The sequence below is a fragment of the Papaver somniferum genome, chromosome 5, assembly GCF_003573695.1.
Source record: "Papaver somniferum cultivar HN1 chromosome 5, ASM357369v1, whole genome shotgun sequence".
Lineage (NCBI taxonomy): Eukaryota > Viridiplantae > Streptophyta > Magnoliopsida > Ranunculales > Papaveraceae > Papaver > Papaver somniferum.
Window position 1 is genome coordinate 21,707,101 of NC_039362.1, and position 72,089 is coordinate 21,779,189.

At 35.8% G+C, this 72,089-nt stretch overlaps 1 protein-coding gene across 1 annotated transcript; it reads left to right on the forward strand.

The window, feature by feature from the left end:
• Positions 1-32,140: 32,140 nt before the first annotated feature.
• LOC113278836 (uncharacterized mitochondrial protein AtMg00310-like) lies at positions 32,141-32,872 on the forward strand. Its single transcript, XM_026527570.1, has one exon. It carries the CDS (start codon positions 32,141-32,143, stop codon positions 32,870-32,872), a length of 732 nt encoding a protein of 243 aa, XP_026383355.1.
• Positions 32,873-72,089: the final 39,217 nt, after the last annotated feature.

Below are 72,089 nucleotides of genomic sequence, written 5' to 3' on the forward strand. Positions count from 1 at the left end.
CCGTAGAAAAGTCCATTCTGATAGATAAATCCGTCTCCCCCAAAAATAACTACGAAGTTTTTGTTCTGTCTTTTTAAAAATCAAGGTGAACATGAACCAATTTATAATCCGGTCTTATATTCCCGAAGAACATCTTAGAAATATCAATCACCTCACAATAACTTAACTATATGGAAGTAGAAAAAGTTATTGTGGAATCACTAAGAATGAGACAAAGAGCTTTATGATTATTTTTATATCTTATCTATCGGAGATAAATCTCGTGCCAATCTTAGAGAAGATAGTACTCAATATGTAAAAAAAGTAATATCAACATTTCATTTGTGTGTAGCAAGCTAAGCTCGATCTAACGGTTGAAAAATATTAGCTTGGTTGAATCAGGTTTTTCATCTAACGGTGAATATTGAATGTTTTGTTACCAAGGTAACTTGGATTACAAACCATTATTTGAAAACTATATAAAGGAGAACTCTAGCAACTGGGAAATCTAATCCCCACACCTCCTATGTGTTACTAGTTGCATAACTACAGTCGATTATCCTTTAACCTTAGGTTTCTAATCGAGACCCTGCAAGTTAACAACTTCAAGACTTCATTGGGATTGTGAATCCAGACCCAACTATTATCTTTGTAGTGGCGTGATCTAATCTTGTTGTTTCTATCGTGATTGAGTGCAATTGTAAGATTGGCTCGAGATTTATATCTCTGATAGGCAAGATAGAAAAGTAATCACAAACACCTTCGTGTCATCGTTTGTGATTCCACAATATCCTGTTTCGCTAGTCTATTAAGATTATTGTGAGGTGATTGATAATACTAGGTTGTTCTTCTGGAATATAAATACCTTGATTTCTCAAAAGACGGAACAAAAGCTCTTGGGTATTTCTCTGGGAGACAGATTTATTCAATCCTATAGAATTTTCTGTGTGAGACAGATTTGTCTATCAAGTCTTCGAATTTGGGTCGTGGCAACTCTTAGTTGTGTGTGAGATCAGCTAAGGGAATCAAGTGCGTAGTATCCTACTGGGATCAGAGACGTAAGGAGCGCAACTATACCTTGAATCAGTGTGAGATTGATTAGGGTTCAACTATAGTCCAGTCCGAAGTTAATTGGTAGTAGGTTAGATTCTGTAGCGTCTTAATACAGTGTGGTGTTCACACTGGACTAGGTCCCGGGTTTTTTGTGCATTTGCAGTTTCCTCGTTAACAAAATTCTGGTGTCTGTGTTATTTCTTTTCCGCATTATATTTTGTTATATAATTGAAATATCACAGGCTATGCGTTAAGATCACTCAATTAGAATATCCAACCTTTGTTTGTTAATTTACATTGATTGACACTTGAACATTGGTCTTTGGTACCCTTCAAGTTACTCCTCTTATATTCAATCGGGCTCGCAGATTTCTATTTGCTGATTGCGGATTGAATTAAGAGTGTTAGCGCATAGCTCGGTCGACCTCGCATGCGTTGCTATATCAAGCATGCTTGTAAATGTTAGTGATCAAAACTATGAGTCTTGATTTCTAGTTTACATAGCTAAGTCTCGGACTAGGATAGAAAAGTGTAGTTGAGCTCAAGGACTTCATGGTGATTCATCATACAACGACGAAGATCTACTCAAGGAACCGTGGAACTTCATCAACAAAAAGGTATGTGGAGACTTGAACTTATCTATCACTCAAAAGTCTATCTCTTCTATCTCCTACTTCTTATGAGACAAAAGTCATATGCTATATAGACTGGATCATACACATTTGATATTTCGAGCTGAGTATATCTCGCCTATCTATATCTCAAAATCATGTGTTGGTAAAGCGTTTCACTTTGATCGGGTTTATCTTCACCTAATGACGAAAGTCATAATGTTTCAATCACTTTGAAAATCGCTTTGACGAGAAATAGTGTAACAACTATATAACGTCCTCTAAGAATGTGTCAATGGTTGGAATGAGAGTTTAGGTCTATATAACCAATGATGGATATAAGCATTGTGTGGTAACACATATGTGCATAAGTCTTATTCCTTAATCCGAAGTTTGCGAACTTTGTTGATTGAGAGAAACCGGAGGAATTGGCTTTGCCAAGTCCGCGAAGTCAGTTTGCGAACTCAGTCCGCGAACTGACAGAAGTTCTCTTGCCAAGAATTTCTGCTGGTATTTTCCAAAAACTCGTTTGCGAACTCAGTCCGCGAACTGGCGAAAGTCTCCTTGCCGAGATTTTCTGCTGAGTTTGGAAAACTCTGTCGGTTGCCTTAAGTCCGCAAAATTTTTTGCGAGCTTGAGTGGGTTATGATCTAAAGATGTGCTCTGATCATGAAACTTAAATTACTAAGGAATGCAGTATGCAAACCGTGGCTATCAAGTTCATGAGCCGATTCAAATCGAATCGAATCATCTTTGTTTCAATTGTGTCTTGTGTAGTTACATAAGATCTCATAGCAATTGAACAACTCTCTAACTAGTTCATTTGATTCAATTTAACTAGTTATGATGAGGAAGAACAAGGTTAATATGAAATGCTCATATGGTTAACCTTTTGGGTTACTATGTTGAACTAACATACACGTACACGTTTGGGCACGGTTTTCACAAACCCAATAAATGTATATCTCAAGTGTGTGTGACAAGCTAAGTTTTCGATCTAACGGTTGAGAAATATTATCTTGAATCTAAATCAGGTTTTCATCTAACGGTGAATATTGATTGCTTTGTACCTAAAGAAAGACCCTGATTTGAAGCCTATATAAAGGAGACATCTAGCATTGGGCAAAACTAATACCCACACGTCTGTGTGATACTAGTGCGCTCGCTAGAGTCGATTCTCCTCTAACCTTTGGTTTTCTTCTCTAAAACCAGGTTAACGACTTAAAGACTTCATTGGGATTGTGAAGCCAGACCGATACTACTTTTATCGTAGTTGTGTGATCTGATCTTGCATCTCCTATCGTACGAGTACAATCGATTGATTGGCTTGAGATCGTGAGAGTTCTCCGATAGGCAAGATAAATAAGTCACAAACATCTTCGTCTCACTATTTGTGATTCCTCGACGTCCTCTTGTTTATACAAGTAAGACTGTTGAGAGGTGATTGATTAATCTAGGCTGTTCTTCGGGAATATAAGACCGGATTATCAATTGGTTCTTGTTCACCTTGATTTCATATCATAAGACGGAACAAAAACCTAGGGTTCTTCTGTGGGAGACAAATTTATCCTTTGATAGACTTTTCTGTGTGAGACAGATTTGTTTATTATCAAGTCTGCAATTTTGGGTTGCAGTAACTCTTGGTTGTGGGTGAGATCAGCTAACGGAATCAAGTGCGCAGTATCCTACTGGGATCAGAGGCGTAGGGAGTACAACTGTACCTTGGATCGACGCGAGACTGATTTGGGTTCAACTATAGTCCATTATGAAGTTAGCTTGGAGTAGGATAGTGTATGTAGCGGCTTAATACAATGTGTATTCAATCTGGACTAGGTCCCTCGGTTTTTCTGCATTTGGGGTTTCCTCGTTAACAAAATTCTGGTGTCTGTGTTATTTGTATTTCCGCATTATATTTGTTATATAATTGAAATAATACAGGTTGTGCGTTTGTGATCATCAATTGGAAATCCAATATTTGGTTGTTGATTGATATTGATTTATCCTTGGACATTGGTCTTTGGTACCATCCAAGTATTCCTTGTGTTTGATTAGGACTCGATGATTTCTATTAGCTTCAGTAATATCAAAAACAAGAGAGAGATATTAACTCCTTGAGATACTTTTTATCTAGATTGAGTCTGAGTGTCTAGTTGATTCTCTAGTAAAGTATTTCGGAGTTAGTCCATACAGATTGCTAAGCGAAATATTGGGTGGTGTTGTTAGACCCCCGCTTTTTCAATTGATATCAGAGCAGGCAAACACATTAAAGACCTTACAAGTCTGTGTTTGTAGAGATCTGACTCTATGGACAAGAGTATTATCTCTAATAAACGCGTCACCATTAATAAAGATTCTCTCTCGTCTAAATCTATTAAATAGAAAAGTTATTCAATCTCGAATATAGAGAAACCTTGTGGTTCGACAAGACAGACAAGCAATGGCATGAGTGTTCATGATTACCCTTCGAAAGTGACTTTCTCTTCTAATGAATGGGATACAGCTGAAGAGAGTAAATTGATTCTGAATCTTGTTAGAATTCAAGCTGTTAGAATGAATCAGTTAAAACACCATGTCAATGTTCTTCTTGGTATTGTAAGATATTGCAAAGTCCATGGTAACGCTGAAGATCAGTCTTCATGCTTGACTCTTGAGGCCAGCCTCGAAAAGAATGCCTTGGATATTGAACGCCGTTTGAATAAACTCTTCATTCAAGGATGTTCAAAGCAATCCAATGTACCAAGAACTTCTGATGCTTTACATTCATAAGTAAATACATATGTTCCTAATTTTTCCTCCAATCACGAACTTGGGACATTCTGTAAAAGAGACAACTCTTCTGACGATGATATTAAGACTACATCCTCCAATCATTCCAATGATCAAACGGTATGTATTGTTTGTGAGACCAAGAGTCCTGTTAGACAAAATAGAAACTCTAAGTTGAATAAAGACTCCTTAGTTCAACTTCAGCACACCCTAGATTTGATTCTCAAAGGTGTGACTGACATCCGTATGATTGAGCCAATTGGTTTTCGTACCTATCCTGTGTATGCAACCAGGAAAGTCGGTAAAGTGAGTTCCTCCAATGTTTAAGGGCATAATAGACGTCTTAATAAACACCGTCCAAAGGAAGTTCAATGCCTTGTCTCTAAAAAAAACACTGTACCTGTTGAGAAAGTCATCCCAGAAGAAATGAAAATTGATAAGATGAGAAAAGATATTAAAGAGATAATTGTAAGATACAAAGAGCTTGTCAACAGATTATCTTCTTCCTCATGTCAAGGCACTTCTGGTAAGAACTCTAACTATGTCTCTTATTTTTATGACAGTAAATTTTATGATAATTTCTCATGTAAAACAGGATCTCTCTCGAAGACTAAGAGGAAAAACAAACTTAACCAAAGACATAAACCTCTTAATGAGCATGTGGCTCGCACTTGTGCTAATTATCACAAGGTTCGAGAGCTTACTCATAAAAAATCATGTTGAGTAAGTTGTGTTAAAAACAGGTATACTTGTTGCTTGCATCTGTTAAGTTAATCTATTTTATTATCGTCCATAACTAAACTTGTGTTGACAGATCCGCAAAGATCAAGTATTGGTTAAGTCAAAATAAAATGTTGCATATAGTCTTAAAATTTGTTTTTAGGTCCTGATTGAAGGACTTTATGTCTTGGGTATTTGTTGTACTCGAACGGATTCCGTTCTGGCCCGAGTCAACAGTTTATTTGAAACCCTAAATTGTTGTCCCCAAGGATAAAATATCCAGCCTCTTAGGGTTACAAGTCACATACGTGTACTACTGGTGGTTTTTTTTCGGATTTTCAAGAATATCTTCCTCCTCTTCTTGCTACGGTGGTTTCGCAAAAGGATTTCTTGACAAAAGTGTTGAGATTGATTCCAAGAGGAAGAGGACACTTGTATATGAAGATCATTCCAATGCTTCATGCTTCTTTGCTTATACTCATGAAGATGTTATGAAGGATGATATGATCTCTGCTGAAGTTGTTCATGACTTTTTTAAGTGCTTTGGGGAGCAAAACAACAGCTTGTGGATACTCTTAAAGGTCTTGATAAGGTGAAAACTGAGTTGGAAAAGGTTGTGTCTGACCTTGGTCTCACAAAATCTCAAATCAAGGATCTTCGAAAAGAGAATCATCTCTCTGTTGAAGCAGAGAAGGTTGTCGTTCACAAGCCCGAAGACTCCATGTCTTGTGAGGATCCTGTACTGCCCATATCCCTATTCGTTGTCAGGGAAACGATGGAGTCTGATTCTCTTTAGCTTGTCTGTTTAGTTGCCTAGTATATCTTTTTTTTTGGTTTAGTTGGAAGAATAACTAGCGTTTTTCATAGCGAAGATTGTGAGTACACATAGATATTTTTATTTTCATCTTCTTATGTTTATTTTTTAGGTTTATTGGTATTAAATTCTAAAAATATTTGGAGGATGATGTTATTGCAGTATTAATCTGTTTGATTTTGAAGTATTGCAATATTTTTATGGGATATGTATTGTTTGTGTCCGTGAACTTGAAGGTCCCATATATTGCCAAAATTAAAGTCGTTCATAAATTGGTATTCGTATTGATGAAAGGACGAATGGACTTTTGACAAACACAAAATTTATGCCTATGCAGTCATTTATTTGATGGAAAATAGGATAAAATCTTTTGTGTGACAAGGATAAAGCCTATTATGTCATTATGCAAATAGTGATGGAAAGATAGAATAGATCCTTGTATGTATTCCACGGTATTGATCTTCATTGATCCATTCTTTTTGTATTACCATGAGGCTCCGTAATGTGTCTTATGTCGAGCACGATACAATTAAGTTGATTACTTTGTGATTAGATTTGTTGGTTGTTCCGTAAGATACTTTATGTCTAGCATCTTTGAACTAAATTAATCATCTTGGTTGGTTATTTAGTTATTTGCTCCGAAAGTCTTCTTTTGTCGAGCAAAATAATTAACAATTAAGTTGATTACTTCTGTGATTAGTTTGGTTGTGTTTTCCAATTAGATTAATTATAGGTTCTCTTGTAATTAGTCTAGTTGAGTATTCATATATTCCACAAGTTCTTGTATTGAGTATATGAACGGCTATACTAATCATGTTCTATTGGTTAGATGTAGTCGTATATTCCGTAAGGTTTTCCTTATGTTGAGTATGTGAACGATTAAGTTAGACATCTCCGTATGATTACCTTAGTCGTAGCTCCGTAAATTTACTTATGTTGAGCACAATCAATTAAATTGATCACTTTTGTGGTTTGATTTATTTGCGTATTCCAATTAAATTAATCACGGGTTTACTTGTGATTAATTTGATTGAGTTTTGGATATAGAAAATCATTCCTATGGTTTTTGGTGTCCAAATTAAAAATCCTTCTTTTGTTTCGAAATTAAGGTCGCTCATGTTGTTCTCTCGGGAATGAAATCAAATGGGGGAGAGTTCTTTTGAACTTGTGCTTAATGGTAATATCTTGCGGGGTGTGCGGCTGTGGAATTTTATAGGGGTTATCTTGTATCTTAAAACTCTTTGATGAATGCATTTAGCTTTGGCTTTATGATTACATCTAAATTAAGTTGGTATGTAATTTTTCTTTTAGTCTATGAAACGTCTCTTCTCAGAAATTTCATTAGGATACCGTTCTCGTACCTTTGCCAATTTTATTGACAAAAGGGGGAGAATTAATGTGTGGTTCTACTACATATACATATGGTTTTCGGATCATTGTGTAAGGGGGAGTGGTTTCCATGTGAGATGGAGTATTGACTAAGGGGGAGTGATACATATCACCGTAGTATTATTGTTAAAGTCGTGATGCAATTAGAATTTGATGTTACATAATAATACTATGTCACTGTATAATGATGATCGAGAATCTCGATTTCTATCATTGTTATAGCTATGGATCTTCAACAACGGTGATGCTAAACTTACAACCTTTGAGATCATTGGAGTACTTGGAAGTTCGAAGATTTCAGGGAACGTTGAAGATTATACTATGGAATAGGAGCCACTAAAGTTTATCTTTTTTTGTATTCCATATGTATTAATAGTTTTGTCACTAAAATTGACAAAGGGGGAGATTGTTAGAGCATAGCTCGGTCGACCTCGCATGCATTGCTATATCAAGCATGTTTGTCAATGTTAGTGATCAAAACTATGAGTCTTGATTTCTAGTCCACATAGCTAAGTCTCGGACTAGGATAGAAAATTTTAGTTGAGCTTAAGGACTTCATGGCGATTCATCATACAACGACGAAGATCTACTCAAGGAACCGTGGAACTTCATAAACAAAAAGGTATGTGGAGACTTGAACTTATCTATCACTCAAAAGTCTATCTCTTCTATCTCCTACTTCTTATGAGACAAAAGTCGTATGCTATATAGACTGGATCAAACACATTTGATATTTCGAGCTGAGTATATCTCGCCTATCTATATCTCGAAATCATGTGTTGTTAAAGCATTTCGCTTTGATCGGGTTTATCTTCACCTAATGACGAAAGTCATAATGTTTCAATAACTTTTAAAATCGCTTTGACGAGAAATAGTGTAACAACTATATAACGTCCTCTAAGAATGTTTCAATGGTTGGAATGAGAGTTTAGGTCTATATAACCAATGATGGATATAAGCATTGTGTGGTAACACATATGTGCATAAGTCTTATTCCTTAATCCGAAGTTTGCGAACTTTGTTGATTGAGAGAAACCGGAGGAATTGGCTTTGCCAAGTCCGCGAACTCAGTCCGCGAACTGACGGAAGTTCTCTTGCCGATAATTTCTGCTGGGATTTTCCAAAAACTTGTTTGCGTGTTTAGTCCGCGAACTGGCGGAAGTCTCCTTGCCGAGATTTTCTGCTGAGTTTGGAAAACTCTGCCGGTTTCCTTAAGTACGCGAACTTGTTTGCGAGCTAAAGTGGGTTATGATCTAAAGATGTGCTCTGAACATGAAACTTAAATTACTAAGGAATGCAGTATGCAAACCGTGGCTATAAAGTTGATGAGCCGATTCAAATCGAATTGAATCATCTTTGTTTCGATTGTGTCTTGCGTAGTTACATAAAATCTCATAGAAATTGAACAACTCTCTAACTAGTTCATTTGAGTCAATTGAACTAGTTACAGTGAGGAAGAAAAAGGTTAATATGAAATGCTCATATGGTTAATCTTTTGGGTTACTATGTTGAACCAACATACACGTACACGTTTGGGCACGATTTTCACAAACCCAGTAAACGTATATCTCAAGTGTGTGTGACAAGATAAGTTTTTGATCTAACGGTTGAGAAATATTATCTTGAATCTAAATCAGGTTTTCATCTAACGGTGAATCTTGATTGCTTTGTACCTAAGGCAAAACCCTGATTTGAAGACTATATAAAGGAGACATCTAGCATTAGGCAAAACTAATCCCCACATGTCTGTGTGATACTAGTGCGCTCTCTAGAGTCGATTCTCCTTTAAACTTTGGTTTTCTTCTCTAAAACCAAGTTAACGACTTAAAGACTTCATTGGGATTGTGAAGCCAGACCGATACTACTTTTATCGCAGTTGTGTGATCTGATCTTGCATCTTCTACCGTACGAGTCTAATCTATTGATTGGCTTGAGATCGTGAGAGTTCTCCGATAGGCAAGATAAAGAAGTCACAAACATCTTCGTCTCAATGTTTGTGATTCCTCGACGTCCTCTTGTTTATACAAGTAAGACTGTTGAGAGGTGATTGATTAATCTAGGTTGTTATTCGGGAATAAAAGACTGGATTATCAATTGGTTCCTGCTCACCTTGATTATATATCATAAGACGGAACAAAAACCTAGGGTTCTTCTGTGGGAGACAAATTTATCCTTTGATAGACTTTTTTTTGTGAGACAGATTTGTTTATTATCAAGTCTGCGATTTTGGATTGCAGCAACTCTTGGTTGTGGGTGAGATCATCTAAGGGAATCAAGTGCGTAGTATCCTACTGGGATCAGAGGCGTAGGGAGTACAACTGTACCTTGGATCGGTGGGAGACTGATTGGGGTTCAACTATAGTCCAGTCTGAAGTTAGCTTGGAGTAGGCTAGTGTTTGTATCGGCTTAATACAATGTGTATTCAATCTAGACTAGGTCCCGGGGTTTTTCTGCATTTGCGGTTTCCTCTTTAACAAAATTCTGGTGTCTGTGTTATTTCTATTTCCGCATTATATTTGTTATATAATTGAAATAATACAGGTTGTGCGTTTGTGATCATCAATTGGAAATCCAACCTTTGGTTGTTGATTAATATTGATTTATCCTTGGACATTGGTCTTTGGTACCATCCAAGTATTCCTTGTGTTTGATTAGGACTCGTTGATTTTTATTAGCTTGAGTAATATCAAAAACAAGATAAAGATATTAACTCCTTGAGATACTTTTATCTAAATTGAGTCTGACTGTCTAGTTGATTCTCTAGTAAAGTATTTCAGAGTTAGTCCATATAGATTGCTAAGCGAAATATTGGGTAGTGTTGTTAGTACCCCGCTTTTTCAAAGAATTAGATATATTAATACTCTTTGATACACTTTATTCTAGATTGAGTCTGACTGTCTAGTTGATTCTCTAGAAAGTGTATTGCAGTAAGTCCTCTCAGATTTCCAAACGAATTGTTGGGTGTGGTTGTTAGACCCCCGCATTTTCAATTGGCATCAGAGCATAAAAACACGTTAAAGACCTTACAAGTCTGTGTTTGTAGCGATCTGATATGGAAATATTGTTATCTCAATAAATGCACTGCCAGATCCATGGATTTCAGAAGTCGCTTCCATGTATTATTTAATTCAGTCTATAGATGAAATTCTGTCTAAACCTCCACCCGATTTAAAATCCCTTGAAGTTTTTTCAGGGCTTGAAAAGAAACTTGAAAGCCTATTTTCTGATGTTGATTTATTTCTACAGAATGAACAACAGTCTCTTGACAGGCTAAATCAAGTTATGATGAATAATAATTATGTTGAGGTTGATATTGATTTGTTAATCAGTGAGTGGAATACTCCTCCTCTGTGTAATCCAATTAGCTGTAACAAACTAAACGAATTACAAGAGAAGTTTAAATCTCAGTTATCTGAGTACATCACCTCAAAGGATGAATTGATTTATTGCTCAATCCCTGATACTTTGTTTCAAGATAGTAGTATTGTCTTCTTTCATGAAGAAGCTAGGACGTCTCTTTTTATCAAAAGAGTTTCCCTTTGCATTAATAAAAGTTATTTGAAGAAACTGTTGTTTATAAGTTGGAAAACGAGAAATCAGAAAAACAATTTTTGTTGGGATCTCCTGAAGTTCTTTGATAGACTTATAAAAAAAAAAAATTTGGGTGTATTTCAACACGATAAGATGTAAGAGTTGTTGGAAAGAAACTCTCTCCAGGTGTCATGGTGTGAGTGACCATTTGTTCTTATCAGTTCTTAAAAGAATTGCTCATGAGAGTATTTTTGAGCTTTTCTTCAAACTCTCATTCATTTTTTGTTCATTCAAAATATGTGTAAAAATAGGAAAAAAAAACGTTCCCTTATTTGCACACGTATGGTTTGTGTACTATGTGCCTAAACTATGTTCCAGTACTGACTAATCCCAATACCTGAATTAGCTTTGGCGGTTTAGGAACTGTTCGGTCGGTTACACATAAAAAGAGACAAATAATTCTTGTTCTTTTCACCTTCATCTTCTCTTCGGCAGTTCATGAACAAAAGAAAAATACCCTGGTCCACATCATCCCTATCTTGGTTCTTAACCAATTTTTGTTTAGTTTTCATCTCTAAACTTAAAAGAGGTTTTTGTACGTTGGGTCAAGAATCTTCTTTGTTCAACCTTGTGTTTTGGAACTCCTCCATCAACAACAGTTCACGGACCAAGTAAGTTTTTCATCCTCTCTGTTGTGTTTTTACAAAAAATGGCTTCTAGGAAAAGGTTAAGCCGAGGTGAAAGTTCGAGTACTCAACCTAATTCTTCTAATCGAAGGATTGATAATGATAATGAGTTTGAAGATGATGAAATAGGGATAGACGTTCTACAACCCTTTTATGATCCTGCTCTTCAAATTAGTTTTACTAGTCTTCTTGCTAGGAACAAATATGTCAAATTTCTTAAAGGTAATTTTGTCATAGAAAGGGTTTATGATCGTACTGTTAGAGAACCTGAGTTTTACCAATTTATGAACCAACATGAGTGGGGATATATTCATGATGGTTTTGGGTCTTCTTATCCTGAGATAACATGCCAGTTTTGTGCTAACTGCATGTCGCCAACAACATTAGTTGTTTCTTCAAGACAATGGTTGGTGGGATATCATTTGAGGTAAATCGTGAAGTGATTGCATATTTGTTGAATTTATCGCTTGATCACTCATTTGTAATTCCTCAACCTGAGTGTCTCAGACCAACTCAGTATCAACTATCTGAAATGCTTTTAAATAAAAGTGAATCATGGTATGGGGGCAAGTTATCTGTTGACAACATTAGCTTTCATTTGAAAGTCTTCAGTAAATTAGATGTCGCAAATTTAATTCCAGTACGCTTGATAAGAATCTATGGAGAAGGACCCTTGCGGAGATGGTTTGCTATCATATCTCTGGTGAAGAGATTGATTTATGTGGCCTGATTATTCGTCAAATGATTCATCTGGTTTCACAGAAAAAGAATCTTGGGTTTCCATGTTTCATCAGCCGAATTTGCATTCAATTTAAGGTTCCTCCTATTGGTACCTGCACTGGTCATGCTACTCCTCTATCCCAGACAGATATCAACAAGATGAATAAACCAGTCACTTCTGAAGGCAGTCTTCTTAATGAAAGAATTGACTGCTTACAGGAACAACTGAGCTATGTGTTGGGAATTCATCCTGAACTAACTGAATCTGTTTGCAAGATTGCTGAGAAATATAATCGCAATCAAGCTTAGTTTCTTTATTTTATTCTTGTTAAACTTCTATTGTTGGATGATTTTCTAAGGGTTGTAGTAACTTTATGTTTATCTTTGAACGGTTTTCCTTCATTTAAAATTGCTAAAAGTATTGCATCCATGAGAAGTTTAACATATGTTCAAAAGTTATGTCTATTATGTCGGTATGAAAGTATTGATAAAAGATAGAATGAACTTTTGACTTTACAGAAGTTAAAGCCTTTTATGGCATTATTGATAAAAAGAAAGGATAAAAATTTTGCTTACAAGGATTAAGTCTATTATTTGTCATTATGCAAATAGTGATGGAAAATAGAATGAATCCTTGCGTATTCCGCAGTATCGGTCTTCTCCGATCCACATTTTTGTGCATACATTGTGTTGCTCCGTAAGTTTTCTTATGTTTGAGCATAACCATCTGAATTGATCATTCTCTTGTGGTTAATTTAGTTTTTGCTCCATAAGTTCTTTTATGACGAGCATGACCAATTGAACTGATCACTTTCTTGTGGTTAATTTAGTTGTGTATTTCGATTGAATTAATCATGAGTTTTCTTGTGGATAATTTAATTGAATATTTTGGATACAAATTCATGTTTTCATGTGATTTGATTTTATCCAAAAGAAATTCTTTTTTTTCTTGTAAAAGCAAGGTCGCCTTTGTTGTTCTTCCGAAAATGACATTTTATGGGGGGAGTTCTTTTTTAACTTGTGCTTAATTTCCAAATCTTTGTGGGGAGTGCGGTAATGGAATATTAAAGGGGTTATCTTGTATCTTTATAAACTCCTTGATGAGTGCATTTAGCTTCATATTTATGATGGCATCTAAATAATTTGATATGGTATTCTCTTTTGGTCATCAAGTATCTCTGTGAAAATTTCAGGAGGATCCCACTAGTTTTCGTACCTTTGCCAATTTATATTGACAAAAACGGGGAGAATTAATGTGTAGTGTGATACTAAAAATACATATGGTTTACGGATAATTATGTAAGGGGGAGTGGTTTTCATGTTGAGATGAAGTATTGACTAAGGGGGAGTGACACATATCACCATAATATTGTTGTCAAAGTTGTAATAATACTATGACACTATATACCAATGATTGAGAGCATTCTGTTTTATCATTGTTATCGCTACGGATCTTCAACAACTATGATGCTAAACTTACAACCTTTAGGATCATGGAGTACTTGGAAGTGACGAAGATTTCAAGTCGTGTTGAAGATGCCAAGGAGATCAAACATTTGGATGAGAAACTACAATTTTTATTTATTTTGTAATTCATATGTATTGATAGTTTTGTCACTAAAGTTGACAAAGAGGGAGATTGTTAGAGCACTGCTCGGTCGAACTCAAGCATGTTTGTCAATGTTAGTGAGTCTTGATTTCTAGCCTATTTATGGATGTCTCGGACTAGGACATAGATTGTGTACTTGAGCTTAGTTTTCACGGATCTCATCATTTTAAGACGAAGAACTATTACGGGGAGCTTGTGCAACTTCTTCGATGAAAGGTATGTGGAGACTTGAACTCATATATCACTCAGAAAGTTTATTTATACTCTATCTCCTATATTGAGACATAAGTCGTATTACGATATAGTTTTCTCTATACACATTTGAGATTTCGAGATGAGTATATCTCGCTTACATATTTCTCGAAATATGTGTTGGTAAGATTTCGCTTCGACCAAGTTCATCTTATATCATGAGAAAATTGCAGAGTAACATCTTACATGGTTTGAGTGATACAATCATCTGATGTAGGCTTGGAATGTTTCGATAATGATTATTTCAATATCTTGAAAATTGCTTTGATGTTAATAGTGTGTGAAAAAACGGCTATTATCATCCTCTAAGAATGTTTCAATAATTAAAATAAAGAGTTTAGAATCTTGTAATCATCTTTGGATATAAGCATAGTGTGCTCGCACATTAGTGTATAAGTCCAAAACCGGGAACCAAAAGTATGCATACTTGTGTATATACAAAATGGTTGAAGGAGATTGGATAAGTATGCGTAACCGTACGCATACTGGCGGAAGTTCACAACCGTGAATTTCTGCTGAGTTTGCAAACAAAAACCAAACTCATTCGGTTACCTAAAGTACGCGTATCCGTACACATACTGGCGGAAATTTCACATCTGTGAATTTCTGCTGACTTTGAAAACCAAACCAAATTCAAATCCGGTTATTTAAGTACGCATACCCGTACGCATACTTAAGTGGTTATTTTTTAAAATCGGTTGTGTACATGAACTTAAATATTTATTAATAAGGAATGTAATCTTTGCAAACCGTGGCTATAATGTTCATGTATTGATTCGAGTGAATCAAACCGATATTGCTTCAATTGTGTTCTTGTATAATTGTATGAGAATATAGCAATTGAACAACTCTTTACCTAGTTTCATTTGAGTCATTTGAACTAGCTATGGTTAAGAAAATTAAGTTTGATATGAGAGTAATCATATGGCTAACCTCGGTTAACTATTTGTGAACCAACATCGTTACACGTTTAGGTACGGCTACATAAACCTAAATGAGGGTACATTTCATTTGTGTGTAACAAGCTAAGTTCGATATAACGATTGAAAGATATTAGCTTGGTTGAATCAGGTTTTTCATCTAACGGTGGATATTGAATGCTTTGTTACCATGGTAACTTGGATCGCAAACCCTGATTTGAAAACTATATAAAGGAGAACTCTAGCAACTGGGAAACCTAATCCCCACACCTCTTGTGTGTTACTGGTTGCATAAATAGAGTCGATTCTCATTTAACCTTAGGTTTCTAATCTAGACCCTGTAGGTTAACGACTTGAAGACTTCATTGGGATTGTGAAGCCAGACCCAACTATTATCTTTGTAGTTGTGTGATCTGATCTTGTTGTTTCTATCGTGATTGAGTGTAATCGTAAGATTGGATTGAGATTATATCTCCGATATGCAAGATAGAAAAGTAATCACAAACACCTTCGTCTCATCGTTTGTGATCCCACAATATTTTGTTTCGCTAGTCGAGTAAGATTATTGTGAGGTGATTGATAATACTAGGTTGTTCTTCGGGAATATAAGTCTGGTTTATCAATTGGTTCCTGTTTACCTTGATTTTTCAAAAGACGGAACAAAAACTCTTGGGTATTTCTGTGGGAGACAGATTTATTCAATCCTATAGACTTTTCTGTGTGAGACATATTTGTCTATCAAGTCTTCGACTTTGGGTCGTAGCAACTCTTATTTGTGGGTGAGATCAGCTAAGGGAATAAAGTGTGTAGTATCCTGCTGGGATCAGAGACGTAAGGAGCGCAACTGTACCTTGAATCAGTGTGAGATTGATTAGGGTTCAACTACAGTCCAGTCCGAAGTTAATTGGTAGTAGGCTAGAGTCTGTAACGACTTAATACAATATGGTGTTCAAACTAGACTAGGTCTCAGGGTTTTTCTGCATTTGCGGTTTCCCCGTTAACAAAATTTTGGTGTCTGTGTTATTTGTTTTTCACATTATATTTTGTTATATAATTGAAATATCACAGGTTGTGCATTAAGATCAATCAATTAGAATATCCAACATTTGGTTGTTGATTTACATTGATTGACACTTGAACATTGGTATTTGGTACCGTTCAAGTTACTCCTTTTATATTCAATCGGGCTCGCAAATTTCTGTTTGCTGATTGCGGATTGAATTAAGAATTAGAGATATTAATATTCTTTGATACACTTTATTCTAGATTGAGTCTGAATGTCTAGTTGATTCTCTAGAAAGTGTATTGGAGTAAGTCCTCTCAGATTTCCAAACGAATTGCTGGGTGTGGTTGTTAGAACCCCCACATTTTCACACCCACTACTTTGCTAAATCCCTCAACTTCTTGCACGACTTACTCACATTTCTCTTCGTGGATGAACACACGTGTTGTAGGCCGTCATACCAAAACCGTAATTGATATCCCCCATGTGACGTGATTGATGTCGCATGAACGTGGAGTCTGCAAAGCAGACGTGTATTTGATTAGTCAGTCGTTGACTCGATTAGATGATGTGTCTAAGTGTTGTTCAGTCGAGCATGATTGCTAAATGCTCTTGGATTCATGAATTGAATTTGTCTGCTGGGACGTATAGTTCTCGAATGAATGATGTTGATAATTGAATCAACATAATGAATATTGATAGTCTGAGCAAATATTGCTCGTTTGAAAAAATATTGCTCGTATGATTAATTGTTGAATATTGATAGTTGAATCACTGTTCGAGCATCGGTAAATTACTGAATATTGATAGTTGGATCAATATTCGAGCATTTGAGCAAGTATTGCTCGTTCGATAAATTACTAAATATTGATAGTTGAACCAATATTCAAGCATCTGAGCAAGTATTACTCATTCGATAAATTATTACTGAATTTAATAATATGATTTCAGGTGAATTTCCTCCCTTGTGGTTAAAAGCTGAATCAAGCTCTCTTCTTAGAGCTTCTGGCCTCACCGGAAAATATTTAGACCAATAGAAAACTTTTGTTTTTCACACCACCAATATTTCGTATTTTCCACACCAATTGATATCTAAATTAATGAAACTTGCATTAATTTAAACATGCATCTTTGCTTTTCCACCATTCTGCAAACCAAACCCTGACATGCAATATCTATCTTTTCTTTTCCGCCATTTTGCACATCAAACCCTAACATGCAATATCTACTGGTCTCAGAAAACCCTAACCTGCAATATCTTTCAATTAATTGGCCGTGTTTCTTCTCTCTTTACCTTTTTTCTCTGTCGAAGTTGATAATCTCCGTTGCTATTCTCTCTAAAAGATAATAATTAGTCGTGTTTCTTTGTTGTATTCTATGTTTTATTTCGGTCTCTTTTTTTACTTTTTTGTTTCTCTACCGAAGCTGATAATATATGGATGTGCATGATGTGGATGGATTAGAAAATCGGAAGTATAGAGTTTTCAGCGTCAAGATGTGGATTTTCTATTGATTTTTTAGTTTCTAGTGGATAGGCATACTAAGTAAGATCAGTTTTCCTTTCTTCTTCTATATATACAATCAAAATTTGAGAGTATAGCCATTCACGTTCTCTTTCTCTGAGCTAAATTGGGAAAGGATTTCTACTATATAGTTTTGTTTTAATTGTTCTTTTTAGAAAACTGATAAATGCTTCCAAAAATTGGAAGTGCATCATGATGATTTACCATTACTTTGTGTTACAGGTGAAATTTGAGAGTATAGGCATATTCATGTGGTTCATGGTATGCAATCCTATATATACTCTCTTTAAGGTGTCTCTTATATTCTTCACTGAAAATTACATTAGGATATAATAGATTTGATGTATCTTTAAAATACACAATATGAATTCTTTCAGTTGGACATATAATCCAATACAATTGCAATGGATTATCAATTATCTGGTGCTGACTACTTTACTTAGTGTGTTTGAAGTTGCATGGGATAAAGCATCTTAATGAACTCCAGCTACCTATCCAACTTCTCTAAGATACATATTTTACTTTGTTTGTTGCCTTGCTGAGTTTCAATAATTAAAGTCTGGTATTTTGCAGCCGCATGCGTTTTCATGGTTCTCAGGGACAAGAAGAGAGAATGTAATCTATTTGGGGTAGGTGGTTCGAGGTTGAGTTCAACAAACGGTGATTCCAGTTAGATATTGGTTTGATTTGTTGACCCGTTAGTTTACTAAAAACTAGATGCTAAGGTTTAGGTCATTGTCCTATTGCTGATCGATTTAGGAATGTAGTTACAAGAGTATATGAGCGATAAAGGGTGAATAGTTCGTTGGGCGCAAGATGATAACACGGAAATCATATACTCATATATAAATAAACATTATCTAATTCTGTATTTGAAAAGGCACGAAAACTGTTGTAACAATTTGAGCCCGTGCAGAGCACGGGCGTACACCTAGTATTGATAGTTGAATCAATATTCGAGCAACTGAGCAAGTATTGCTCATTCGATAAATAATTGGTAACGTGACCAAATAAAATATTAATTAAAATATTGGTAGATGGACCGTATATTATATATTTAACCCAGATATTGATTGCTGGATCAACATAAAATTATTAGTGTTTGAACTTGCTCAGAATTATGATTTACAGAGCATTTATTCAAAACCCTAATTTTCGATCAATTGCTGATCAATTGATGATTTACTGAAAATGGTTCATTGAGTGAAAGAGGAACCGACTACATGGGATGATGGTCGACTATGTAGCGTCCAAGTACTCGAGTGAGCATGCACCAAAGTCCTTTGTTGACCAGTTGGTGAAAGGATATGATCAAACGTTGGTTTAATCATTTATTAAAATAGTGCTCGTGTGAGTGTTAGGTAGTAAAACCTAGTTATGGAGAGACAAGGGACCGCCCTTTGGTGGTCGTGGGACCAGATGATGGTCGATTGAGCAAATCCCAAGTTGGTTGGAGAGAGTTTGGACCCAATATGAACAATTGCTATCAAATTAGGTCAAAATTATAAAGATGTGTGGGACCGGCTCATTTCAAGCCTTAGGGCCGTCCTTGGTCGGTCAAGATAGCAGGCATGTCTCACCCCTAAGAGTTTTGGTGTTTTCTGGTGCGCGTTTGAGCAATACTTTGGGTTTACAGAAAAGTTTGATCTTGACTGAAACTCTCAATTTTGCTCGAATGAGCGAGTAGAACTTTGCTCGTGCGACCAATATTTTGAAAATATTAAAATAATAATATTTTAATACTTGACGTGAGTAGCCTAGTCGGTTATGTGACCATTTGACTTTTTGGATTTTTCATGGTTTGAGCAATATTTGAGAAAATATTGAAAGACTAGGGTTTTCGCTCAAACGGTGGAGTTCCATGAGATGATGGAAATAATAATATGATAAAATAATGTATTGTAAGGTGTGGGACCGGCCACGGCTAGGGCATAGCCGGCCGGCTAGGTGGCCCGGTCCCGTGACACCTTTCCCTATTTTTGTTCGATGATAGTATGGAAAACTAAGAGTTTCGCTCAAACGAGGGAGTTTGCTCAAATGAAGGAGTTTCCACGAGATGAGGGAAACAAATTAAAATAAAATAAAATAATGGGAGAGGGGGACCATCCACTGCGGCATGACCGGCCGGCCGGTGGGCCAGGTCCCACGCCTCTTGTATATTTTATTTAATATTATTTTTTTCATAAGTTCCTCGTTTGTCCATATTTTAGAACGTTCATTCATGTGTTCGGGTGCTTGTTCGTGCACTATTTTCAAGTACACTTGCACCATTTTCTCGGGGCTTACTCGGTTGGGGCCCAGATGCCTGTTTGTTGAATAATTATTACTAATTCATTAAATTCGACTGAGAATGATTCATGAAAGGGAGTAATAAAATGAGTTGAGTATCTATTACTAATCCATGGAATCCAGCCGGGGGATTTAGGGAACGGAGTGATGAGATAAAATGGTTAGCTACTACTAATCCATGGAATCCAGCCGGGGGATTCAAGGAACGAAGTAATGAGATAAAATGGTTATCTATTTCTAATCCATGGAATCCAGTCGGGGGATTCACGGAACGGAGTAATGATATATAATAGATTATTTTCTAGGATTTCAGTGGATGAATGTCACGCTAGAATTAATCTATTTGCAGAATCGAGATATGAGACAATTGAAGCATCATATTCGTTCTGAGGGGTGTGTAGTCAGGAAACAACGAGCAGCGTGACGTCCTGAAGGCGTTAAGATCTCTAACTAACATTATGTCTAGGGAACCGGCCAATAATTAAGAGATTCCAAACACGTTCTCTCTACGTAGTCAGGGAACAACTAGTAGCGTGACGTCCTAAAGGCGTTATGCTCTCTAACAAACATTATGCCCAGGGAACCGCCCATTCATTTTGATTCTATGTAGAGGTGATGATGAAATATGTGAAGCATCGAACGCTCTGCCGGGGAGGCACTTCGAGAAAGATATTCATCATAGCTATGAGAGAAATGTTCGCTCAGTCAGAGATCGTGAAAAGGTTCACGGATCGCAAAATATGAATCGTCACATACATTCCTGAAGCCGGGTCAGAAACATGCAGTATCATGATTTTACGATTTTAGCCTTTCTTAAAAATCCATCATCTACACTTACGCCTCCGAATCCCAGCAGGAATCTACACACTTGATTCCCCTAGCTGATCTCACCCGCAACTAAGAGTTTCTACGACCCAAAGTCAAAGACTTTATAGACAAATCTGTCTCCCACATAAAAGTCTATTCTGATAGATAAATCTGTCTCCCACAGAAATACCTACGAAGTTTTTGTTCCATCTTTTTATAAATCAAGGTGAACAAGAACCATTTGATAATCTGGTCTTATATTCACGAAGAACAACCTATAAATATCTATAACCTCACAATAACTTAACTATATGGTAGTAGAACAAGTTATTGTGGAATCACAAAGAATGAGACGAAGAGATTTGTGATTACTTTTTATATTTTACTTATCGGAGATAAATCTCGAGACAATCTTAGAGAAGATAGTATTCAATATGATGAACAAGTAAGATCAGAAACGCAACTACAGAAAAAAATTGTTGGGTCTGGCTTCAGAATCCCAATGAAATCTTCCAGTCGTTAACCTATAATGGTTTTAGGGAAAACCTATGTTAAAGGACAATCGACTCTAGTATGCAACTAGTATCACACATAAGTGTAGGGATTAGGTTTTCCAGTTGCTAGAACTCTTCCGTATATAGTCTTTCAAATCAGGGTTTGATAGCTTAAAAACAAAGCAATTAATATTCACCGTTAGATGAAAACCCGATTAAAGATTCAAGCTAAGTTTGCTTAAAACCAAATAAATATCTCTCTACTGTTAGATAATCTTAGCTTGTTGCATACAAATGAAATATACCTTCATTTAGATATGGGTAATCGTACCTAAACGTGTATATTGAGTTGTCTCAACAATAATTAACCGAAGTTAGCCATATGAACACTTTTGTATTAACCGCATTCATCTAACACTTATACGTCAAATGATAATCAAATGAATCCAATTGTGTTACTCATAGAGTTGTTCAGTTGTTTATATTCTCGTAGAAGTATACAAGAAATAATTGAAACAAAATCGGATTTGATTCAAGAGAATCAATTCATGAACATTTAGCCACGGTTTGCAAAGATTGCACTCCTTAATTTATAAATGTTTTTGTTCATGAGTATGAAATCATACTTAACCGATTTTAGAACTAAAACCAAATAAGTTTGCAAACGGGTACACAAACTTAAGTTTCGGACTTTGATCTTTTTCGACAGTTCGCAAACGGGTACGTATACTGTCGTTCCATCCCGAACTCAGGTGAAACCGTTCGCATACTGGTATGCAAACTTGGTTCTCGGAATTTAACAGTTAAAAATGTTCGCATACTGGTATGCAGACTTGGTTCCCAGACCTGAATCATACCACAACAGTTTGCATACTGGTATGCATACTGAGTTATATCCAGACAATGGTAATTGTTCTAAACTCCCATTTCAATCATTGAAACATCCTTAGAAGATGGCAATAACTGTCTCACACAAACTATTAGCTTATAAGTAATTTTCAAGTGATTGAACGATCAATACGAAACATTCTGAGTCGACATCAAATGACTGTCTCACACAAATCATGTAAGATGTTTCAATAAAATTTTCACATGATCATCTTTTGACTTATTATTTAGTTTCCAACAAATAAATTGTTTCCAACTAAACTCGTCAAGAATGTTGATGAACGTAGCTAAAGAAAAAAGTTTTCAAGCACATATTTCGAGAAATAGATGTGCGAGATAAACTCGGCTCGAAATATCAAATGTGTATAATGTAAAAGTCTATATAGCTATACGACTTAGTCTCAATAAGAGATAAAATAGAATAGACTTTTGAGTGATAGATAATTTTTAGTCTCCACATACCTTTTGTTGATGAGTCCAAGCTCTCCTCAGTAGATATTCGTCTTCAATCGATGAACACCGTGAAGTCAAGACTTATAGTTTTGATCACCTAAACAAGACAAACAAGCTTGAGATAGCAACGGTTGCGAGTTCGACCGAGCCATGCTCTAACAATCTCCTCATTTGTCAATTTTAGTGACAAAACTATCAATCATATGGATTACAAAATTAATAAACTTTGTAGTTTCTCATCCAACACGCTTGATTTCCTTGGTTCTTCAACATTCCTTGAATTTTTTTTCACTCCAAGTACTTCAGTGATTCTGAACGTGTTCAGCTCAACATCATTGTTGTTGAAGATCCGTGACATGAGAAGTTGTCATCTTTTTATTTTTCAAAGAATTTACTATATACCTCAACATACTCTAAGATTTCCTTATCAACATCTCTATCAATATCTGAATCACCTTCATTATACAGTTCATCCAACTGTTCTTCAGGCGTGTTTCCCAGATCTCAACAGTTTCTACATCAAGAGAATGTTTATGAAAAAGCGGGGGTCTAACAACACCACCCAATATTTCGATTAGCAATCTGTATGGACTAACTCCGAAATACTTTGCTAGAGAATCAACCAGACAGTCAGACTCCATCTAGATAAAAAGTATCTCAAGGAGTTCTTATCTCAATCTCTCGATTTGATCTTTACTCAAGAAAATAGAAATCTGCGAGTCTTTATCAAAGAGAGATAACTTGGACGGTACCAAAGACCAATGTCCAAGGATCAATCAACTACAATCAACAACCAAAGGTTGGATTAGACAAGTTGATGATCTTAACGCACAACCTGTATTATTTCTATTATATAAAATATAATGCGGAAAAGAAATAACACAGACACCATAAGTTTTGTTAACGAGGAAACCGAAAATGCAGAAAAACCCCGGGACCTAGTCCAGATTGAATATACATTGTATTAAGCCGTTACAGACACTAGCCTACTGCAAACTAACTTCGGACTGATCTATAGTTGAACCCCTACCAATCTCTTACTGATACAAGGTACAGTTGTACTCCTACGCCTCTGATCCCAGCATGACACTGCGTACTTGATTCCCTTAGCTGATCTCACCCACAACTAAGAGTTGCTGCAACCCAAAATCACAGACTTGATAATAAAAGAATTTGTCTCACACAGATAAGTCTATCAAAAGGATAAATCTGTCTCCTACAGATAAACCCTAGGTTTTGTTCCGTCTTTAGATATAAAATCAAGGTAGCAGGAACCAATTGATAATCCGGACTTATATTCCCGAAGAACATCCTAGATTAATCAATCACCTCTCTACAATCCTTCCTGACTACACAGGCGGATTGTCGAGGAATCACAAACAGTGAGACGAAGATGTTTGTGACTTCTTTATCTTGCCTATCGGATAACTCTCACGATCTCAAGCCAATCACAGATTGTGCTCGTACGATAGAAGATGCAAAATCAGATCACACAACTACGATAAAAGTAGTATTGGTCTGGCTTCACAATCCCAATGAAGTCTTTAAGTCATTAACCCGATTTTAGAGAAGAAAATCAAGGGTTAATGGATATCGACTCTAGCGAGCGCACTAGTATCACACAGACGTGTGGGGATTAAGTTTTTCTCTAGTTAGATGTCTCATATATATAACCTTTCAAATCATGGTTTTTCCTTAGGTACAAAGCAAACTCTATCCACCGTTAGATGAAAACCTGATTTAGATTCAAGCCAATATCTCTCAACCGTTAGATCGAAAGACATAGCTTGTCACACACACTTGGGTACACGTTTACTGGGTTTGAGAAAACCATGCCCAAACGAGTACATGTATGTTGGTTCAACATGATAAACCAAAAGGTCAACCATATAGGCATCTCATATTAATCATGTTCTTCTTCACCATAACTAGTTCAATTGACTCAAATGAACTAGTTAAGAGTTGTTCAATTGCTATGAGATCTTATGTAACTACACAAGACACAATTGAAACAAAGATGATTCGATTAGAATTGGCTCATGAACATTATAGCCACGATTTGCATAAAGCATTCCTTAATAATTAATGTTTCATGTTCAGAGCACATATTTAGATCATAACCTCTTAAGCTCACAAACAAGTTTGCGGACTTAAGTTAATCGGTTGAGTTTTCCAAACTCAGCAGAAATTCTCGGGTCGAGAACTTCCGCTAGTTCGCGGACTGAGTTCCCGGACTTAGCACACAAACGATTTTTGGAAATCCCAGCAGAAATTCTCGGTCGAGAACTTCCGTCAGTTCGCGGACTGGGTTCGCGGACTTGGCAAGACAATTCCACAATCCTACCGATTTCTCTTGATCAACAAAGTTCGAAAACTTTGGCTCAAGGAATACATGGTTATATAATCTAAACTCTCATTCCAATCATTGAAACATTCTCAGAGGGAGATATTCAGTCGTGAAGAACAACATACCTTTCTCGTCATAGCAATTTCCAAAGTGATTGAAACTTTCATGACTTTCGTCACTAGGTGAAGATAAACCTGATCAAAGCGAAACGCTTTACCAACACATGATTTCGAGTAAAAGATAAGCAATGAATACTCAGCTCTAAATATCAAGTGTATATGATATAGTCTATATAGCATACGACTTTTGTCTCATAATAAGTAGGAGAAGAATAGATAGACTTTCGAGTGATAGATAAGTTCAAGTCTTCACATACCTTTTTGCTGATGAAGTTCCATGGTTCCTTGGTGTAGATCTTCGTCGTTGTCGTTGAATCACCATGAAGTCCTTGAGCTCAACTACGCTTTTCCTATCCTAGTCTGAGACTTAGCTAATAGGCTAGAAGTCAAGACTTTATATTTTTGATCACTAACATTGACAAACATGCTTGATATAGCAACGCATGCGAGGTTGACCGAGCCATGCTCTAACAATCTCCCCCTTTGTCAATTTTAGTGACAAAACTATTAATACATATGGAATACAAAAAAGATAAACTTTAGTGGCTCCTATTCCATAGTCCAATCTTCAACGTTCCTTGAAATCTTCGTCCTTCCAAGTACTCCAATGATCCCAAAGGTTGTAAGTTTAGTATCACCGTTTTTGAAGATCCGGAGCCATAACAATGATAGAAATCGATATTCTCGATCATTATCATACAGTGTCATAGTATTATTATGAACATCAAAGTCCAATTGCAGCACGACTTTTGATAAGCACGAAAGTACGACGCATTTTCACCCATAAATACATTAGCTGGGACTCATTTTATCACTAATAAACTTGTTTTAAGTCTTTTCAAGGAAATAATCTCTTTTGGAAAAATAGATCGAAAAAAGTGTTAAAAGCAGCCAGAGGAACTGATAAAGGCACCCATTATTTCAGATACGGTCACCCAACTGATAAAGACACCCAACAAATGAACAAATGTATAGAGGCACCCTCTTCTTCTTCATTTGAAACATATTCACATAATTTATGGGAGATCTCAAAGATTTAAGGCAAAGATATCTTGTTGCTTATAATACAAGAAGTTTTCATATCTTGAAGTTAAAAAAGATAATATATTGATGAGTTTGTTTTAATTGAAAAGGAGAAAGAAAAGCTGTGGTTTTATTTATAAATAAAAAAATATAATAATATCCCCAGGATTTTATTCTACCAAATAGAGGAAGATGTGTGATAATGGAGAAAGAAATTTTTCCTGAGATATCTTTCGTCAAAGAGAAGATCTGGTGGAGTTATGGAAGAATATTTTGAAAAGATATTTGAGTAATGGGTTGTTGTGTATAAATAGGGTGCTAATAGGACCAAACAGGAGGAAAAGAGGGGGGAGTTTTGGTAGAGCAAAATTGTTGCGTTTAATTTTTCTTCATTTTCACCATTGTAAACACCATTTGAGCTATTAATTATATTTTTTGAGTGTGTTTTCATCATGAGAAGCTAAACCCCAACATTGGATCGACGGAGGAAGCCGAACTTCATACATGGGTGAATTTGTTTTATTTTCTATTTGACTTTTGCACTTAATTAAAATAGAATTAAGATTTGAAAAAATTAGTTATTATTTTATTAGATGGGTCATGCTTGCTTAGATGTTTGATGTCCCATGCTTATGATTTATAACTAATGTTTGGAGAATCTACCTTGGTGAGAATAAGAGTCGATGTTGTTTTATTTGTCGAGCGATAATTGTTTGAGAATGAATAATTGAACCTATTGATATGAGTTTGGCCGAATCCTAGACCCAGTAACTCTGTATTCTATTCCTTTAAAATTATTCTTAACAAGTCTTAGAGTTCGAATCTTAATTACTACGACAACAAATTAAAAATAATGCCAACTTTAACAATAATACTATGGTGATATGTATCACTCCCCCTTAGTCAATACTCCATCTCGATCATGGAAACCACTCCCCCTTACACAATGCTCCGAAAACCATATGTATCTGTAGTGTGACCTACAATATTTCTCCCCCTTTTTGTCAATAAAATTGGCAAAGGTACAAGAATGGGTTCATAATGAAATTTCCACAAGAGACATTTCATGACCAAAAGAAAGAAAACATATCATCTTAATTTAGATGCAATATTATAGCCGAAGCTAACAGCATTCATCAAGGAGTTTTAATACGCAAGATAACCCCTTTAAAATTCCACAGCCGCACTCCCCGCAAGATATTACCATTAAGCACAAGTTCAAAAGAACTCTCCCCCATTTGATGTCATTCCCAAAGGAACAACAAGAGCGACCTTAATTTGGAAAGAAAATAAGGATTTTTATTTGGACAGCAAAAACCATGTGAATGATTTTTTTATATCCAAAACTCAACTAAAATACTCACAAGTAAACCCATGAATATTCTAATTGGAATACACAATTAAATCAAAACCACAAAAGTGATCAATTTAATTGAAAGTGCTCAACATAATTAAACTCACAGAGCAACAGGTTACGACTAAATTAATCATATGGAGGTGACTAACTTAACCGTTCAAGTACTCAACATAAGGAAAACCTTACGGAAGACGTGACTACATTAACCAATGGAACATGATAGTGTAGCCGTTCATATACTCAACACAAGAGCTTGTGGAATATATGAAAACACAACTAGATTAATTACAAGAGAACCTATAATTAATCTAATCGAAAAGCAAACAACCAAATTAATCACCGAAGTAATCAATTTAATTATTTTGGGCTCAACATAAAAGAGATTACGGAACCCCGACTAAAATTATCATCGAACATGACCATCTTAACCGTACATGTACTCAACAAAAGAAGGAAAACTTATGGAGTACAAACTAAATAACCAAGGATGATTAATTTAGTTAATAATGCTCAACATATAGCATCTTACGGAACAACCAACAAAGCCAAGGTAAATCGACTTAGTTGTAAGGTGATCAACATAAGACACACAATGGAGCCTTCACGGTAAAATATGAAAATGGATAAATAAAGATCAATACTATGGTTAACATACACAGATCTATTCTATCTTTGCATCATTATATGCATAACAACATAATAGACTTTATCCTCGTCATACAAAAGATTTAATCCTATTTTCCATCAAATACATGATTGCATAGGCATAACTTTTGTATTTGTCAAAAGTCCATTCGTCCTTTCATCAATAAGAATACCGATTCATGAACGACTTTACTTTTGACAAAATATGGGACCTTCAAGTTCACAGACGCAAACAATACATATCCCATAAAAATATTGCAATATAACAAACCAAGAAAATACTGCAATAATCATCATCCTCCAAATATTTTTAGAATTTAATACCAATAAACCTAAAAAAATAACATAAGAAGATGAAAACAAAAATAGCTATGTGTAGTCACAATCATCGCTATTCAAAGCACTAGTTATTCTTCCAACTAATCCAAAAAGAAGACATCCCACGCATTGTAGATCTCACTCAGGGCATCTACGGAAAACTCCTTCTTGTTATTGAAGAAACTATTGATTATGGGATCATTCAATTCCTCTAAATCTTCAGAAATATCAGTTAACTCACTAAGTTTCCTTTTTAAATCACGTAAGGTATTCTTGGTTAGAGACAACCTTTGTTCATAGTGAGTTATTTCTTCCATAGAGGAAATGATTCGAGATTTTGAATCATTTCGCTTATTGATGAAGTCTTTCACTGTTTCTCTAAAATGATTACCAACACGATGAACAGAAAAGAGACAGTTAGAGGAAGAACCTTTTCTCTTGATTGGAGACTTCTTCTTTACCATCCTTGAGGAAGTGATTCCTTTGCACACGTGTACGTTGACTGCAACTACTGCATTACTTATAGAAGCACTTCTAGTTACAGGAGCTTGATGCGTATTGCAACAACTATACTCTCCCATCTGTCTCAAAGTTAATGATGCCTTCTACAATCAAGCAAGTTGTTCCATCATCTGTTGCCATCACTGACACTGTTATGCAACAATATGAAGTTATACCAGAAACACAAATTGAATCTACTACTATTGAAGTGTGCAATAAAGGAAAAGCAGAAGTTATTGATCAAAGAATGGAAAATTCTATTCAAAAGATCTTATCTAATACTTTCCATATGAGCCTATTTATCAATAGATCCACTACTCTGAATATCTTTGATGTTGGTCCGGTTCAAAAACATTTGACCCAGTTGGAAAATGGTTTGTCAATTGTGCTAAAACAAGTTACCGCTCAAAATGTTACAGTTACCGCTTCTATCTCTGGATCAGAGTCAACTCCCAGTGGTCTGATTCGTACCTCTAACTCCTCAAGAAGATTCAAAACTGCTGCTCTGCCAAATACCAGTCCAATCATCACTAGAGGAACAACTAATACTGCTGAACAAGATGCTCTAGCAAACCTCAAAAGGAAGATTAACCCCAAAGCTGATTTACCAAAAAGAACAAAATCTAATTCAAGTGCGGCTAGTATAGTGGTTATCCCTGAAGAACAAACTTCTACTGAACCTGATTATGCTCAGCTTTGTCCTCCAATCACCAAATTGGGAAAACTACCGGCCATTGACCTTTCTACTTGCTCATTCAATACCCAACCAATCTTTAACTGTTTTGGGAGCTACAATGTACCTGCTGAAAATTCCTCAAGCAACAATGGTGTCTGCAATAATTCTCCTCTCAATGCTGCTAGTTCTAGTCTCGATTCCTCCTAATTTGACTCTCAAAATGGTGACGGTACCAATGCTTCTCTTGGTGGTGGATATGACTCTACCACTCAGGTAAATAAACCCCTTCAATCTCCTCTAATTGACAATGTTCATAATACCATAAATCATTTTCCTGTCAATAATGTCAACTTGATTGCTTGGAACCTTAGGGGCTTTGGTAAAAAATCTGCTAACAAGGAGCTTAGTCTTCTTTGTAAGAATGTCAACCCAGATATTATTTTCCTCTCTGAGACCAAAATGAAAAAAGACATGGAAGCTAGGAAACTAAGAAATATGGGATTTCCCTGTACCTTTAATGTTCCAAGTGTTGGGAGAAGTGGTGGTCTTTCCCTTGCTTGGAAAAAGGAAGTACACCTCAACATTATTTCCCCCAGTCTAAGGGGCATCTATGTTACTACTACTGATTTATTCCATTCTAAGACCTGTCATATTCATTTTATGTATGGTGAACCTAACATTAGTCTAAGACAAGCCTTTTGGTAACAACAATGTCAACAGATAAATGTCCCTTTAGATGAACCTGTTTTCTTTATAGGAGACTTTAATACCCTCTTAGGTACTGAAGATAAAAATGGTGGCCTAGAAGTAGATGACCCTAATTTTGAAAATCTTAAAAATTTTTGTTCTGTTTTTAATCTCCATGATCTTGGTTTTTCTGGACCAAGATTTATTTGGTCTAATATGCAACAAGGTCCTGATTTGATTCTTGAAAGATTAGATAGATGTCTTATTAATCAAACTGCTGAAGATCTTTTTCCTAAACTTTGTGTTAATAACCTTCCTATGGACCCTTGTGACCATTGTCCCATGCATATAGGGTTTAACTATGAGGATAATAATATGCCTAGACCTTTTCATTTTATGGCTATATGGATTGAGGATCCTACTTGTAGAGATATTATAGCTAATGCTTGGTCTGTTGATGTGGTAGGTTCCTCTGCCTACAAACTTAAAGCTAAGCTCTTAAGCACCAAGAAAGGCCTAACAGATTGGAATAAGTCTTCTTTTGGTAATATACAGACTAATATATCAACCATTAGAAAAGATTAGCGGACCTTAAAACTTTTAATGCTACTGATACTAGTAATACTTCTAGACTGAAAGCCAGGTTGGAATATATGTACAACCTGGAGGAGTTATATTGGAAGGACAAATCTAGAGAAGTATGGATCTTGGAAGGTGACAAAAATTCACCATATTTTCATAGAGTAACTCTCTTTAGAAGAAAAAGAAATGTTATTAGTTGGATAAAGAACTCCTTGAATACTATTCTAACTGATAGAGATAGTATTGGAGATTCTTTCATAGATTCTTTCAAAAATCTTTATTCCACCCATCCTCAGCAATTCCAAGATGAAATTCTTGTTGATCTTCCTGTTAAGTTCTTTGAAGAAGATAATGCATCCTTAAATATGCCTCTGACTCTAGAGGAAATTAAGAATGTTGTCTTCCAAATGTGGGGGGGAAGGCTCCTGGTCCTGATGGTTTTACAGGCCTCTTTTATCAAAAGCATTGGGATATTGTGGGGGAAGTTGTTGCTGATATGACTCAAACCTGCTTTAGAACTGGTAACATTTCCAAGGTTTTTAATCATACCAACATAGCTCTCATCGCAAAAGTCCCTCTTGCTGAATTGGTAACCCAGTATAGGCTTATTGACCTATGTAATGTTATTTATAAAATTCTTTCAAAAACTATGGCTAATAGACTGAAACCTTTTATGAACAATATTATTTCCCAAAACCAAAGTGCTTTTATCCCTAAGAGGAGTATCTCTGATAACATTTTGCTTGCTAGTGAGGTCATATATGCTGCCAATCATAATGATAAAGTTGAGGGCATTGCTGCCATCAAACTTGACATGTTTAAGGCCTATGATAAGCTTGAGTGGGATTTTCTTGAGAAAGTCTTAACTAAAATGGGTTTGTATAATCATTGGGTTAAACTGATAAACCAATGTGTCTCCACTGTGTCTTATTATGTCCTTCTTCATGGTATCCCTACAGGTTTCTTTCAACCTGAAAGAGGTATAAGACATGGAGACCCTCTATCTCCCTATCTTTACATCATTTGTTCTGAAGCCCTATCTTCTTACATTGATAACCTCCAAAAAAGGGTACTTTAGAAGGCATAAGAGTCTGTAAAGAGGCTCCTGAAATGACCCATCTTCTGTTTGCTGATGATTCTCTCTTGTTTTCAAAAGCTACTGGAAAAAATTCATGTCATAAATGACTATCTTCAAAAATACTGCCTTGCTTCTGGGAAAGAAATCAATTTTGAAAAATCTGGTATTTTGTTTAGTATGAAGATTCCTGAACATAGGAAATCCATCTTGGCTAATATTTTAGATATCCAAAGCAGGGATTTAGGATAAAAATATCTTGGAACACCTACTGTTTTCCAATCTTCAAAAATCCACACACATATGGGTATTCTCCAAGCCATTGATGCCAAGATCTCTATCTGGCTTCACAAGCTCTTATCCCAAGCTGCTAGGACTACTATGATCAAGCACATTGGTCAAGCTATCCCTTTTTTTAAAATGGGAGCCTTTCTTATCCCTAAACACCTTTGTAGACAGATGGACTCTCACCTCTGTAAATTCTGGTGGGGTGAAACTTTAGACCCCAATGATAGAAAGTTGCACCTTCTAGGCTGGGACATTTTATGTTCCCCTAAAGCTGAAGGAGGTTTGGGGTTCAGGAAGGCTAAGTTAAACAACCTAGCAATGCTTTCTAGGAATGCCTGGAGAATCCTGGAAAATCCTAACTGTCTTCTGGCCACTGTTCTTAAGACCAAATATTTTCCCAAAACTGATTTTTTGAATGCTAAGTGTACTGCTAAATGTTCTTGGACTTGGAAGTGCCTGCATGCTATTAAGGAGCTTATAAAACCTTTTATTTCTTGGATTGTTGGGGATGGTCAATTTATTGACCCATGGTGTGATAAATGGATTCCCTCTCAGGGTTATGCCACACCCAACCCTCTTGTTCCTCCTGATCCTAGTATTAAAGTTGCTTATTTCATTGATTCCCAATCCAGAAGTTGGGATGTGTCTAGACTAAATACCCATTTTGATAATGCTTCTGTTCATAAGATTATCTCCATTCCCTTAAGCCAACTTTGCACTCCTGATGGAGGGCTTGGGATATTTTAAAGAATGACAAATTTTCCTCTAAATCTTCCTACTTGGGGCTCAAATGCCTTAGACCTTCCCCTTGTAAAAATCTTTGGAAGTGCATTTGGAAAGTTAAAGTGCGTTACAGAATTCAGGTCTTTTTATGGAGAGCGGCTAGAAATGCTTTGCCCTCCAGAACCATTCTCTATACTAGAATGCCTATGCATAGTGTGGATTGTCCTAGGTGTTCTGATCCTCAGGAAACTATTATGCATGCTTTGGTCACTTGCCCTTTTGCTAGTAGAGTTCGGTTTATTTCTGATTTCAACATTAATACCCAATTTTTTCAGAATAAATCTTTTTTAGATTGGCTTCTTTTCTGGTTAATTGACCATCAGTCTAAATTTTCTGAGGAGAATCAATGTCTCTTTGTGGCTATCTTATGGTCTCTCTGGACCAGTAGAAACAACCTCATTTTCCAAGGAATTAGAGAAAACTACACTGATGTCTTAGCTAGAGCTAGAGCTATGCTCCTCACTAGGAATTCTAGAAATCCTAGTTTGACTACTCCCTCTACCGTTCATGTCAGTATTACTGATAAATGGATGCCTCCTTCTTTTGGTTGGATTAAATGCAATACTGATGGTGACTTTGATGATATCTCTGGAGCTAATGGTGCAGGGTATGTGATGCGTGATTTCTCAAGAAAATCAACCTTTTGTGCCTCCTTAGTCTTTGATGTTCACTCTGTTGAAGAAGCTGAAGCAAGGGTCATCTGGGCAGTTCTGAAGAAAGTTGTGGAACAACATCTCTCTCACATCATTGTTGAAAGTGATGCAAAATCTCTCATCGATCAATTTTCAGCTGGGAATTTCGATGGAGACTCTAGGACGGATGCTATCTTTAAAGACATTTTCTTTTTTTCTTCCAAATTATCTGCTTATATCTTTATTTTTCAGCCTAGAAGTTGTAATTATGTATCTCATGAGCTTGATCAATGGGCAAAACAAAACAATTCCTCCATGTACTGGCCTAAACCCCCTGTTTGGATCCTTCCAATAGTTGAGGAGGACCATTAGCCTTTTTGAAGGCCTTTGCTTATAAAAAAATAAAAAAAATAAAAAAATAAAAATAATGACCAAAATCTCTAAGAAAATCTCCAATTAGTAAATGCAAATTACTAATTTTTATTTTCTAAATATAAAATTAAAAACCTTAATTGAAAGATTCTCAATTTATTTTCGATCCGGGATTCTTCCTTTAGTTATTATAAGCGTTACTGCACATGTTCAAAGTATGTCGACATCTTTACTTTGCAAGTCATCTTTCATACTTACATTGTTGGAATCGATTTGCCACATTTACAAACAAGTTCAGAATTGGTTCATCTGACTTCCAAGAACTATATGATTTATCAAGAACTCTCAATCACCAAACATGGGTTTCACGGTTCTACCAAAACAAGTTTCGGTTCTACCTCCATGTGGGTACTGGAATTAGTCACGCTAGTTACCAAAACTTGGTTTACTAGGTACTAGGATCGGTTCCCACATATATATGGTATCTAACTTGTATTTGTTGCACATGTCCATAGGATCGGTTCCCAATATCTAAAAACGTGTTGCACATGTTCATAGGATCGGTTCCCAATAACTAGAAACTTGTTGCACCTCTTACAAGGATCGATTCCCCTCTTGTTATCGATTGCACCTCTTACTAGGATGGGTTCCCTTTTTCCTAGAGTTGGTCATACCAATTACAGCAAATCGATCATACCATCTCAGGTGATTACTTAAGATCGGCTTCACTAATAAAAGTCATACCAATACAAAAGTCAGTCCTTGTGAATAGTTTTACCAAGAACATAAGCAAGTCATGAGCGGTTATACTAATCACACATATTCATAGTTCAATAGATATGCAATGAATAACAATACCAATAAGCCTAGCGATTTCCATTTCGATTCACAAAACAAGTTCATGAATTTACTTCCTTTAAACGAATGTAAAACATTGTTTCCTAAGATGAAATCTTCACCTCATACCCATACATAATCACAATAGCATTCAAACGATTATTTCGATGTCTTATATACGAAGTTCAAAAGATAAGTGTTATACTTCGTATTGTATTCCTTAATACTACATCTAACTAGAGTATAATCGTTCATAGCTTCTCAGTTTTGTTTTAAATATGCACGACTTAAAAGATACATTAAGGAATGAAACAGTTCACGTCAAATATTACTAACCTCAAGTGGAAGGATAATGTCGTCGTTGTAGCTCCTTACTTCTTCACATTCTTCAAATCTTCACGTAATACTTGTAATGTCTCATATCCTAGTACTTTCAAGCTAACCTATACGAAGTTGAATCTAGTATATAATCAAGCGACTCTTTAAATGAGTTCTGGTTCACTAAAATATGCTCTAACAATCTCCCCCTTTGTCAATTTTAGTGACAAAACTCTTACATCATATGGATAAACAAATTACAATAATTTATTACACATACGCTTGATTCCCAAATTCAACAACACAATAATCTATATACATTCAATCCTTTAAATGTCGTTGTTGACATTATAATAACAAAGTTAATAATCCCCCTAAAGGTAAGATAGGTAGATTTTAAATCCGCGTGTCTTTATTATTTCCATTATCATATGATATGCTACTCCCCCCTAGTCTATGCTTTACTCTTTCGTTAGATAAAATGTTTAAGCACCAATGTCCTTTTTCTTAGTGATATCAATCAATATAAATCAACCGTTAGATCGAACTTAGCTTGTTACACACAAATGAAAAGTGACTTCATTTATATATGAGTAACCGTACCTAAACGTGTATACCTTTGTTGGCTCAACAATAGTTAACCAAAGTTAGCCATATGAACACTTTCCTATCAACCATATTCATCTTAACCATAACTAGTTCAAATGACTCAAATAATACTAGTTCTAGAGTTGTTCAATTGTATATATTCTCAGAGAAGTATACAAGTCACAATTGAAGCAAAATCGATTTTGATTCACTCGATTCAGTTCATGAACATTATACCCACGGTTTGCAAAAGATTGCATTCCTTAATATATAAATGTATTAGTTCATGAACAAACCGATTTTAGAACATAACCTACTCAAGTATGCATACAAGTACGCATACCTAAGTGGCCGTACTAAGTTTGGGTTCGCCAGTATGCGAATGGGTACGCATACCTTCCAAACTCAGTTGAATTTCTGGAACTTGAAACTCACGCCAGTACGCATACCGGTATGCATACTAAGCTCACGGACTTTCATTAACCAACCAATACGCATACGGGTATGCATACTATGGATCTCGGACTTGGAATAACTTGCAACAGTTAGCATACAAGTACGCATACTGTGCTATATCTAATCATGGTTATTTGTTCTAAACTCCCATTTAAATCATTGAAACATTCTTAGAAGACGATAATAGCTGTCTCATGCAAACTATTAGCTTCAAAGCAATTTTTAAGTGATCGAATGATCAATATAAAATATTTCGAGTCTACATCAAATGACTATCTCACACAAATCGTGTAAGATGTTACAAGGCAATTTTCACATGATCATATTTTGACTTTTGTCAAGAATATAAGATGAACTTGGTTAAAGCAAAATCTTACCAACACATATTTCGAAAAATATTTAAGCGAGTTAAACTCAGCTCGAAATATCAAATGTGTATAATTGAAGTCTATATTGCTATACGACTTTTGTCTCAAATATGAGATAGAGTAGATAGACTTTTGAGTGATAGATGAGTTCAAGTCTCCACATACCTTTCGTTGATGAAGTTCCACAAGCTCCCCTTAGTAGTTCTTCGTCTTCAATCGATGAACGTCGTGAAGTCTAATGCTCAACTACACTTTTTATCCTAATACGAGACTTAGCTATAAGTAGACTAGAAATCAAGACTTATAGTTTTGGAAACTAAACTTGACAAACAAGCTTGAGATAGAAACGCTTGCGAGTTCGACCGAGCAGTGCTCTAACAATCTCCCCCTTTGTCAATTTTAGTGACAAAACTATCAATACATATGGATTACAAAATAAATAAACTTTGTAGCTTCTCATCCAAATGCTTGATTTCCTTGGTTCTTCAACATTACTCGAAATCATCGTCACTTCTAAGTACTCCAACGATTCTGAACGCGTTCAACTCAGCATCATAGTTGTTGAAGATTCGTAGTTATAACAATGAGAAAATAGTATCTATGAATCATTGTTATATAGTGTCATAGTATTATCACACAGAATCAAAGTCCAATTGTATCACAACTTTGACAACAATACTATGGTGATATACTAATATGTATCACTCCCCCTTAGTCAATACGTCATCTCACAATGAAAACCACTCCCCCTTACATAATGATCCGTAAACCATATGCATATGTTATGTGAACTACACATTAGTTCTCACCATTTTTGTCAATATAAATTAGCAAAGGTACAAAAACTAGTGGGGTCATAATGAAATTCTCATAGAGATACTTTATGACTAAAAGAGAACATATCAACTTTGTTTAGATGCAATCATATAGTCGAAACTAAATGCATTCATCAATGAGTTAATAGAAATACAAGAAAACTCCTACAATATTCCACAACCGCACTCCCCACAAAGATTTGGCTATTAAGCACAAGTTCAAATAAGAACTCTCCCCCATAAAATATCATATCTGAAAGAACAACTAGAACGACCTTACTTTTGCAAGCAAAGAAGGATTTCCTTGGACATTAACAAATTACATGAAACACTAATTTGTATCCAGAAAACTCAATTAGTATTTCTCGGTTGAACTCGCGTGCGTTGCGATATCAAGCATGTTTGTCAATATTAGTGATCAAAACTATATGTCTCGATTTCTAATATACTTATGACTAAGTCTCGGTCTAGGATAGTTAGGAATAGATGAGCTCCAGACTCCATGGCGATTATCTTGCGAAGACGAAGAAGTACTCAAGGAACCGGTGGAACTTCATACGACTAAAAGGTATGTGGAGACTTGAACTCATCTTGTCACTCAAAAGTCTATCTACTCTATCTCCTACTCTTGAGACAACAGTCGTATAAGTATGATAGTTTTGATACATACACATTTGCTATTTCGAGTCGAGTTTACTCGCCTATCTTTTTCTCGGAATACGTGTTGGTAAGATTTTGCTTTAACCATCTTCATGTTTACCCGTGACGAAAGTCATGATGACGCTTCAATCTTGAAAATAGCTTTGATGACGATAGTCGATTATTTATGTCTAACGACTGTTATAACATTATAGAAGAATGTTTCAATGATTGAAATGTAGAGTTGAGAATATGTAACCACCTATGGATATAAGCATTTAGTGTGTTCGCACATTTGTGTATAAATCCATGCGTCGGAAACCAAGTGCGTGCATATGTGTGCATGCGGTATTGGTTAAGGAGACAGGTTGGGTATGTGTACCCGATACTGCCGGAAGTTCATGTCCGTGAAATTCTGCTGGGCTTGAAGTTTACGAACTCAAAAACCAGTCACCTTAGGTACGTGTACCCGTACGCATACTGGCGGAACTTTTCACCCGAAAAAGTCTGCTGAGTTTGGAAACTAAAACCAACTCAAAATCCGGTAGCTTAGGTACGCATACCCGTACGCGTACCCAAGCTGGTTATTTCTCAAATCGGTAGTTCATGGACTTAAAACAATAAATTATAAGGAATGCAATCTTTACAAACCGTGGGTATATTGTTCATGAATTGATTCAAATGAATTAAACCGATTTTGTTTCAATTGTGTCTATGTATAAACACCTAAGCAATTGAACAACTCTTGAACTAGTTCTTATGAGTCATTTGAAGATGAATACGGTTGATATGAAAGCACTCATATGGCTAACCTTTGGTCGAACATTGGTCAACCAACCAATGTACACGTTTGGGTACGGTTACTCAAACCTAAATGAATACATTTCATTTGTGTATGACAAGCTAAGTTTCGATCTAATGGTTGAAAGATATTAGCTTGGATAAATCAGGTTTTTCATCTAACGGTGAATATTGAATGCTTTGTTACCAAGGTAACCTAGATTGCAAACCCTAATTTGAAAACTATATAAGGAAACGTCTAGCAACTGTGCAAAACTAATCCCCACACCTCTTGTGTGATACTAGTTGGTTTGCTAGAGTCGATTCTCCTTTAATCGTAGGTTTCTTCTCGAGACCCTGTCGATTAACGACTGAAAGACTTCATTGGGATTGTGAAGCCAGACAAAACTACTTCTCTTGTAGTTGAGCGATCTGATCTTGCCATTTTCTATCGTACGATTTCAATTGGAATACTTGACTTGAGATTATATCTCCGAAAGGGCAAGATAAAAGAAATCACAAACATTTTCGTCTCATCGTTTATGATTCTGTAATATCTAGTTTCGCTACCATACGATTTAAATTATTGTGAGGTGATTGATAATACTAGGTTTTTCTTCGGGAATATAAGTCTGGTTTATCAATTGGTTCTTGTTCACCTTGATTTTTTTAAAAAACACAGAACAAAACTTATAGGTTTATCTGTGGGAGACAGATTTATCTATCTTTGTAGACTTTTCTGTGTGATACAGATTTGTTTACTAAAGTCTTCGACTTTGGGTCGTAGCAACTCTTGGTTGTGGGTGAGATCAGCTAAGGGAATCAAGTGTGTAGTATCCTGCTGGGATCAGAGACGTAAGGAGCGCAACTGTACCTTGAATCAGTGTGAGATTGATTAGGGTTCAACTACAGTCCAGACCGAAGTTAGTTTGTAGTAGGCTAGTGTCTGTAGTGGCTTAATACAGTGTGGTTTTCAATCTGGACTAGGTCCCATGGTTTTTCTGCATTTTCGGTTTCCTCGTTAACAAAACTTCTGGTGTCTGTGTTATTTCTATTCCGGATTATATTTTGTTATATAATTGAAATATCACAGGTTGTGCATTTGTATCGATCAATAGTGAAATCCAACCTTTGGTTGTTGATTGGAAATTGATTGATCCTTGGACATTGGTCTTTGGTACCGTCCAAGTTTATCTCTCTTGTATTTAATCGAGACTCGCAGATTGCTTGAGTAAGATTTAAATCAAGAGATAGAGATATAAGAACTCTTTGATATAATTTTCTATTGATTGAGTCTAACTGTCTAGTTGATTGTCATAAAAGTATATTGGAGTTAGTCCATACAGATTGCTAATCGAAATATTGGGTGAGGTTGTTAGACGCCCGTTTTTTCAATTGGTATCAGAGCAGGCAAACATGTTAAAGACCTTATCAGTCTGTGTTTGTAAGCGATCTGACTAGATGGACAGTAAAGTCTCTATAAACGCTTCACCAGGAATTCATCACAATCTTAGAGAATGTTCTAAAAACCTTGTCATTCTCTAAAGGAAGTTGGGTAAACAAATCCGGATCAATCATGATCTTGCTACAAAAATTGCTAAGCATAAGGATTTGAAGTCAAGTGTTAAACAAAGTATATACTTTGGAAAATTTGATAGAAGGAAGAACTTCTTAAATAAGATTATTGATGTTAAACCTTGTATGTTTTATAAGACTCATAATCTGGCTCAACATACATGGACATGTTTTCAGAAAAGTATAAAAGTTGCGAACAATCTTCACAATAAACTGAACAACTGTTTACTTATCTGAAAAGGAGTACAATGCTAACAAGAAATTCTAAACAGAAAAGTAGTGTTAGTATGGAGGATTTTTCTTTAAAATCAACATCACATTTCAATGGTTTCTCAATAGTGGTTGTAGCCGACATATGACTAGTCACCTTTCGTGGTTTGTTTCCTTAGGCGATTTTGAAGGAGGACCGGTTACGTTCGGCGATGGAAGTTATTGTTATATTAGCAAGAAGGGTACAATCAAGCTTCCCGCGTTCCAGAAATCAATGATGTAGTCTATGTCAAAGGTATGACTGCACATCTTCTTTCTATTAGTCAAATTTGTGACAAAGACCATAGAATTGTCTTCAATGCAAATGGATGTGACATTGTAGACAAAACTGGAAAAGTAATTTTTCAAGGAACTTGTAGTAAATATAACTGGTATCTCCTCGATACTCAGTTTAGTAATTGTTGCAATTTGACTAAGGTGGAATCTACACATCTTTGGCATGAGCGTTTTGTTCATATCAATTATCGTCTCTTAACCAAGATCATTAACAAAGAACTTGTTAGAGGCGTTCCCAAAATAAATGCAAAGATAGATGGTGTATATGGTGCATGTCAAAAGGGTAAACAAAAGAAATTTCACCATAAGTCATCTCGAAATATTCTCACTAAATTCCCACTTGATTTAATTCATATGGATCTCTTTGGACCAATCCAACAATCTACTATTAGAGGAAAGAAGTATGATTTAGTTATGGTAGATGACTACACCAGATTCACCTGGGTAGCATTTCTTGCTCACAAGAATGAAACCCTTGGTGAGTTTAAGATTATTGTTAATAGAATCCAGAATGAACAAGGTCGCAAACTAAAGAAAATTAGAAGTGATTGTGGCACTGAATTCAAAGACACCAAAGTATTTGAATTTTGTGATAAACTGGGGATTATTCAACAATGCTCACCACCCATTACTCCTCAAGCTAATGGAGTTTCAGAAAGAAAGAATAGGAATATTCAGGAAATGGCCAGGGTCATGCTCCATAACAAAAACCTACCTGTAAGGTTTAGGGGAGAAGTTGTGTTCACAACATGTTACTTGATTAACCATGTCTACTTACGGTCAAAAACCCTAAACACTCCATATGAGTTGTGGTATGGTAGGAAACCCATACACTATCTTAGAGTGTTCGTAAGTAAGTGTTATATCCTAAAAGATCGGGAACAAAGAGGAAAATTTGATACTAAAAGTGATGAAGGTATCTTTTTGGGGTATGCATCTGATAGTCGTGGTTTTCGAGTGTTTAATCTAAGAACCCAAGTAATGACGGAATCTGCAAATGTCATCATTGATGATACTAGTGACTTTCATCATGATTTTTCTCTTGCTGAATTGCCTCCATCTGAGACAACTGAGAAAGTCAAAGAAGTTCCGGATTCAGTTGAAGTTACACCCACTGTTATTGATCCTGATCTTTCGAGTGACGAAGAGAAAAATACTGATCAGTCTGTACCCGTCGAACAAGAACGTGTCCCCCCACGACACCTCTGGGTTCAAAGAAACCATGATCTGAACAATATCATTGGAGGAAGAGACTCTACTGCAAATACTAGAGGAAAACTTCAAAATCTGTGCAATTTTAGTTGTTATCTCTCTCAAGTAGAACCAAGGAATTTTAATGAAGCTTTTAGCGATCCCTTATGGGTAAATGCAATGCATGAAGATCTAAATCAATTTCAAAGACAAGATGTATGGAATCTTGTACCTTGTCCTCCAAACATCAATATTGTGGGCACCAAATGGATATTTAAGAACAAGTCTGATGAATTTGGCACCATTGTCAGAAACAAAGAAAGACTTGTCGCTCAAGGATATTCACAAATCGAAGGAATAGACTTTGACGAGACCTTTTCTCCTGTGGCATGCCTTGAGTCCATCAGATTATTATTAGCTCATGTTTGTTTTCTTAAGGTAAAGCTATTTCAAATGGACATCAAATCCTCTTTTTTAAACGGTACCTTAAAAGAAGAAGTCTATGTAGCTTTACCTAAGGGTTCTGAAAATCCAGACTTCCAAGATTACTTCCTTAAACTCAACAAGGCGTTGTATGGGTTGAAACAAGCACCTCGTGCCTGGTTCGAAAAACTGACCTCATCTCTTCTTGGGAAAGGTTTTTCGAGAGGAGGAGCTGATAAAACACTGTTTACCAAGTGGAGTGGAAAAGATGTTGTTATTGCTCAAGTTTATGTAGATGATATCATCTATGGATCAACATCAGAGAAACTTGCACAAGAATTTCAAGTTTCCCTTGGTAAGGAGTTTGAGATGAGCAACGTTGGTGAATTAAAATTCTTTTTGGGTTTACAAATTCAACAACACAAGGATGGAATCTACTTATCTCAAGAGAAATATGCTAAAGATATTGTCTCGAGATTTTGCCCAGATAAATCCAGTCCTAAACTAACTCTTATGCCTACAACTGGTAAACTACATCGAGATGATAAAGGAGTAAATGTGGATCAAAAAATCTATCGTCATTGGAAGCCGTCTATATCTTACAGCTACTCGGCCTGATATTGCTTTTAGTGTTGGTTGATATGCTAGGTTTCAGGCAAATCCGAAGGAATCTCATCTTGCAGCTGCAAAAAGGATTATACGCTATATTAATCACACTGCAGGGTATGGTCTATCCTACACTTTTGATACTAACGCTGATCTTTCTGGATGTTGATTGGGCAGGCTGTGTGGAAGATGGAAAAAGTACCTCAGGAGGTTTCTACTATGTAGGAATGAATCTTGTGGCTTGGCATAGCAAGAAACAAAATTCACAATCCCTCTCAACATGTGAAGCAGAATACATTGCTGCAGGCTCATGTTGTACTCAACTTCTATGGATGAAACAGATGCTTGCTGACTATGGAGTCAACACTGGAGTGATGAGAATCTTATGCGACAATACCAGTGCAATTCACATAACAGAAAATCCAGCTGAACACTCAAGGACTAAGCACATAGACAGAAGGTATCATTTTATTCGAGATTTTTATGAGAATGGTATCATTACTATGAAATTTTTTCCCTCAGAACAACAACTGGTTGATATTCTCACCAAACCATTAGATACTGCTACGTTTCAAAACTTACGGCAACCTATTGGTGTTGTTCTGGTCCATTAGTCATTCGTAACTCTTCCCCTGTGGTTATCTCAATCTTTTGGGAAATTGAGTTTGAAACTTCTTGAGGTGTACAGTTTTTTCTTCACATTTCTTTCTAGTAGAAGTATCTTCTAAGTATCTTAGTGTCCAATAAAATCCTTCTTTTCTTGTAAAATTAAGGTCGCTCTTGTTGTTCTCTTGGGAATGACATCAAATGGGGGAGAGTTCTTTTGAACTTGCGCTTAATTTTCATATCTTTGTGGGGAGTGCGGCTGTGGAATATTTGAGGAGTTATCTTGTATCTTTATAAACTCCGTGATGAATGCATTTAGACTCGACTTTATGATTGCATATAAACAAGTTGGTATGTACTTTTCGTTTGAAGTGTCTCATGAAAATTTTCATTAGGATCCCGTTTTCGTACCTTTGCCAATTTTATTGAAAAAAAGGGGGAGAATTAATATGTAGTTCACACTACAAATACATATGGTTTTCGGATCATTATGTAAGGGGGAGTGGTTTTCATGTTGAGACGAGGTATTGACTAAGGGGGAGTGATACATATCACCATAGTATTGTTGTCGAAGTTTTGATATGAGAACTTTGATACTCTGTAATAATATTATGACACTGTATAACAATGATTAAGAGATTTTGTTTTCTCATTGTTATGGCTACGGAACTTCAACAACTATGATGATGAACTTACAACCTCTGGAATCATGGGGGTACTCGGAAAAGACGAAGTTTTCGAGTAACATTGAAGCACCAAGGAGATCAAGCATGTGGACAAGAAGCTACAAAGTTTTATTTATTTTGTAATCCATATGTATTGATAGTTTTGTCACTAAAATTGACAAAGGGGGAGATTGTTAGAGCATTGCTCGGTCGAACTTGCATGCGTTGTTATATCAAGCATGTTGGTCAATATTAGTGATCAAAACTATATATCTTGATTTCTAGTATAGTTATGACTAAGTCTCGGTCTAGGATAGTTAGGAATAGTTGAGCTCCAGACTCCATGACAATTATCTTGCAAAGACGAAGAACTACTCAAGGAACTGGTGGAACTTCATCCGACTAAAAGGTATGTTGAGACTTGAACTCATCTTGTCACTCAAATGTCTATCTACTCTATCTCCTACTTTTGAGACAACAGTCGTATAAGTATGATAGTTTTGATACATACACATTTGCTATTTCAAGCCGAGTTTACTCGCCTATCTTTTTCTCGAAATACGTGTTGGTAAGCTTTTGCTTTAACCATCTTCATGTTTACCCGTGACGAAAGTCATGATGACGTTTCAATCTTGAAAATAGCTTTGATGACGATAGTCGATTATTTATGTCTAACGACTGTTATAACATTATAGAAGAATATTTCAATGATTGAAATGTAGAGTTGAGAATATGTAACCACCTATGGATATAAGCATTTAGTGTGTTCGCACATTTGTGTATAAATCCATGTGTCGGAAACCAAGTGCATGCATATGTGTGCATGCGGTATTGGTTAAGGAGACAGGTTGGGTATGCGTACCCGTACGCACACTAGCGGAAGTTCACGTCCGTGAAATTCTGCTGGGCTTGAAGTTTACGAACTCAAAAACCAGTCACCTTAGGTACGTGTACCCGTACGCGTACTGGCGGAACTTTTTCACCCGAAAAAGTCTGTTGAGTTTGGAAACTAAAACCAACTCAAAATCTGGTAGCCTAGGTATACCCAAGCTGGTTATTTCTCAAATCGGTAGTTCATGGACTTAAAACAATAAATTATAAGGAATGCAATCTTAGCAAAACGTGGGTATATTATTCATGAATTGATCCAAATGAATCAAACCGATTTTGTTTCAATTGTGTCTATGTATAAAGACCTGAGCAATTGAACAACTATTGAACTAGTTCTTATAAGTCATTTGAACTAGTTATGAGAAAGATGAATATGGTTGATATGAAAGCACTCATATGGCTAACCATTGGTCAACCATTTGTGAACCAACCAATGTACACGTTTAGGTACGGTTACTCAAACCTAAATGAATACATTTCATTTGTGTGTGACAAGCTAAGTTGCGATCTAACGGTTGAAAGATATTAGCTTGGATAAATCAGGTTTTTCATCTAACGATGAATATTGAATTCTTTGTTACCAAGGTAACCTAGATTGCAAACCCTGATTTCAAAACTATATAAGGAGACGTCTAGCAAATGTGCAAAACTAATCCCCACACCTCCTGCGTGATACTAGTTGGTTTGCTAAAGTCGATTCTCCTTTAATTGTAGGTTTCTTCTCGAGACCTTGTTGATTAACGACTGAAAGACTTCTTTGGGATTGTGAAGCCAGACGAAACTACTTCTCCTGTAGTTGAGCGATCTGATCTTTCCATTTTCAATCGTGCTAGTTCAATTGGAATAATTGACTTGAGATTATATCTCCGATAGAAAAGATAAAAAGAAATCACAAACATCTTCGTCTCATCGTTTGTGATTCCGCAATATCTAGTTTCGCTACCATACGATTTAGATTATTGTGAGGTGATTGATAATACTAGGATGTTCTTCAGGAATATAAGTCTGGTTTATCAATTGGTTCTTGTTCACCTTGACTTTTATCAAAAGACAGAACAAAACTTATAGGTTTATCTGTGGGAGACAGATTTATCTATCTTTGTAGACTTTTCCGTGTGATATAAATTTGTTTACTAAAGTCTTCGACTTTGGATCGTAGCAACTCTTGGTTGTGGGTGAGATCAGCTAATGGAATCAAGTGCGTAGTATCCTGTTGGGATCAGAGACGTAAGGAGCGCATCTGTACCTTGAATCAGTGTGAGATTGATTAGGGTTCAACTACAGTCCAGACCGAAGTTAGTTTGTAGTAGGCTAGTGTCTGTAGTGGATTAATACAAGTATATTGGAGTTAGTCCATACAGATTGCTAATTGAAATATTAGGTGAGGTTGTTAGACCCCCGATTTTTCAAATTTAATCGGAATTGCTTAACATAAGAAGACTTACGGAGCCGCACAGTACTTTCACATAGAAGTGGATCAGGGAAAGATCAATATTGCGGAATTTTCAAAGATTCATTATATTTTTCATCACTATTTGCATAGAGACATATAGTAGACTTAATCTTTGCAATCAAAAGTTCATCATATCTTCCATCAATATTTGCATAATGATATAATAGGCTTAACTTTTGACGTATATGGGACAATCATAGTTCACGGACGTAAAGACACATATGACATAAAATTTTTTGCAATATATAAAACCAATAAATATTAATACTGCAAAATCATCTTCTAAATAAACTTTAGAATTTAAATAAATAAATCTAAAAACATTGCAAGATAAAAAAAACGTTGGCAATAGCTATTTGTATTCACAATAATTATTATTCCAAACCCTAGTTATCCTTCTTAAATCACAAGAATAAATTCCCATAAGAAGTTTCCTAGACATTAAGACCTTTGAAAAATTCTTTATCGTCCCCGAACTCCTTGTCGTCAACAGCTATTGGAACATAAGGTTCATGAAGATAAGAGTCAATTCCAACAAACCTTCTTGACTGATGCCGAACCAGGGCCTTCTGAATTTCAAGAGTCCTGAAAACAATAGCCTTTATTTTCAGTATCTCCTTTCTTGTTTCCTTCAACTCTTCAAGAACACCAGAAAACTTCTGAAGATTTGAAGGGACAACCCTTGGTTTCCTCACATTCCTCATTTTTATTTTCAAGGAATAGGGTACCGGAGATATATATTTTTCCTTCATGATTGATAGGTTAAAAATAATATCAACCTCTTTTCCATCAGAAGACATGATGATTGGAATCTCCATACAAGTATGAGATTTTGAGAGAAATTCACAAATCAAGCTCAACAAGCACCCTTGTGATAAAAAGAGTTATTTATTTATTTTTTTAAAGAAGGAAAAGGGAATGTAGTGTTATGGAACCTTTATACATCTAAAAGGATTCACGTACGCACAACTCACAACCCTAAAGAAGGAAGAATTGCCGATTTTAACCCTCTTTTTAATAATCAAACAGGGAAACCTTTTTCCATATCGATTACATATAAAAAAGTATTCCAACAGGCGAAAAAACAAAACTAGAAGGAGAAAAACAATTTTTTTCCTCTAAACCCTAAAGTGTGCAAACTCTTGTCTCTTTTGAACCAGGCACATGAGACAAGATACACCAACAACACAATTAAGTTGTGCTGGGGTGAACAATGATCTGTCCACCATAACCTTATTGAATGGGATTCTTAAAACACTATTTAACAGACTGTTTAGACTGTATTTCTTTCTCTAGAGGTATAATCTTATCTTTGGAAATTAACTTCTTTGGAGAAGATATATAGTTTACATACCTCAGAGGACTTCTGAACAAGTTTGAGCTTGTTTTCTAATCGATTTGCTCTTCTTTGAAGTTTATTTGACATATCTTATCTTATGTTTGTACTTGAAAAAATTGGAGAGTGCATGACCCTTGAGAGTACAATAAGAACATGTCAATATAGAGGATGGTTCAGACGCCATAGTTGTGCAAGCTGCTAGACAAACGGTAGAACCTGAAAAATTAGAAATAGAATTTCTAGTAAACAAAGAGAAATCCATTTTATCTTCCAAAGTGGTTGAAGTTTCTCCCGGAAGAATATCGAGGTTTATGTACGTATTGTTACAATTATCAAAATCAATATCTTCACAGAGGACTGCAACACTTGATTTTTCGTCTTCATTAGAATGATAGTGATCAGACATTTCATCAAGAGTTACATCAAGACCTTTGTTTCCAGTGTATTTTCTACGATTCAGACACTCATTTGCAAAATGACCAAACCCTTTACACTTGAAGCACTGTGGCATACCCTCGTCATCAGTATCGTCAGTATCCCTGTTGAAAAAGCGGGGGTCTAACAACGAGAACCAATATTTCGCTTAACAATCTGTATGGACAACTCCAATATACTTTCAAGAGAATCAACTAGACAGTCAGACTCAATCTTAAGAAAAGTATATCAAAGAGTTATATCTCTATTTGTCAATTCAATCTGCAATCAAACAAATAGGAATTTGCGAGCCTGATTGAATATAAGAAATAACTTGGACGGTATCAAAAACCAATATCCAAGTGTCAATCAATTTAATCAACAACCAAAGGTTGGATTTTCAATTGATTGAACTTACGCACAACCTATGATATTTCAATTATATAAACAAATATAATGTGGAAAATAAATAACACAGACACCAGAAGTTTTTCTAATGAGTTAACCACAAATGAAAAATAATTCCGAGACCTAGTCCAGATTTGAACACCACACTGTATTAAGCCGCTACAGACACTATCATACTCCAAGTTAACTTCGGACTGGAATGTCGTTGAGCCCTAACTAATCTCACACTGATCAAGGTACAGTCGCGTTCCTTACGCTTCTAGAACCACGCTGGATTCTGCGCACTTGATTCCCTTAGAAAAATCTCACCCACAACTAAGAGTTGTTATGACCCAAAGTCGAAGACTTGATAAACCAATCTGTCTCACACAGAAAAGTCTATTGAATAGATAAATCTGTCTCCCACAGATAAACCTATGAGTTTTATTGTTTCTTTTAATAAATCAAGGTGAACAGTAACCAATTGATATACCGGACATATATTCCTGAAGAACAGCCTAGAGATATCAATCACCTCATAATAATCTTAATCGCATGGTAGCGAAACAAGATATTGTGGAATCACAAACGATGAGAGGAATATGCTTGTGACTACTTTTTATCTTGCCTATCAGAGATATCTCGATCAAATCTTAGAGAAGATAGTACTCAATCACGACAGAAAAAAGCAAGATCAGAACACGCAACTAAAGAGAAAATAGTTGGGTCCGGATTCACAATCCCAATGAAGTCTTCAAGTCGTTAACCTATAGGGTTTTGTGAAAAACCTAAGGTTAAAGGAGAATTGACTCTAGTCGCAACTAGTATCACGCAAGAGGTGTGAGGATTAGGTTCCCCAGGTTCTAGAGTACTCCTTTACATAGTCTTCAAATCAGGGTTTGCAATCAATGCTACCTTGGTAACAAAGCATTCAATATTCACAGTTAGATGAAAACCTGATTAGACTCAATCTAATATCTTTCAACTGTTAGATCGAACTTAGCTTGTTACACATAAATGAAAAGTGATTCTATTTAGATATGAGTAACCGTACCTAAACGTGTACACCTTTGTTGGCTCAACATAGTTAACCGAAGTTAGCCATATGAACACTTTCATATCAACCTCATTCATCTTAACCATAACTAGTTCAAATGACTCAAATGAAACTAGTTCTAGAGTTGTTCAATTGTTTATATTCTCATATATAAGCGAGTTAAACTCAGCTTGAAATATCAAATGTGCATAATTGAAGTTTATACAGTTATACGATTTTTGTCTCAAATAGAAGATAGAGTAGATAGACTTTTGAGTGATAAATGAGTTCAAGTCTCCACATACCTTTTGTTGATGAATTTCCACAAGCTCCCCTTAGTAGTTCTTCGTCTTCAATTGATGAACGTTGTGAAGTCTAATGCTCAACTACACTTTGTATCCTAATCCGAGACTTAGCTATAAGTAGACTAGAAATCAAGACTTATAGTTTTGGCAACTAAACTTGACAAATAAGCTTGAGATAGAAACACTTGCGAGTTCGACCGAGTAGTGCTCTAACACCTTTCAGTGTTCTGTAGTGTTCTTTTGTGCTTTGCAAGCAATATCCTTTCTTGATTTGGATACATGCTCATGATCAAAGATATTTAACTTCCCAACAAGAGTATTTCTGGAAAGAGTTTCAAAGTTATTTCCTTCAATGATGGTATGTTTCGTAGAATCGTATCTAGATGGGAATGATCTGAGAATTTTCATCACAATGCCCATTTCAGGAATAGTCTTACCCAACACAAAAGATGCATTAACAATTTCAGACACTTTGTGATTAAACTCATCAAATGAATCTTCAATTTGTCTCACACAGAAAAGTATATTGAATAGATAAATCTGTCTCCCACAAAAATACCTATGATTTTTGTTCCGTCTTTTGATAAATCAAGGTGAACATGAACCAATTAATAAACCAGACTTATATTCTCGAAGAAAAGCCTAATAATATCAATCACCTCACAATAATCTTAATCGTATGATAGCGAAACAAGATATTGTGGAATCATAAACAATGAGACGAAGATGTTTGTGACTGCTTTTTATCTTTCCTATTGATCGCTGTCGTATGCGTCAAAAATAATTCACTTTCTCACTCAACTAGATATAAATATAGTACATGATAAGAAAGAGTTTGTTCCCACAGAGAGGCTTTTGTTGTTATAAAATTTCAGTTTCTTAGTAACCAATGGGGATTTTTGTTTTTATCTAAGCAATAAAATAACTTGAATAATCAATAGAAGAAGATATTGGTCACGGGATAGTATCATTCACAAACATGTATTTTCATCAATGACTAGAATTGATATTTTAATCTCTCATTTATCAAAAGTCCTAGGATATCTTGATCGCAAGAATATCCCGTTTATTTTCCGATTTTATCACAAATAACACTAAAAGATGCTATTGTGATATCTACCTAGAAAGCAACCTAAAGTGTAAAAGCACAATTAAGTTTAACTCCCTAAGAGCAATAAGTTCTATGAAATAAGACTAATCAATGCAAACAAACGTGTAAAAGCACTAATTCGTTTTAACAAAGGTTATGGTTCATATGCGATTATAAAGATGTATCACTGCAAGTAATAATGACACAATGCTACTTGCAATCAGGAATTATCACTTTTTCGTATAATAACCCTAATCTAGCAATAGAGATGAATGTAAATCCCGGACTCAACCAAACAAACAATCAAATCATATGAGAATATTAATAATGAATCATAAACAATAAAGTATTGAGACAAAACTAATTCATTGAATCAAATAACATGTTGGAAATCAACTTTATCCCATAACCAATAATATGTGTTTAGTTACTCATAGCTTTTGAGTTCATCATAATCAATAATCAATAATAAATTGCAGAAGATGAAAAATAAACGAATAGAATCGCCGCTCTCCAAAGTTCCAAGTAAAAAAATATGTGACCCAAAGAAAGTAGAAAACTTTTCTTTTTGTAGCTCTTCTTAGGTCAAGTCTTCAAAAGCCCATCACCAAGAAGTCCACCAAGCCCATGTGTGTGAAGTACCCATGTAAAAATCTTGCCAAAAGTGGTCGCCGGAAAACTGGTGAAAGTGCCGGAAGTTGGCCGGAAGTTGGCCGAAAAATCATCGGCAAAGTTCACCCGATCACCGGTCAACGAGTCAACTCAGTCAGGTCAACCGAGTCAAGGTGAGTCAGGGAGTCAGCTAGGTAGATGATTGAGAGTCAGCATCTGACTAGTCTGAGTTGATTCTGGCCAAGGCCATTGCACAGGCCATATCTTCTGCTGCGCAATCAGTGTGCATAGCAGCTCCTTGGCCAGCCATCTTGGTTGTGCATAATTTTGCAGCCATCTTGGCTCTTCCATTCTCACCAGTTCAACATCAGCTGCTTCAATCATTATTGCAAGACCTAGGCATACCACCAACTCCAGTCATGAACAACATCAACTTCAACTCTTGCATTGCGAATTCAGTCTGTTACCACCATTGAATTGCAGCTGCAATACCACCAGAACCATCTTCATATATAGCAACAGCAGTGCAAACACCTGCCGCAGGACTTCTCTATAACCAACGTCAGCAGCAACAGAAGCTTACTTCATTATCAACTACCTGCACCTCACAACTGCACTCCATCTCAGTCAGGCCACCTGCAACTGCTCATCACTAAACCATCACCTGCTACACAAACCATCTCAGCTGCTTCACTTCTCAGTGCAACTGCAACTGTAACTCCAAGACATACATTCCATGCAATCCTACCATTTCAACTCAAACCTGTCCTAAACATCCATCTAATGCATACCAACTCCACTAAGACAATGCCAACAACAATTTTAGCTCAATCAACAGCACACCTGCAGTTCCATTGCTATAATCAAAACACCTTCAGTTGCTGCATTACATGCTCAAGAAACCCTTCTAAACTCCACACAGCAACATATGACCTTTGCCTTGTAACTGCAATTCCTCATTAACTATGGCGCAATACTCCATCTGCAACTCACTGTTGATTCTTCTTGGCTCTTTACATCATCAGTTCTTCCCTGCTCCAGCTGCAATGCTTTGCAATTCAACTTCCTCCAGCTGTTACATTCCAGTTCAGACCATCAGCTGCAGCTCTCAACTGAAATCAACAACACCATTCTGCATCAGTTACCAGATCCACCACTGCAGTCATACCAAATCACCAGCAACACCTGCACAATTTCATCCACTCTGCTCCATCTTAGCCACCATTCTCAACCTTAGCACAAATTCCATATGAAGCTTCAGTCATCACAGGCATCTTAATTCATTCTCTACAGCAGCAACACCAACTTCATTTCACAGTTGCCTCAGTTCAACTGCATTACTTTCACATGTCCTGCAATTTTCTTCCTTACAATCACCATACAAACCCATTCTGCCGCAGCACATCAAATCACCAACAACAACTGCTCCATTCATTCTCATAGCAACAGCTTCACAACTAGTTTGCAATTTCATCAAGACCACCACCAATTCCACAGACCCATTAGCTCAATCACCACAATTCCATGGCACAACTAACCCTTGCCTGCAACAGCTGCAACCACCAACATCTTCAGTTCCTCCTTAGAGCTCAGATTCATCACCAACTCTTAGCTGTTCATCTTAGCTACGATTTCAGCCTCAATCTCATCAACACAACCAAATAAAAAATCAACCTAAACCCTAAACTGAATTTTCACCAACTTCACCATCTACAGCTGTTGAATCTATTCTGAGCACCACCCACCTGACCTTCAAATATCAGATTCATCTTCTTCTTCTCTTCCATGATTCAATCGCCGTGGCAGCTGCTCTTCAATCTCCATGAACCACAGTCGAAACAACACCACCAGAAACATCTTCTAGTTCATCTCAATTTCTCAAAACCGATTTAAAACCCTAAGCTGCAGCTCAGTTCATCACCTCAAACCCTTGTAACATCCATGGCACATCTCCAACTCGAGTCAAATGCAGATTCGACCAATACCCAACTCTATTCCACCATCAATTGCTTGTATTTCATCAATCTTCACCAAATCCTTATTTCTTCATCTGGATTTAATCCGAAACAACAACAAATCCTCTCTACCTCAAATTAATCTGATTTCCGATCAACACAGCATCAGGACATGAAGTAACAACCTCATCTTCCCTTCTCAACTTCATTAGAATCTGAACTCAGTAGTTCATCACTCAAATTCTCCATGAAGAGCCGCAGCCTTTTCTCTCCCGCTCTGAATCTCAAATGGGAACAATAATAAAAACATACGACATTCCTCTTGATTTTAGGGCTAGGTAAGAACTGGAATTGCTATAAGCACCCAGATGATAGATACAGGCCATCACCGAGACAACCTTAACATTTTTCTTTGAGCTTCATCTGGTTGCCTTTTATCTTCGACTGCACTCCCAATAGCACTTGCCACATTTTGTGCACATTTCTTTATCTTTTACTCCATTTGACTCCAGAGTACCTAATAAACTCAAAAGCACACATAAGAGATACAATTCTCAATGATATTAGCAAAGAAAGCATAAATACTAAATATAAAATTAGGTGTTTTACAACACTTATTACCTATCGGAGATTAACTCTCTATCAAATCTTAGAGAAGATAGTACTCAACACGATAGAAAACAGCAAGATCAGAGCACGCAATTATAGAGAAAATAGTTGGGTCTGGCTTCACAATCCCAACGAAGTCTTCAAGTCGTTAACCTATAGGGTTTTGGAAAAAACCTAATCTTAAAGGAGAATCGACTCTAGTCGCAACTAGTATCACGCAGGAGGTGTGAGAATTAGGTTTCCCAGTTTCTAGAGTTCTCCTTTATATAGTCTTCAAATCAGGGTTTATAATCAATGCTACCTTGGTAACAAAGCGTTCAATATTCACTGTTAGATGAAAACCTGATTAGACTCAAGCTAATATCTTTCAACCGTTAGATCAAACTTAGCTTGTTACACACAAATGAAAAGTGACTTTATTTAGATATGAGTAAGCGCACATAAACGTGTACACCTTTGTTGACTCAACAATAGTTAACCGAAGTTAGCCATATGAACACTTTCATATCAACTATATTCATCTTAACCATAACTGGTTCAAATGACTCAAATGAAACTAGTTCTAGAATTGTTCAATTGTTTATATTCTCATGGAAGTATATAAGACACAATTGATGCAAAATCGATTTTGATTCACTCGAATCAATTCATGAACATTATAGCCACGGTTTGCAAAAGATTGCATCCCTTAATATATAAATGTATTAGTTCATGAAAAAACCGATTTTAGAACATAACTTACTCAAGTATGCATCCGAGTACGCATACCTAAGTGGTTGGACTAAGTTTGGGTTCGCCAGTATGCGAACGGGTACACATACCTTCCAAACTCAGTTGAATTTCCGGAACTTGAAACTCACGCCAGTACGCATACTGGTATGCATACTAAGTTCATGGACTTTCATAAACCAACCAGTACGCATACGGGTATGCATACTATGGTTCCCAGAGGAATAACTTGCAGCAGTTAGCATACAAGTATGCATACTATGCTATATCCAATCATGATTATTTGTTCTAAACTCTCATTTCAATTATTGAAACATTCTAAGAAGACGACAACAGCTGTGTCACACAAACTATTAGCTTCAAAGCATTTTTAAAGTGATCGAATGATCAATACGAAACATTCCAAGTCTACATCAAATGACTGTGGCACACAAATCATGTAAGATGTTACAAGGCGATTTCACATGATCATCTTTTGACTTTCATCAAGAATATAAGATGAACTTGGTTAAAGCGAAAGCTTACTAACACATATTTCGATACATATGTAAGCGAGTTAAACACATCTCGAAATATCAAATGTGTTTAATTGAAGTCTATAGAGCTATACGACTTTTGTCTCAAATAGGAGATAGAGTAGATATAATTTTGAGTGATAGATGAGTTCAAGTCTCCACATACCTTTTGTTGATGAAGTTCTATTAGCTCCCCTTAGCATTTATTTGTCTTCAATCAACGAACGTCGTGAAGTCTAATGCTCAACTATACTTTGTATCCTAATCCGAGACTTAGCTATAAGTAGATTAGAAATCAATACTTATAGTTTTGGCAACTAAACTCGACAAACAAACTTGAGATAACAAAGCTTGCGAGTTCGACCGACCAGTGCTCTAACAAATTGTTGATTGAATAGATTATGGATCTATTTATATCAAGTCATAGGTGAACACCCTGATCTCATAGGAAGTGGAGGTTGTGGAGTGGAGAAGAAGTGGATATCGTGTGAAAATGATGAAAAACCATGTCTGTTATGCACCCACTATTCCTCTACTTATCAACTGTCTTCTCTTCCTGACACTTTCTCATAATGGGTGCGTTGCACACCACATGTTGTAGACCGGAAGACCAATACCCTGATGAAAATTCCCTATTTGTGACATTGTTGATGTCTCGAGTGAAAAAATATAAAAGAAGTCGACTTGCATGACTAGGTTGACCTATATGACTAGGCTGACCTGTATGTCTTGGCTAGAAAGTTGCGTCATGTGGAAAGTTGTTATCCATGCAAGCACCTCTCCTTGACATCATGACATGTGATAGTCAGGAGAAGTAAATAAGAGGATGTATGGTCATTCAACTACTAAGCATGTGATGTTGATCGTATATGTGAGACATGCATGTTTCGACCAATCACAAGAGAGTTATGCCGCAGGTGGGTAGTGGAAAGTCACGTCTCATATGACTTGCCATGAGAAATACTAAAAAAAACCAGTATGTGGTATTCTTGGTTAAATAACTTATGTTATTTAAATGAATTCGATAGATGATAATTATCTTATTTGGTTAACAACTCTCATTAAACAAGTCGTCTAGAGGTACTCGATAGTGTGAAGTATCGTTTATAATAGACGGCCTGGATGAGTCGCAAGTCCTTTAATTAATTAACCTAAAACATTTGGCACATGCAACTCACATGGAAGGTCGCATGTGCAATTCACACATTTTTTGGGTGCCTTGACCAACCCTCTTTGACATGTCATTGGGAGTTGTACAAATAAGGTATAGACGACTTGATTGATCCATTGAGAAGTGGGGTGACATGTTGCAATAATGGCACCTCATTGGTCGAGCACGATAGGAAATACACTAGCTAAATTATCAAGCCAAATCGAGTAGTCGAAACCATTCCGGGACCGACTTGGGCAACACTATTTAACTTAATAAGGTTTTTAAGAAGCTCGACTAGTCTACTTTGGCCGGCTATTGGGAGCGGATCAGGCAGGCTATGAGCGACCTGATTGGCCTATAGAAGGGCGATAGGTAGTCACCATGTATCTTGATTAGTCGAGCATGGTAGAAGCTAGGATAGTTAGATAGGCCGACCAAGTTGAGTGGTCGATACCATTCCACGACCGACCTGGACGGTACTATTTCTTCTAAGTAGAATTTTGGGAAGCTCGACTAGCTCACTTTGGCTGGATATTGGGAGAGGAGTAGGTATCTTATGAGAGAAATGATTAGTCGATTAAGAAGAGGGACGACAGGTAGCCACCGTGAGACCTGATTGGTCAATTGCGGGAGGCACATATCCTGTCAAACTAGATGGCCAAGTGGTGCGGTCATCTCCCTTCCGTGGCTGACCTAATCAGTCACGGTTTGTCCCTAGCTTTCATTCAACCCTAATTAGGATTTTATACCCAGCGACCACGAGATTGATAAATTCCTAGCTTGGATAGATTCAGTCTCAACCAATGGGAACTGAGATATCGCGCTTGTGCCAATTTTAGGACAAAATAATTAAATATGGTGTGTTGACACAAAATTAGATCAAATAAACTAATTTTGTGTATTGGCACAAAATTGAATAAATTAAAATTCATTACTCTTGCAAGTAGCATAGCGGCTACCTGGTCCTGCTGGCAAAATTGTGGTGCTCTTAATCAGGTATCCTTATTCGTCACTTAATTAGACACTTCGTTGCAAACATGGATGTCAGGTCAGTATTAAGAGTTCAGCTGAGGAACACAACGTTTAATAAATACTCATCAGGCTCTACACTAGTGAGCAACTCATCTTGGAGCTTGAGTTTCGATGTGATAAAATTATAGAATACTTGGGAGTATTCCAACATGCACCAATATTATTCTGATAATTTTGCAGATATGCATATACTTAGTTGTACAGTAAATACAATTTGTACATGTATACATATACTTGGGAGTATTCCAACATGCACCAATTTGTACATGTATACATGTATAGACACTCATTAGGTTTTAATATGTCGATTAAATTCTTTGCAGAATGAAGACACATCAAAGTTCAGTATTTCTAATACTGGGTCAGAAATATAGAGTTTTACGGTTTTCGCTTTAATTTAAAAACCACCATCAATACTTGTGATAATTCAATTATAATGATAAAATAATATAATGCGTAAAAGAAATAACCCAAACACGAGAGATTTTTGTTAAAGAAGAAAACTACAATCTTGTAGAAAAACTCTGCGACCTAGTCCAGATTGAACACACACTGATAAGCTGTTACACCAATTACCTACTACCAATTCGGACTAGATGTAATACCTACTTCAGCTGTTATCGCGCACATGTAGAACTCCTAGCAGAACACCAATTCTCTTTAGGAATTCTTCTCGTAAATCTTCTAGCAAAACACCAATTCTCTTTATTAGATACTCTTTAAAATCCTCTAGCCGAATTTTAATTCTTTTTAGAAGACATTCCTCAACAATTAGGTTATGGAATCTTAAAACCTAATTGAATCTTCCTCACAAGATCACCTAGAAAAATGTAAAGATATTTTGATTCATCAAATCTAGGGTTCATGAAAAACACCTAAAAACAGGATCCATAACTATCAAAGAAGATAGATTCCTTGTGCTTCATAATCCCCAAGTAAAGTCTTTGAAATCTCACTCTTGTTCGTGAAGAACAAATATATGGAACTCACATATAATTTTTCAAGGGATAGGTTGTGCGTATACATGAAACTGTTATTTATAGTGAATGATGAAGGCTATGTTGCTTTAAAACAAAGCTACCTTGTCTAGGTTAGGAAACACACAAATACTTGACCAAAAAAGGCTTTTAGTCACGTATTGCCAAAAGTTCGTGTACAATTTCCTATTCACGAAATTAATCTTGGGAACACTTATAAGTGTTGCTTTAATAAATCACCCATAACTTATTCGTCATAACTCGAACGTGAGTGATTCTTGGCCCGTTGTATTCGTATTCTCTTTCACTATAAAATGAGGACCAGTTTAGTGATAAAGGTCATTATAAACAAAAAGACATGGGATCAAATATCTTCGAGTGTATATATATATATATATACCGTCATAGGAATTGTTCCATAGAGTGAGCACTACTTTCAATAGATAGAGAGGTAGAGTAAATAAGAGAATCAAGAATTTGTTACTAACCTTTAAAGAAGTTCTCCAAGATGTCTTCATGTAGTCTTCAATCTCCATTCTTCAAGGATATATTTGATTCTATATATACTCTACTTATTAAACCTAGTCTAGTCTGAAACTGACATTAGTGACTAAATCAACAATGTGTTTTGTCATATAAATTTGACAACTAACTTGACATACCAATACTAGTGGGTTCAACCGAGCATTGCTCTAAAAATATCCCCCTTATTCAATTTTAGTGACAAAACCATTTAACATATGTTCTTATTCTATTATGCTTGTTGATTTCTTGAATCTTCAATGTGTTCGATTTTGCATGTGTTCGTTCAACACCTTTGTTGTTGAAGATCCGTAGCGATAAAAACTTATGAGGAACACTCTACTCAGGTTCTTATGCGAAAGCGTAGTATTTTACCTCCCTCAAAGTCTAGTTGTACCACAACTTTGAAGAAATACTACGATGATATGTTCTCCCTCTTAGTCAATACATACTATTTTTGCAAAATAGCTAAAACCTATAGAAAATAATTCACTCCCCCTTACATGATGCTCCGTAAATCCATATGTAATATAGTAAGATACTACTTAAAAATTCTCCCCCTTTTTGTCAACAAAATTGGAAAAGGTGGAAAATCGGGAAAATCATGAATTAACTAAAAGAGTTTCAAGACTAGGGAACACATACCAACCTTTCGTTTAGACGATTTTGACCAAGAAATGTCGATTTGCGTCAAGGAGACATAAGGCATAAACATCTCCCGAAATTCCACATACGCACTTCCCACAAAGATATTACCATTAAGCACAAATTCAAAATAAGTCTTCCCCATTTGATGTCATTCTCGAAAGAACAACAAAATCAACCTTTCTCTAAGACAGAAGGATTTTTAATATTGTATTTTACCTATCCTACAAAGAGATATGGGCTAAGAATCAATCATTAAAAGTTTCTCATGAGATCATGTTACTAAACAATTTAGAAATATCTTATGTTAATCAAAGAATACACAATATTTAATCATTAAGCTCAAGAGTTGTGATCATATTTTTTTAAGATACAAACTTGTAAAAGCGAGATTTGATTTACTCTTAGAAGGAATAATCAATCTTTTCCGCAAGGGTTTACACCAAAATGGCTACCAAAAGCATATGAAAATATATCCTTGAAAAAAATATGCACACATATATATAAATATATAAATCATTAAGAACCATGCATCATATGTTCACAGTGTACCAAGAAGGTTGCGAACATTCAAGCAATAATGGTGTTCACTGACACTCAAACAAAAAATATCCAAAAACACAAGTGATTTAGTGATCAAAGTTGTCTTAGAACTGCTTATGAGAGTTGTAGTAGTGCCAAACCTATTTATAAAAATATTTTGGGAGCATACGAAAAATTCAGTAAACTGGGAGGGTTGGTGAACCGGTTCGCAAACTGTCCCATTCAGAACTCCAAGGTTCGTTCGTGAACTAGGTTCGCAAACTGTTTTGTTTTCATAAATTCAGATGTCAACAGTTCGCGAACTGGGTTCGTGAACTATCCCAATCTGAACTTCATGGTTGGTGAACTGGTTGGCCAACCTTCGTATATTTCATAAACTAGTTGGCCAACCTTCATGTATCTATGGTTTGCGAGATGGTTTGCCAACCTACTCTGAGTCGAAAATACAGAAGTTTTGAATACTCTCTTTAGACCTTTCCCAATGGTCATAGATAATAAATATCATTGTTTTGGCAATTTCCAAACGATCAACTTGAAACAAAAATAGTTCATGAACAAATAAATTTTTCTTAACCAAGATTGTTAAGGACCTATGAACAACCATTGCTTGAATCATATTTCAAGAGTTTTAAAAGGATAAGCTTGAACTCGAAATTTCTTCTTTGCAGTAAAAAACAAAAATCATTGACTTTGTTTGTTTCTTCAAATCTGTATATTTAAGAATGTAAACACAAATAAAGTTAGGTAAAAATGAATCATGCTCGAGGTATATGGATCCTTAGCCGAATTTGTTTATCTACCATGAGTACTTCACATTCGATCCATTATCGCTTAACTATGGTGAATGATGTACCTGTAATCTATATGATTATCATGTCTTCAGAATTCTACCCAAAAATCATAACATAAGTTTAAATATCAACATTATGATTAAATAAATTATCTAGCGCATATCCTTCTTAGCTTGTTATGTAAAATTCCCATGGATCTTGTTCTCGTCTCTTTCTTAGGAGTAAGATAGGCAGGGAGAACTCTACAAAGAGCATAAGAAGTGTTGATACCCACATCGAGTTATTACAATTTGTGAAAAAGCGGGGGTCTAACAACCTCACCCAGTATTTCGCTTAGCAATCTATATGGACTAACTCCAATACACTTTCAAGAGAATCAACTACACAGTCAGACTCAATTTTAATAAAAAGTATATCAAAGAGTTATATCTCAATCTCTCAATTCAATCCGCAATCAAACAAATAAGAATTTGCGAGCCCGATTGAATATAAGAGAAATAATTTGAATGGTACCAAATACCAATGTTCAAGGATCAATCAATTTCAATCAACAACCAAAGGTTGGATTTACCAATTGATTGATTCAAGGCACAACCTGTGATATTTCAATTATATAACAAAATATAATGCGGAAAAGAAATAACACAGATACCAGAATTTTGTTAACGAGGAAAACCGCAAATGCTGAAAACCCCCGGGACCTAGTCCAGATTTGAACACCACACTGTATTAAGCCGCTACAAACACTAGCCTACTACAAAGATAACTTCGGTCTGGAATGTAGTTAAGCCCTAATCAATTTCACACTGATCAAGGTACAGTCGCGTTCCTTACATCTCTGATCCCAGCAGGATACTACGTAGTTGATTCCCTTAGCTGATCTCACTCACAACTAAGAGTTGCCAAACAAATCTGTATCACACAGAAAAGTCTATTGAATAGATAAATTTGTCTCCCACAAATATACCTACGAGTTTTTGTTTCGTCTTTTGATAAATCAAGGTGAACATGAACCAATTGATAACCCGAACTTATATTCCCGAAGAACAACCTAGTATTATCAATCACCTCACAATAATCTTAATCGATTAATGAAACAAGATATTGTGGAATCACAAACGATGAGACGAGAATGTTTGTGACTACTTTTCTATCTTGCATATCGTAGATATACATCTCAAGCCAATCTTACGATTGTACTCAATCACGATAGAAAACACCAAGATCAGATTACACAACTACAGAAAAAATAGTTGGGTTTGGCTTCACAATCCCAATGAAGTCTTCAAGTCGTTAACCTACAGGGTTTCGTGAAAAACTTAAGGTTAAAGGAGAATCGACTCTATCTTATGCAACTAGTATCACACAGGAGGTGTGGGGATTAGGTTTCCCAGTTTCTAGAGTTATCCTTTATATAGATTTCAAATCAGCATTTGCGATCTAAGTTACCTTGATAACAAAGCATTCAATATTCACCGTTAGATAAAAACCTGATTAGATTCAAGCTAATATCTTTCAACCGTTAGATCGAACTTAGCTTGTTATACACAAATGAAATGAACCTTCATTTAGGTTTGAGTAACCGTACCTAAACGTGTACACTTAGTCGGTTCAACAATAGTTAACCAATGATTAGCCATATGAGAATTTTCATATTAACCGTATTCATCTTCACCATAACTAGTTCAAATGACTCAAATGAAACTAGTTAGAAAGTTGTTCAATTGCTTAGATCTCATAGAAGTATACAAGACAAAATTGAAGCAAAATCGATTTTGATTCACTAGAATCAATTCATGAGCATTCATTATAGCCACAGTTTTCAAAGATTGCATTCCTTATTATATAAATGTTTTAGTTCATGAACAAACCAATTTTAGAAAGTAACCTGCTTAGGTATGCAAACGGGTACGCATACTTAATGGACCGGATTGAGTTTGTTTTTACTTCCAAACTCCAGAAGAAATTCACGGATGTGAAACTTCCGCCAGTATGCGTACGGGTGCGCATACTTACCCGGATTTCCAACAACCGCCGTTACGCGTACGGGTACCCATACTTTAGGTTCCCCGTTTTGGACTTTTACACAAATGTGAGAACACACTATATTTATATCCAAACATTGTTACTTGTTCTAGACTCTCATTTCAATTATTGAAACTTTCTTAGAGGATGTTAAAATATTTGTTATCCACAAATTACTTTCATCAAAGTGATTTTCAAGTTATTGAAATAATCAACATGACTTTCGTCACGAGCAAAGATGAACTTGGACAAAGCGAAATCTTACCAACACATATTTCGAGAAATAGATAAGCGAGACAAACTTGGCTCGAAATAGCAAATGTGTATAATATAAGCCTATATAACAATACGATTTTTTTGTCTCAAGTAAGATATAGAGTAGATAGACTTTTGAGTGATAGATAAGTTCAAGGCTCCACATACCTTAGTTGATAAATATCAACTACACTTACTATCCTAATCTGAGACTTAGCTATAAGTAGACTGGAAATCAAGACTTATAGTTTTGGCAACTAAACTTGACAAACAAGCTTGAGATAGCAACCTTGCGAGTTCGACCGATCAATGCTCTAACAATCTCCCCCTTTGTCATTTTTTGTGACAAAACTATCAATACATATGGAATACAAAATAAATAAACTTTGTAGCTTCTCATCCAAATGCTTGATCTCCTTGGTTCTTCAACATTACTCGAAATGTTCGTCACTTCCAAGTACTCCAATGATTCTAAAGGTGTTCAACTCAGCATCATCGTTGATGAAGATTCGTAGCCATAACAATGAAAAAATAATAGCTCTCAATCATTGTTATATAGTGTCATAGTATTATTACATAATATCAAAGTTCAATTGTATCACAACTTTGACAACAATACTATGGTGATATGTATCACTCACCCTTAGTCAATACTTCATCTCACATAAAAACCACTCCCCCGTACATAATGATCCGAAAACCATATGTATTTGTAGTGTGAACTACACATTAATTCTCCCCCTTTTGTCAATAAAATTGGTAAAGGTATGAAAATTAGTGGGATCCTAATGAAATTCCATAGGGACACTTCATAACCAAAAGAAAAGCACAGATCATTCTAGATGCAATCATATAACCGAAACTAAAAAACAAGAATGTTTTTGATATAAATGGATCATGGCATCAAGTATATAAAAATAGTAGAATAAAGCTTTCTCAAGTTTATAGACATACCTTTTAGAAGAATCCAATCATGAACCTTATGACTTTATTAAATATTTAGCATTTTACCCAAAAATATGTGCGCCCTAGTTCTTGTGCCTTCTCCGCCATATTTTATACTACGGTATTTCTTGATGAGGATGCACTTTTAACACAATCAATTTGTGTTGAGGTGAACATCATTTACTTCACCACAGGTAGTTGAACATGATCTCCAGGAATTGTAAAACTTCCTTGAAACTTTTAACGACTTTTATGCACCTCATTAAGATGTTGTCCCTTGTCGCGCTCTTTTATGGGAGATTCTTCTTAATGACACTTATTGCTTTATTAATCTTCTTTGGGACCCATTTCTGAGTAACTTTAGGAGCAACGTGTTTCTTTTTCTCCACAATATTGTTAAACCTCCTTGGGGGAATAATATAATAACTGATATTATGCAAATCAGTTTTTCTCCAGTTTGGAACATCAGATCTTTTTTATCTTAACAGAATCATATCTGGATTTATCTCTTTTAAGAAATCTGCAATTCCTTAAAAAGTGACCTGGTTTTCCACAATAAATGCAATTTTTTGTAGAATAAAAAAAGTGATGTTTATTGTTACCTTGATGTGTATGTGCTTACTTTAAAGCTTGATGGAATTTCCTCTTTCTGTCATCTGCAGGTGGTGGAAATACTTCACTTTTGTCGCCAGTGGAAGCTTTTGGGTGAGAAAAATCTATAGCTTTGACAAATTTCACTTCTTTGCAAATGCTGGGAGCATTTATTCCTTCATATCCCAATCCCCGCATATCACGATGATTTCTACATGCTCCCAATATCGAGGTTAATTTATCCGAGCTATTATTTCTAGTCAAGCTTTCTTTTAAGCTTGTATTTTCTTCTTCCAAACTTTTGATCCTTTCAAGCGCAATAACTTGATCATTCTTTGATGATTCAACTTGAACTTTAAGATCTTTTAGTTCCGAATCAAATAACAAGTTCATCTCAATGTTCTCCAAATTTTCTAGCTTTGCTTGAAGAATACTTTCCCGTTCACGACCTTCAACTATTTCTTCTTTAAGATTACATATTTGTTTGAGATAATCTCTTGCATAACAAGAATCAAGTTGGCCTCGCAAGTATTTAGTCTCACTACGAAGTATGTTGCATTTGACTTTCTCACAGAATAAGATGTTTTCAGTTTCAGAGAGTTTCTGATGACATTCTTTAAGAAGTTTATTAGCAATTGAATCTTCATGGTACACTTCTTCGTCAGAATCAATGTCCGAAAAATATTTTCCAGTAGTTAATGCAAAATCACATGTGTACTCTGGATAATCGTCATACATATCATTAAGAGTTAGCTAAGTAACAAATTTTACTAGTTGTCTATGGTCTCTGCTAGGGCATACAGAAGACAAGTGCCCAAAACCACGAGAGTTGAAGCATTGAACAACATCATCAAGAGATGTTGTATCTTTAGTAAATATCTTTTTCTTGTTTCTCAATATTTTTCTAAATTTTCGTGGAGTATCATCCTTAGTATCTGGCGAACCGGATTTATCCTTAGAAGATTCAGTATTGTTTGAATCTTTAAGAGAAATCACCTCTTTTTCAAATCGGTGTTCATTATCAAAGACCTTTAACTTTCCAATGAGGATGTTTCTGGAAAGTGTTGAAAGATCATTTGCTTCTCAATAACATGTTTCTTAGACTCATATGTTGATGGTAGATATCTCATAACTTTGCACACAATAACTATCTCCGGAATAGTTCTTTCTAATGAATGTAAGGAGTTAACTATCTGAGAGAGTCTTTGGTTAAACTCATCAAAGGTTTCATCATCAGACATGCGAAAGTTTTCCCAGTTAGATGCTAGATTTTGAAGCCTTGCTTCTTTCTATGCGATATTCCCTTCGAATACGGTCTGCAACATATGACAAGCTTCTTTTGAAGTTTCACATGTAGTCACATGATGTTAGAGATATTGGTTTATGGAATGTATATCATTCAATCTACCGAAATGACATTGTGCAGCACTGATTTCAGTTTCGTTATATGTAGTTATGTCTGTATTATCGCCTTCACGAACCGTTGGAGGAACATACCCCTTTACAACAGGTATCCATGTCTGAAAGTCACGGGCTTGTAAAAAGGAGCGCATAAATATTTTCCACCATAAGTAATTAGTGTCATCAAATCCTGATGGTACGTAAATTAAACTTGGTTCATACAAGTTTATATTCGTGTCTATAGGTTTGAAACACCACAAAAATAGACTTATTAGGTTTTTACGGTGTTTGAGTGCTCTGATACCAATTGAAAAGGAAAGGGTAATTAGTACACCACCAACGTTTTCGTTTGGGAACCAATATAGACAATCCTTGTATAATCTATACGTTCGGTTACGAAACTGCACTTGAGATTTTTTAACAAAGTAAACCTAGTATATACACAAACTGTTCACGTACCGAATTACAACAAGAGTGAGTCTTATAATCATATTTCAAGATAAGAATTCAACAAGAAGAGTCTTGTAGGTTCTTACAGTTAATACTATTTAGGTTTAGATACACACAACCTGTGATATTTCAATTATAATGATAAAACAATATAATGCGGAAAAGAAATAACGCAGACACCAGAGATTTTTGTTAACAATAAAAACTACAATCTTGTTTCCATATTGAACATACACAGATTATAAGTTGTTACCCCGATTATCTACCACTAATTCGGACTAGATGTAACACCTGTTTCAGTCGTATTTGCATGCATGTAGAACTCCTAGAAGAACACCAATTCTCTTTAGGAATTATTCTCGTAAATCTTCTAGCAGAACAACAATTCTCTTTAGAGGACACACATACAAATCCTCTAGCAGAACGTTAATTCTCTTTAGAAGATACTCCTCAACAATTAGGTTGCCGAACCGTAAACTCTAATTGAATATTCCATAAAAGATCTCCTAGAAAATATAGAGATATCTTGATCTATCAAATCTAAGGTTTATGAAAGACACCTAGAAACAGGTTCCGCAACTATCAAAGAAGATAGCTTCCCCTATCTTTACGATCCCCAAGTAAATTTTTTTGATATCTCACTCTTGTTCGTGAAGAAAAAATACATGGAACTCACACACAATTTTTCAAGGGATAGATAGGTTGTATGGTTATATGAAACCCTTATTTATAGTGAATGATCAATGCTAGGTTTCTTGGAAACAGAGTTACCTTGTCTAAGAAAGAAAACACCCAAATACAAAAAAGGCTTTTAGTCACGTATTCACGGTTTAGGTTTGCGAGATATTGTCAAAAGTTCGCGTACAATTTCCTATTCATGAACTCAAACTTAGCCACACTTATAAGTGTTGCTTTAATAAATCAATTATAACTTCTTCGTTATAGCTCGGAATTGAGTGATTCTCGGCCCGTTGCATTCATATTATTATTCACTACAACATAAGTACATTTCTAGTGATAAAGGTCATTTTCAAAAAAGTATGAGCTCAAACATCCTTGAGTGTATATATAAATATATGTTTACTGTCATACGGTTTGTTCCATATAGTTAGCACTAGTTTCGATAGATAGAGAGGTAAAGTAAATAAGAAAATCAAGAGTTTGTTATTAACCATTAAATAAGTTCTCCAAGATGTCTTCATGTAGTCTTCAACCTACATTCTTCAGCGATATCATTAATTCCATATATACTCTACTTCTTAATCCAAGTTTAGTGTGAAACTGACTTTAGTGACTAAATTAAGAAAGCATTTTGTCATCTAGATTTAACAACTAACTTGACATACCAATGCTAGTGGGTTTAACAGAGCATTGCTCTAACAGCTGGCTCTTGCAATGGCTTTGGATGTTGCTGACATTGAAAGAGCTGTTGGCACAGACGTGGATGTTGGCTGGCACTAGCTAATTTGGCCTCGTATTGGCGATAACAGGTTGGCTTGATGTTGGTGCTAGCAAGTTGGACTAATGTTGGCGCTGACACTTACCAGTGTCGTTGCCATGACCTACTTAGAGCTTCTCATTGCATGAGATCTGATGTTGCATCATGCTTAGCCAATACTATATTATATTTAGAACATGTTCAACAAATTCAGCGTTGAAGTTCTGTGACTCGAAGTAATGTTCAATACAAGTCTTCACTTAGATAATTTGTATCTAAAAGTGTTTTCCCCCGGGATTGGCATAGAAGCTCATTCTGAGTATTTATAATTTCTATCATCAACGTGTTCTAACTAAAACATGATAGTCTGTATGGATGTACATAAAATAACGAGAGTTTAACTTAGTGAAGCTATGAATCCTTGCAGGCGTTTACATATATAAGAGAGCTACAAGGTTAATGTACCCATTAATTGGATACACATTCTCAATTTTCTTGCAGAATGTAATATAGAAGTACGAGTCTATAATTCTAAAGTCGGGTCCGAAATTTATTTATATATATATCTATTTCATGTAGATGGGCATAGGCAACATTACAATTTACACCCTTGTTGAAAAACTACCATCAACAAAGAGAATAATTATTCTCATCTTATATAGAAATACATACTACTAAATCTAACAACTTAATTAAGTTTAAAGTTGTTAACTAATACATGATGCAGTAGCAAATATTAACCAGAAGTGAAAACATTTTAAACAACTACTCAAAGACGATTAATAATGCTCAAATCTAATATCGAGAGAGCTTCATATATATTAAAACCGCAGAAGATATGAGGTGTAATTCTTATCTTTGGTTTATTCTCGAACTAATCTTTGCAGAAATTCTGATACAATAAGGTGTTGAACACTGATTTATCTGAAGCATTGTAATCACTCTTCGAATATTGAATGGATGCATTAAGATATGGTTTTGTATGATAAACCCATTCTCGACACTGTGTAATGGTTCGATTTGCAGCAATATCATCTTTATATATAAAGGCTAATGTAGAAATATTTTTAAATATCATCTTTAAAAATATTATGCACCAGTACAACAACCATTGAGTAGATCAATTATTCATTCTAAATACTTTAACTCGAGTATTCTCATAAGTTGTTATAAACTACAAATTTTCAATAACAAGGTGCTTAACGAACACATGCAAAACCTGAAAAAGCGGGGGTCTAACAACCACACCCAATATTTCGCTTAGCAATCTGTATGAAAAAACTCCAATATAATTTTAAGAGAATCAACTAGACAGTCAGAGTCGATCTTAATGAAAGTATATCAAAGAGTTATATCTCACTTTCTCGATTCAATACTTACTCAAGCAAATAGAAATCTGCGAGTCTAATTGAATACACGAGAAATCACTTGAACGGTACTAAAGACCAATGTTCAAGGATCAATAAATTTCAATCAACAACCAAAGGCTGGATTTTCCAATTGATCGATTGAACGCACAACATGTGATATTTCAATTATATAACCAAATATAATGCGGAAAAGAAATAACACAGACACCATAAGTTTTGTTAATGAGGAAACCAATAATACAGAAAACCCCGGGACCTAGTCTAGATTGAACACACATTGTATTAAGCTGCTACAGACACTAGCCTACTACAAACTAACTTCGGTCTGGACTGTAGTTGATCCCAAATCAATCTCACACTGATCCAAGGTACAGTTTCGCTCCTTACATATCTGATCCCAGCAGGATACTACGCACTTGATTCCTTAGATGATCTCACCCACAACTAAGAGTTGCTACGACCCAAAGTCGAAGACTTTAATAAACAAATCTGTATCACACAGAAAAGTCTACGGTAATAGATAAATCTGTCTCCCACAGAAATACGTACGAGTTTTTGTTCCGTCTTTTGATAAACCAAGGTGAACAGGAACCAATTGATAACCCGAACTTATATTCCCGAAGAACATCCTAGAATTATCAATCGCCTCACAGTAATCTTAATCGACTAGCGAAAGAAGATATTGCGGAATCACAAATGATGAGACGAACGTGTTTGTGACTTCTTTTATATCTTGCCTATCCGAGAAATAAATCTCAAGCCAATCTTACGATTGTACTCAAATACGATAGAAACAACAAGATCAGATCACGCAACTACAAAGAAAATAGTTGGTTCTGGCTTCACAATCCCAACGAAGTCTTCAAGTCATTAACCTACAGCGTCTCGAGAAGAAATCTAAGGTTAAAAGGAGAATCACTCTAGCTTATACAACTAGTATCACACAGGAGGTGTGGGGATTAGATTTCCTAGTTGCTAGAGTTCTCCTTTATATAGTCTTTCAAATCAGGGTTTGCAATCAATGTTAGCTTAGTAACAAAGATTTGGAAGAAGACATGCTACAATTTGGCAGATTATTCCTTATGCAATCATATGGGAAACTTGGAAGAAAATAAACTCTCGATTTCATGGTGGTCGTTTGAAGTCAATTGAGAAACTTAAGAACATCATCAAAGAGATGATTAGCCTGTGGTGTTCGACAACAAATACATTCTCAGACTTATCTATATCTCAGGTTACTTTTCAATAGGAAATTGTATTTAGTCTGTAATCTTCTCTTTTTTTCCTAGTTTGGGATCTTCCTTGTATCTCTTTGTTGTACATATGTAAATAACTTTTCTCTTTAATATATCCTTATTTTTCAAAAAAGAAAAAGAAAAAAGCATTTGATATTCACCGTTAGATGAAAACCTGATCAGATTCAAGCTAATATCTTTCAACCGTTAGATCGAACTTAGCTTGTTACACACAAATGAAATGCACGTTATTTAGGTTTGTGTAACCGTACCCATACATGTACATTTAGTTGGTTAAACAATAATCAACCAAACGGTTAGCCATATGAGCATTTCCATATCAACCATATTCTTCTTCACCACAACTAGTTCAAATGACTCAAATGAACTAGTTAGAGAGTTGTTCCTAGATCTTATAGAAGTATACAAGACACAATCGAAGCAAAAACGATTTGATTCACTCGAATAAATTCATGAACTTTATAGTCACGGTTTGCAATTATGCATTCCTTAGTTTATATAAGTTTAAGTTCACGAATAACCGTTTTTAGAAAATAACCAACTTAAGAACGCATACTGGTACGCGGACTTAAGTCCCGGGAATAAGTTTGTTTTCAGTTCACAAACTCCAGCAGAAATTCACGGGATGTGAACTTATGATAGTGCGCGTACTGGTAGGACTTTAGTTCCGGTTTTCCTGAGCAGCAAAGTACGCATACTTTGGTTCAAGGAATAAGGACTTACACACATATGTGCTCCCACACAACGTTTATATCCTTCCAAGGTTATATATTCTAAACTCTTATTTCAACCATTGACACATTCTTAGAGGACGTTATATAGTTGTTATTCACAAACCATTTTTCATCAAACACATTTTCAAGTAATTGAATCTAATATGACTTTCGTCACTAGTAAAGATGAACTTGGCCAAAGCGAAAGCTTACCAACACATATTTTGAGAAATAGACACGCGAGATAAACTCGGCTCGAAATAGCAAATGTGTATAATCGAAGTCTACATAGCAATATGACTTTGTGTCAAGATAGGAGATA

Bases quoted from the DNA above. Each gene is read 5' to 3' on its own strand.
- LOC113278836 (XM_026527570.1), top strand. From the start codon at position 32,141: ATGGGTATTCTCCAAGCCATTGATGCCAAGATCTCTATCTGGCTTCAC.